The 53,555-nt window shown below is 41.3% G+C and overlaps 2 protein-coding genes and 1 long non-coding RNA gene across 3 annotated transcripts; 1 reads left to right on the top strand and 2 right to left on the bottom strand.

The window, feature by feature from the left end:
• Positions 1-12,657: 12,657 nt before the first annotated feature.
• Positions 12,658-38,287, bottom strand: LOC120734914. The gene is made up of 3 exons (XR_005696133.1): positions 38,276-38,287; positions 34,630-34,635; positions 12,658-14,136 (listed from the first exon to the last, which is right to left on the bottom strand). It is a non-coding gene; the product is annotated as an uncharacterized LOC120734914 (long non-coding RNA).
• LOC120734913 lies at positions 14,607-17,676 on the top strand. The gene is made up of 3 exons (XM_040034029.1): positions 14,607-15,085; positions 16,660-16,847; positions 16,961-17,676. The coding sequence occupies exons 1-3, from the start codon at positions 14,996-14,998 to the stop codon at positions 17,442-17,444; spliced, it is 762 nt and encodes a 253-aa protein (XP_039889963.1). The 5' UTR covers positions 14,607-14,995; the 3' UTR covers positions 17,445-17,676.
• ankrd1a (ankyrin repeat domain 1a (cardiac muscle)) lies at positions 26,628-33,887 on the bottom strand. Its single transcript, XM_040034027.1, has 9 exons — positions 33,718-33,887; positions 31,547-31,732; positions 30,638-30,766; positions 30,245-30,352; positions 30,031-30,129; positions 29,819-29,917; positions 29,497-29,595; positions 28,981-29,079; positions 26,628-28,280 (listed from the first exon to the last, which is right to left on the bottom strand). Exons 1-9 carry the CDS (start codon positions 33,742-33,744, stop codon positions 28,188-28,190), a joined length of 939 nt encoding a protein of 312 aa, XP_039889961.1. The 5' UTR covers positions 33,745-33,887; the 3' UTR covers positions 26,628-28,187.
• Positions 38,288-53,555: the final 15,268 nt, after the last annotated feature.

The raw sequence follows: 53,555 nt of genomic DNA, 5'->3' as shown, positions 1-53,555 counted from the left end.
AAAGAAGATGGCTTTGAATATACCATATTCAAATACAGCATATTTACTAAGGAAGGCCTCGATCCGGACCTTATGACACTTCCCGAAATACTCCGGAATTGTCTAGTCATTTTCAGACCTGATGCGTCATGTTCCATAAACATGAGGGGAGGGGTTTGGTTCCTGAAGCACAGCGGTGATGCAGCAGCTGATTTTGTGCTGTATAGAGAGACAGAGCGGCAGCTAGTTTTCCGCAAACTCATAGTCTGAATTCTGTTTCAATATTATGACGATTTTCTCTGTATTTCTTAATGGGAATAAAGAGTGACTTCCTGTAGAGATTTCAATAGTATTTTATTTTCCTATAATACAGACGCAGTAAAAAAAACCTTTAAGATACACCATAGCTTGTGATGAAAAGAAGAACTTTCTATCCGCTTGTAACCTACAGGCTGCCTATGTGTAAAAATGAATAAATATCCCTTAGTGAATACTTTTCTTTGAATACTACTTTTCCTTTTGAGAATCCCTTTTACAAGGGACTGAAAAACAAACCATAATTGCCGTGACAGGCGATCTTGTTTCACACACACACACACACACACACACACACACACACACACCGCGGGTCAAGGAGGAGTGAGACAGCAGATATCAGTTTTTTCTCAATGCTTATAACCTATAACGCGCCCCCCAAAACAATATTATTATTATTAAAACATCTATATGAGGTAGGTTTTGCGCAGCCTGCTCCTTGTCAGACCAAAGTTTTTTTCTTCATTACTTTTAGCTACTTTTACAATGGGTTTTCTCAATAGACAGAAAATGAAAATGAGGAGTCAACAGCCGATATTATCATTGCTTGTAACCCGGTAAATAATTTCGTACATCTCCCAATAAAATAAGTCTTAGTGGAAAAAAGCTCATTTTCAAATAAGTTTATTCCCCTCTGTGGGAAAGAGTTTTTTCTCAGAGTCAACCATGAGGCGAGTTTTGTCACTACCAAGAACAACTGTTGTTGCCCATATGGTAAAACAAATATCCGCCTCAAAGTCGTATTTTACTGTTGCAGAATGTGGAAAACAGACGGCGTTCGCAAGAAGGCAATCAAAAAAAAAAAAAAAAAAAATTGGATACCCCAACTCTCCCGACTGCACACACACACACACACACACACACACACACACACACACGCTTGCATAGATAAACTCTGAATATAGTAGTGGGACTTCAGCTGTTTATGTAACTTACTATCTTAAGACTTTTGTGTCTACAATAATTAGTTTCCTTGGAACCAGATCCGTACCTGTTAATAATTCTCCACTGTACCCATGGTTCAGAAAATTACAGTCAGCCTGCCAGGGACACGTCACTCAGAGATAGCTGTCAATGTGGGATTTTTTCCCCCCTTTTGTTCAGTTAAAGCTGCCTTTCATTCTTCAACACAGCTTAAACTCTAATAGGTAAGCTTTCTTGTAATTTCTTAGTTCTGCAGGCTTCTTGAAAGACATCCGAGACTCTTCTTTGGATGCTGGCTGCCTTTTGTTTTCTTTTCTGTCAAGATGATCCCACACCGCTTCGATTATCTTGAGGTTCGAACCCTGGAGAGATCAATCCATGACTGATGCGTTGTTTCATCCAGGCATACTTTGACTACATTGGCAGTATGTTTGCGATCATTGTCGTACTGAAAGTTGCTGCCAATCAGACACTACGTGGTAATACATGGTCGATCAAAATCTGGTGGAACTTTTCTACATTCATAATTTGATTAATTTGGATAAGAGCTCCAACAACACTGGCTGAAATCCAGCCTCAAAGCACGGTAGAGTATCCACGCTGTGTTAAAGACGGCTATAGACATTCACTGTTGTATCTCTCTTCGGACCTCTTCCATGCATATTTCAAATTTGGATTCATTACTCCATAAGCCATATTACAGCTGATTTCTTTTTCCAGTCAATTTCTTGTGTAATTTGGCACACCTCAGCCTTATTTTTCTCTGTTCTCCTTCCTTAAGAATGGCTTATTAACAGCCACCCTTCCAACTCAGATAACTTTTGATGAGGTTTCATGAAATGTTTACAGCACTTGAGTTACTCGCCACGGCCATCCTAAATGCTAAGAACACTAAACTTTAATTCTAAATTACGTTAACCAGAAAAAACAAGCCAAAGTCGAGATGTTGCTGAGCTGACCTGTGCTATGCTATGCCTTCTAAAGCACGTATAATGTAAACAGAACTGGTCTTTGCACAGAAGCCTGTGGAGCTTCATAATTAACCTCAGTGTGTGAAGAGGACTCTCCATTTAATAATAGCTGTAATAAAATGTTCTGGCCGACGGTGTTAAACGCTGCACTTGGGTCTAGCAGGGAAGATTTCAACTTTTCAATACGAATGAAGGCTGAAAACTGATTAGATTAATGTCTGATGATCTTTTCTGTGCTTCTTCAAGTTTGTAACACCAAACATATTAAAGGATGATGTAAGGCTCACAGGAAGAGTTTAATTAGACACACATTTACTATTTTTCTTTATACTCTTTCTTTCTTGACATGTTTAATATGGTTACTATCAGAGGAGAAAATGACCCTTGTGTAGTTTAAAAACTTTTTATTTAATCAAACTGTAATGTTGTTGAACTCTGACGGACGTGTCTTTTAATCTTGTCAACAAATCCTTAATCATCTAAATCTGCCATTTATCATCTAGTAAAATGTTTCCTCTGCTTCTGTTGCACATCTCCCCGGACACTCTCTGCTTCACCTGTCCTGTGCAGGTGGTCCAACCCCTGCCTGCCTCCTTAAACTGGGGGTGTTTAAATCTCTTTACCTCTGTTGTGAACTTCACACAAAGTTTGTGGTAACAAAATCAAAATGACGAGACAAAATAAAAACAGACTGCTCAAAGCAAAAGCAGAGCCCTCACAGCTGGTAGTACAAAACACAGTGACAACATGCGTATTAGATACCCTCAGTGCCAAAAGCATAAATATGAAAAAATGTGATCACCAAGAATATCCTAACAACGGCATTGAGGTGGGTGTTACAGTAAAAAAAAAAAAGTAGCCAAATTTTCATCTGAAAATGTTGAATTTTAGTAAAAACAATGCTCTGTAGTTTGATACTGTCGTTACAGACTAAGCAGATGTTTAAAGCCTTTGGACGCACATTTGAAACGCACTCATTCTCCTTATCAGCTGGAAACATTAAAGCCGTAAAATGACTTTTTCAAACAGATAAAAACTATTGAACAGCAGCAATGATGAGCCTGTTCCAAAATTTGGATGTACATGTGTTGAAGGTGTGGGTCTTGTTGAATTATTAAACATACATTCTTTAATTTTTCGAGCCACAAAAACAACAACTTTTAATTTTCTTCTGCTTGAGTATCGGCCTCGGGTAGCTCTACTTATCATTGCTCAGTCAGTTGTCTTTTTTTCAAGGAGCAGCGGATTATTGGTAAGGGTGACTTTATGTGTTTAGTTACTTAAGTGGAAGTACTGTGGATAGTTTTACCTTACATACATAGATCTACCAATACAGCTTCTGAGGTAACTGTTTACAAAATGTTATAATCTATTCAAAGGTTCTTTGCAATTTTACATTGATAAACATTATCCTTAACACATTTGGCCCACATAAAGTACTATGGCCATCACACTGTCATTTAGAATTGTTTAAATAACTCGTGTCTTAAGTCCTTCCATCAAACAGAAAAAAAAAAAAAAAACATGGTTCACTTTTACATCACAAAATGTTAGAAATATAAGTCGTTCATAACAACCTGAAAGGTTGGGAGTTTAAAAATGCAAACCGATGGAAGAATCAGAATCAGAATACTTTATTGATCCCTGGGGGAAATTATTTTTTGTTACAGTGCTCCATTTTAAACCAACATTAAGACAAGACAGACAATACACTAACTAAGAATAGTACAATATATACATATACATACATACATACATACATAAGTCACTCATAAATAAATAGCTGGAAAAGAAACATGTGTAGCTGTAGCAGCAAACAGTGTGTTAAGTGGATGCGTTGTACAGGGAGATGGCCACAGGCAGGAAAGATTTCCTGTGTCGTTCAGTGGTGCTTTTCGGTAATCTCAGTCTCTCACTGAACGAGCTCCTGTGACTGACCAGCATGTCATGGAGTGGGTGGGAGGTGTTATCCAACATTGTCTTTATCTTGGACAGCATCCGCCTCTCCGACACCACCTTGAGGGTGTCAAGCTCCGTCCCCACAACATTGCTGGCCTTACGGATTAGTTTATTAAGTCTGTTGGCATCTGCGACCCTCAGCCTGCTCCCCCAGCATGCAACAGCATAGAAGATCGCACTGACCACAACAGACTCATAGAAAACTCATAGAAAATAGGAAGCAGAAGTAGAAGACTATAACGTCTCAGAGCACACGGTGTCTATTATTGTGTAGACATGTATAAATAAGAGCTTAATAAAGATGCTTAATTTCTTAAGAAATAAACAGGTGGAGTGATCTTTATCAAAAGTGGATGTTGCATCTGTGGCTAAACCACTGTACCCGAAAAAACCTTTAAAAATCTACTGTGTGTGAGGCTGTGTAAGTAAAGCTTGCCCTTCACACCCGCGTGTAATAAACCATTTGTTGGGGGTTGTGGATTTGACACCTCAGCATTGTGAAAGTGGGGAAACATGTTTCTGACTGTGCATAAGATTCCTCCTTACAACTTAGAATCTCAGTTCTAAATGAAATTCAGATGTTTTTTTAAGTATGGCTAATGTATTATTTGACTTCTAAGGCACACACACACACACACACACACACACACACACACACACACACACACAAGAACAACACAGAGAAGAAGAAGAGGGGGTAGTTTTACTACGCATCATAAAAACTCAATCATTCATCTTCCAACTGTATCTTTCTGTTCTGGCTTTAGAATCATCGGTTGTTTACTGAGCCGTACTTTGGGAGTCATACTGTTGTGATACTGGGGAGAAAAGGGTAAGGTTTGATAGACTAAACCATTACACACAAAACTTGAATAACCTAAAGAGTGTGTGAGACTGCTAGCTGTGTTGTTCAGCAATAAACTCATCTACAAATGTGTTAGTAAAGAGCGACTTGTACTTCTGTCCCATTAAGCAACGGTTTAACAAATTTCACTGCAAACTATAAAAGGAATCTGGATTTAAATAGAACATAGTAGTGATGGATTAAGTGCAGGAAACACTAGTATAAGGTGTCTATGGAACAAATCTCCTTCAGCGTTCAAAATGACCAAAGTGAGGACCACAGGCGTTTCTCTCAGTTGGTTGTGTTCAGGGAATAAGCAGCTAAATACACTGAGACTGCTCCACATTGTTAGCGAGTTAACTCTGGATATCTGTAGGTTTTGTCAAACTTGGAGTGAACAAAAGCAGAAAAACAGTAAAAGATGCAGACAGTGAAAGTCTGGTTTATTTCATGAACACAATGAAACATTTTACAGTCCACAGAGCAAAGTAGCATACATGATAAATAGATACACATAACACGGCCTGTGAGAAGTAAAACTCGTCGTCTTACCACATGTTATATTCTGTAAACTTAAAATAAACCGCAGAAATTAGAGTTTAGTGTTTTAAGTCATCTATTAAAAAACATGAGTCAACATTACTGAAGTGACGCTTTAACGATGCGTCTTATCACCGTGTTTATGATGATAAAACATGTTCTCTCGTTAGTAGATGTCTGCGCTGTCACTTGTCACGAAAATGTCCAGAGCATGGGTTCCTCTTTAATTACCATTGATCGTTAATAGGGTCACAAAAGATTTGTCGCATTATCCCCATAAACAAAATGCTTTTATAGAAATCATTGTGACACAAATATTTAGATTCTTGATTCACAATGTGCACGAACTCAAAATCTTTAGAGGTTCATATTTATAAAGTATCGCAAATAATACATTTATACCATTGTATGAGCTACACTTCTTGTAAAAACTGATTGAAAAAAGCTCCTGTCGTGACCTTCCTTCTGTGAGGACACACACACACACACACACACACACACACACAGAGAGAGAGAGAGAGAGAGGGGGGGGGGGGGGGGGGGGGGGGAGATCATTAGGATTGGAGGCGTTTTTTGGATTTCACTTATTGTTGGCTTTACAGTCACATAAAATTCATTCCAATTTTTTGCCTTTGCTTCAATTAAGGTGTTTCTTTAAATCTACAGCAGCTTCCTTTTCAAAAGGTTTACTGACATAGTAAGGAAGTAGCTAGGGAACTCGGTAAGTATGAGCAACAACAGCTTAGGGACTGTTTCTACAATAAAGAGGAATTCATCATCATCTGCAGTTCATCAAAAAAAAAAAAAAAAAAAGTGCCATTAAAAACAATTCAGCAGATCCTCAAAGTATGGATACAATCTGTTTTCAGCTGTAGAGGTACGCTTCACGTACTTATCAACATGCAGTTTAGAGGCTTGCATTAGAGTGCTTTGGTACTTGGGCCTCTTTTATTTAGCACGGTTATACCATTGTGTATTTAGCTATATAAATATGCTCAAGAGTCTATTGTATGTTTGTCATGCAATTAAAAATTCAAAAATATAATTTTTAAATCAGTAACTTTGCAAATTTAGAGGAAATGTTTTTGGATAACAAATGTGTCACATTTTCAACAGGGTTTGAATAATCAGCATTAACACAGAGACATTTATGCGCTGGGTATAACAGACATCCTTACCTTGGAGCAGAGAAACACGGTGTATTGTTGCTTTTCTCTATTGTATAGCAGCGCCCGACTGTCAGAAACGCTCTGTGCGGGTAGCAAAGTCGGATCCAACGCACATCCAGGAATCCGTGTGAAAGAAAGGTCTCGCTGCAGCTAGGCTCTCAGGATAGTCAGGCTTTTATTTATATTTGCATTCTGGTGCGTTAAAGCAGCCTCTGTGTCCCGCTTGGATCCTCATTCCGAAAATTCAGATATTTAAATAAAATGGTGATGAGGATCCAATACAATACACCGTGTTTCTCTGCTCCAAGGTAAGGATGTCTGTTATACCCGGCGCATAAATGTCTCTGTGTTAACGCTGATTATTCAAACCATGTTGAAAATGTGACACATTTGTTATTCAAAAACATTTCCTCTAAATTTGCAAAGTTACTGATTTAAAAATTATATTTTTGAATTTTTAATTGCATGACAAACATACGATAGACTCTTGAGCATATTTATATAGCTAAATACACAACGGTATAACCGTGCTAAATAAAAGAGGCCCAAGTACCAAAGCACTCTAATGCAAGCCTCTAAACTGCATGTTGATAAGTACGTGAAGCGTACCTCTACAGCTGAAAACAGATTGTATCCATACTTTGAGGATCTGCTGAATTGTTTTTAATGGCACTTTTTTTTTTTTTTTTTTTGATGAACTGCAGATGATGATGAATTCCTCTTTATTGTAGAAACAGTCCCTAAGCTGTTGTTGCTCATACTTACCGAGTTCCCTAGCTACTTCCTTACTATGTCAGTAAACCTTTTGAAAAGGAAGCTGCTGTAGATTTAAAGAAACACCTTAATTGAAGCAAAGGCAAAAAATTGGAATGAATTTTATGTGACTGTAAAGCCAACAATAAGTGAAAATCCAAAAAACGCCTCCAATCCTAATGATCTCCCCCCCCCCCCCCTCTCTCTCTCTCTCTGTGTGTGTGTGTGTGTGTGTGTGTCCTCACAGAAGGAAGGTCACGACAGGAGCTTTTTTCAATCAGTTTTTACAAGAAGTGTAGCTCATACAATGGTATAAATGTATTATTTGCGATACTTTATAAATATGAAACTCTAAAGATTTTGAGTTCGTGCACATTGTGAATCAAGAATCTAAATATTTGTATCACAATGATTTCTATAAAAGCATTTTGTTTATGGGGATAATGCGACAAATCTTTTGTGACCCTATTAACGATCAATGGTAATTAAAGAGGAACCCATGCTCTGAACATTTTCGTGACAAGTGACAGCGCAGACATCTACTAACGAGAGAACATGTTATATCATCATAAACACGGTGATAAGACGCATCGTTAAAGCGTCACTTCAGTAATGTTGACTCATGTTTTTTAATAGATGACTTAAAACACTAAACTCTAATTTCTGCGGTTTATTTTAAGTTTACAGAATATAACATGTGGTAAGACGACGAGTTTTACTTCTCACTGTCCGTGTTATGTGTATCTATTTATCATGTATGCTACTTTGCTCTGTGGACTGTAAAATGTTTCATTGTGTTCATGAAATAAACCAGACTTTCACCGTCTGCATCTTTTACTGTTTTTCTGCTTTTGTTCACTCCAAGTTTGACAAAACCTACAGATATCCAGAGTTAACTCGCTAACAATGTGGAGCAGTCTCAGTGTATTTAGCTGCTTTTTCCCTGAACACAACCAACTGAGAGAAACGCCTGTGGTCCTCACTTTGGTCATTTTGAACGCTGAAGGAGATTTGTTCCATAGACACCTTATACTAGTGTTTCCTGCACTTAATCCATCACTACTATGTTCTATTTAAATCCAGATTCCTTTTATAGTTTGCAGTGAAATTTGTTAAACCGTTGCTTAATGGGACAGAAGTACAAGTCGCTCTTTACTAACACATTTGTAGATGAGTTTATTGCTGAACAACACAGCTAGCAGTCTCACACACTCTTTAGGTTTTTCAAGTTATGTGTGTAATGGTTTAGTCTCTCAAACCTTACCCTTTTCTCCCCAGTATCACAACAGTATGACTCCCAAAGTACGGCTCAGTAAACAACCGATGATTCTAAAGCCAGAACAGAAAGATACAGTTGGAAGATGAATGATTGAGTTTTTATGATGCGTAGTAAAACGACCCCCTCTTCTTCTTCTCTGTGTTGTTCTTGTGTGTGTGTGTGTGTGTGTGTGTGTGTGTGTGTGTGTGTGTGTGTGTGTGTGTGTGTGTGTGCCTTAGAAGTCAAATAATACATTAGCCATACTTAAAAAAACATCTGAATTTCATTTAGAACTGAGATTCTAAGTTGTAAGGAGGAATCTTATGCACAGTCAGAAACATGTTTCCCCACTTTCACAATGCTGAGGTGTCAAATCCACAACCCCCAACAAATGGTTTATTACACGCGGGTGTGAAGGGCAAGCTTTACTTACACAGCCTCACACACAGTAGATTTTTAAAGTTTTTTTGGGTACAGTGGTTTAGCCACAGATGCAACATCCACTTTTGATAAAGATCACTCCACCTGTTTATTTCTTAAGAAATGAAGCATCTTTATTAAGCTCTTATTTATACATGTCTACACAATAATAGACACCGTGTGCTCTGAGACGTTATAGTCTTCTACTTCTGCTTCCTATTTTCTATGAGTTTTCTATGAGTCTGTTGTGGCCAGTGCGATCCTCTATGCTGTTGCATGCTGGGGGAGCAGGCTGAGGGTCGCAGATGCCAACAGACTTAATAAACTAATCCGTAAGGCCAGCAATGTTGTGGGGATGGAGCTGGACACCCTCAAGGTGGTGTCGGAGAGGCGGATGCTGTCCAAGATAAAGACAATGTTGGATAACACCTCCCACCCACTCCATGACATGCTGGTCAGTCACAGGAGCTCGTTCAGTGAGAGACTGAGATTACCGAAAAGCACCACTGAACGACACAGGAAATCTTTCCTGCCTGTGGCTCCCTGTACAACGCATCCACTTAACACACTGTTTGCTGCTACAGCTACACATGTTTCTTTTCCAGCTATTTATTTATGAGTGACTTATGTATGTATGTATGTATGTATATGTATATATTGTACTATTCTTAGTTAGTGTATTGTCTGTCTTGTCTTAATGTTGGTTTAAAATGGAGCACTGTAACAAAAAATAATTTCCCCCAGGGATCAATAAAGTATTCTGATTCTGATTCTTCCATCGGTTTGCATTTTTAAACTCCCAACCTTTCAGTTTGTTATGAACGACTTATATTTCTAACATTTTGTGATGTAAAAGTGAACCATGTTTTTTTTTCTTTTTCTGTTTGATGGAAGGACTTAAGACACGAGTTATTTAAACAATTCTAAATGACAGTGTGATGGCCATAGTACTTTATGTGGGCCAAATGTGTTAAGGATAATGTTTATCAATGTAAAATTGCAAAGAACCTTTGAATAGATTATAACATTTTGTAAACAGTTACCTCAGAAGCTGTATTGGTAGATCTATGTATGTAAGGTAAAACTATCCACAGTACTTCCACTTAAGTAACTAAACACATAAAGTCACCCTTACCAATAATCCGCTGCTCCTTGAAAAAAAGACAACTGACTGAGCAATGATAAGTAGAGCTACCCGAGGCCGATACTCAAGCAGAAGAAAATTAAAAGTTGTTGTTTTTGTGGCTCGAAAAATTAAAGAATGTATGTTTAATAATTCAACAAGACCCACACCTTCAACACATGTACATCCAAATTTTGGAACAGGCTCATCATTGCTGCTGTTCAATAGTTTTTATCTGTTTGAAAAAGTCATTTTACGGCTTTAATGTTTCCAGCTGATAAGGAGAATGAGTGCGTTTCAAATGTGCGTCCAAAGGCTTTAAACATCTGCTTAGTCTGTAACGACAGTATCAAACTACAGAGCATTGTTTTTACTAAAATTCAACATTTTCAGATGAAAATTTGGCTACTTTTTTTTTTTTACTGTAACACCCACCTCAATGCCGTTGTTAGGATATTCTTGGTGATCACATTTTTTCATATTTATGCTTTTGGCACTGAGGGTATCTAATACGCATGTTGTCACTGTGTTTTGTACTACCAGCTGTGAGGGCTCTGCTTTTGCTTTGAGCAGTCTGTTTTTATTTTGTCTCGTCATTTTGATTTTGTTACCACAAACTTTGTGTGAAGTTCACAACAGAGGTAAAGAGATTTAAACACCCCCAGTTTAAGGAGGCAGGCAGGGGTTGGACCACCTGCACAGGACAGGTGAAGCAGAGAGTGTCCGGGGAGATGTGCAACAGAAGCAGAGGAAACATTTTACTAGATGATAAATGGCAGATTTAGATGATTAAGGATTTGTTGACAAGATTAAAAGACACGTCCGTCAGAGTTCAACAACATTACAGTTTGATTAAATAAAAAGTTTTTAAACTACACAAGGGTCATTTTCTCCTCTGATAGTAACCATATTAAACATGTCAAGAAAGAAAGAGTATAAAGAAAAATAGTAAATGTGTGTCTAATTAAACTCTTCCTGTGAGCCTTACATCATCCTTTAATATGTTTGGTGTTACAAACTTGAAGAAGCATAGAAAAGATCATCAGACATTAATCTAACCAGTTTTCAGCCTTCATTCATATTGAAAAGTTGAAATCTTCCCTGCTAGACCCAAGTGCAGCGTTTAACACCGTCGGCCATAACATTTTATTACAGCTATTATTAAATGGAGAGTCCTCTTCACACACTGAGGTTAATTATGAAGCTCCACAGGCTTCTGTGCAAAGACCAGTTCTGTTTACATTATACGTGCTTTAGAAGGCATAGCATACCACAGGTCAGCTCAGCAACATCTCGACTTTGGCTTGTTTTTTCTGGTTAACGTAATTTAGAATTAAAGTTTAGTGTTCTTAGCATTTAGGATGGCCGTGGCGAGTAACTCAAGTGCTGTAAACATTTCATGAAACCTCATCAAAAGTTATCTGAGTTGGAAGGGTGGCTGTTAATAAGCCATTCTTAAGGAAGGAGAACAGAGAAAAATAAGGCTGAGGTGTGCCAAATTACACAAGAAATTGACTGGAAAAAGAAATCAGCTGTAATATGGCTTATGGAGTAATGAATCCAAATTTGAAATATGCACGGAAGAGGTCCAAAGAGAGATACAACAGTGAATGTCTATAGCCGTCTTTAACACAGCGTGGATACTCTACCGTGCTTTGAGGCTGGATTTCAGCCAGTGTTGTTGGAGCTCTTATCCAAATTAATCAAATTATGAATGTAGAAAAGTTCCACCAGATTTTGATCGACCATGTATTACCACGTAGTGTCTGATTGGCAGCAACTTTCAGTACGACAATGATCGCAAACATACTGCCAATGTAGTCAAAGTATGCCTGGATGAAACAACGCATCAGTCATGGATTGATCTCTCCAGGGTTCGAACCTCAAGATAATCGAAGCGGTGTGGGATCATCTTGACAGAAAAGAAAACAAAAGGCAGCCAGCATCCAAAGAAGAGTCTCGGATGTCTTTCAAGAAGCCTGCAGAACTAAGAAATTACAAGAAAGCTTACCTATTAGAGTTTAAGCTGTGTTGAAGAATGAAAGGCAGCTTTAACTGAACAAAAGGGGGGAAAAAATCCCACATTGACAACTATCTCTGAGTGACGTGTCCCTGGCAGGCTGACTGTAATTTTCTGAACCATGGGTACAGTGGAGAATTATTAACAGGTACGGATCTGGTTCCAAGGAAACTAATTATTGTAGACACAAAAGTCTTAAGATAGTAAGTTACATAAACAGCTGAAGTCCCACTACTATATTCAGAGTTTATCTATGCAAACGTGTGTGTGTGTGTGTGTGTGTGTGTGTGTGTGTGTGTGTGTGTGTGTGTGTGTGTGTGTGTGTGTGTGTGTGCAGTCGGGAGAGTTGGGGTATCCAATTTTTTTTTTTTTTTTTTTTTGATTGCCTTCTTGCGAACGCCGTCTGTTTTCCACATTCTGCAACGGTAAAATACGACTTTGAGGCGGATATTTGTTTTACCATATGGGCAACAACAGTTGTTCTTGGTAGTGACAAAACTCGCCTCATGGTTGACTCTGAGAAAAAACTCTTTCCCACAGAGGGGAATAAACTTATTTGAAAATGAGCTTTTTTCCACTAAGGCTTATTTTATTGGGAGATGTACGAAATTATTTACCGGGTTACAAGCAATGATAATATCGGCTGTTGACTCCTCATTTTCATTTTCTGTCTATTGAGAAAACCCATTGTAAAAGTAGCTAAAAGTAATGAAGAAAAAAACTTTGGTCTGACAAGGAGCAGGCTGCGCAAAACCTACCTCATATAGATGTTTTAATAATAATAATATTGTTTTGGGGGGCGCGTTATAGGTTATAAGCATTGAGAAAAAACTGATATCTGCTGTCTCACTCCTCCTTGACCCGCGGTGTGTGTGTGTGTGTGTGTGTGAAACAAGATCGCCTGTCACGGCAATTATGGTTTGTTTTTCAGTCCCTTGTAAAAGGGACTCTCGAAAGGAAAAGTAGTATTCAAAGAAAAGTATTCACTAAGGGATATTTATTCATTTTTACACATAGGCAGCCTGTAGGTTACAAGCGGATAGAAAGTTCTTCTTTTCATCACAAGCTATGGTGTATCTTAAAGGTTTTTTTACTGCGTCTGTATTATAGGAAAATAAAATACTATTGAAATCTCTACAGGAAGTCACTCTTTATTCCCATTAAGAAATACAGAGAAAATCGTCATAATATTGAAACAGAATTCAGACTATGAGTTTGCGGAAAACTAGCTGCCGCTCTGTCTCTCTATACAGCACAAAATCAGCTGCTGCATCACCGCTGTGCTTCAGGAACCAAACCCCTCCCCTCATGTTTATGGAACGTGACGCATCAGGTCTGAAAATGACTAGACAATTCCGGAGTATTTCCGGAAGTGTCATAAGGTCCGGATCGAGGCCTTCCTTAGTAAATATGCTGTATTTGAATATGGTATATTCAAAGCCATCTTCTTTGGGAGAGCAGATCTCATCGGACACAGGAGAGCTGCTGGGCTGCAGAATGAAATCCATCTTGTGTGTCTGAGGCTTAGAAATTGTGAACTCCTCCTCCTATCCGTGCTTTTATTCTCCTCACTCTAAAAACTTTTTTCTTTTTTTCCCAACAACAGGTGGCGCGCTTCCGGAGGTTTCCCCCCTCCCTTCTCAGGATGCAATTCGACACGCTTAGAGACAGATGGCGCGCTTCCGGGGTTCGCCCCCCCTTCTCCGGATGTCGGGGGTTTCCCGCCCCCCCTTCTCCGGATGCAATTCGTCACGGTCATTACACGCTTCCGGGGGGGGGAGGGGGGAGGTCAAAAGGTCATGATTAGGGCCATCAATCACTTCGGATTAAATTTTGTCATAAGCTGTATGGGATTATCTCTCTTGTGTATCGTGATAAATATTTTTGGTCATATCGCCCTGCTCTACTGTCAGCTATAACTGTACGCCAGAATATCACAATATTAAATAAGTAGTAGATATCTATCATGTATTACTGTAAATGCAGTGCACCCAGTAACAAAACACACATAAAAACCATTATTCCCACCATGATATTTCAAAAAAGACAAAAAACAATAATACATCTTATATTGGACACAGTAGCGTTTTGTTTTTTTGTTTGGTTTTTTTGTAAGATGAGATATGACCTCACTGAATAATGCATACATTAGAAAATGGCCATAATCTGCCAAAGGGTGTACGGGCTGTTTTTTACCAGATGAATGACTAATATTTCCAGTTTACACTGACTTCCTTCCACTGAAGCACTTACTAACCACACTCTGTGTGCATTTGCACGTAGGCGACACTAAAGAAAACCAAAATTTCTCTTCTTTAAAAAACAGGAAGAAAATACATAAGGAAAAAACATATATATTATTAGCATATTATGTTCAGCAAAAGTAGAATAGTTGTAAGGAAACTCTCTCCCAATGGGCCCCCAATAATAAGAATAATAACATGCATGTGGGAGGTATGAGAAGAGATCTTTCTGTGGTTTTCTGTGAAACATAAAAAACTTTGGCAGGAAATAGTCAAACAGAAAAAGGTAAAGCTCTTGGCATGTGGTAGCATCATTTTATGAAAAACGATTTAAGACAAACTGTTCAGTTCAGCGTCTTTTTCTTTTTCTCTTTTGAAGAAGCAAAGATCTGCTATTCCACACTGAAGGTTGTTTGCTGAAGAAAAGCGTGGACTTTACCTCTGCATTACCTCCACCGCGAAGACAGTCGCTCAGAGATGGCATCTCATGCTCGTGTGATGTTCCTAGTTGACACATGTGTCTGCCTTCCTGTGACTATTCTTCTCCTCGTGCTTTCATGTCGTGCTGTAAGTAAAAAATAACATTACTGTCTGTTTGTCGTCTGTCCGTTTGCTTGACAGCCTATAGAAATGCAGTTAGTTCGTCGATCACACCACCCTGCAGCTTTTAGGCATAAAACATTTCTTTGTGTGTGTGTGTGTGTGTGTGTGTGTGTGTGTGTAATTACTGGGTGGATTAGACAAGAAAGCAAGTTTATGAGTTGCACCCATGAAATACTTGCCAGATTTTCTCTGCCAATGCCAAAAAGTTTATTCTGCTAATGACTCTTGTTCGATGTCATTTTTTGGATTGGATGATTGAGTCAAAGGAGCTTGCCAGCAGAGCTTGTGTTTGTAGTGAGGACCGAAAAGCAGAAAAGCAGGACTGAACTTAACAAAAAGCCAGCCGATTATTCTTTGGCTGCATGGAAATACAAATAAGAGGCAAACTGAGACTAACAGCAAGAAACTAACCTGAGTAAAACTAAACACTAACAGCTGGGTCAAAGATCCAGGACCATGACAAGCAACACATACTGGCAATTTAATAATTAAATTGTATTTATAGAGTGCCGAAATCAACAAAAGAAGTCATCTCAAAGCGCTTTATATTTGTAAGGTGAAAGTGAGCGAAGAAGAAACACCCAGTGCATCATGGGAATCCCCCAGCAGCTTACGTCTATTGCAGCATAACTAAGGGAGGATTCAGGGTCACCTGGTCCAGCCCTAACTATATGCTTTAGCAAAAAGGAAAGTTTGAAGCCTAATCTTGAAAGTAGAGATAGTGTCTGTCTCCTGAATCCAAACTGGAAGCTGGTTCCACAGAAGAGGGGCCTGAAAACTGAAGGCTCTGCCTCCCATTCTACTTTTAAATACTCTAGGAACAACAAGTAGGCCTGCAGAGCGAGAGCGAAGTGCTCTAATAGGGTGATATGGTACTACAAGGTCATTAAGATAAGATGGGGCCTGATTATTTAAGACCTTGTATGTGAGGAGCAGGATTTTGAATTCTGGATTTAACAGGAAGCCAACAGGATATTTCTAATTTTAGAGATGTTGTGCAAATGAAATAAAGCAGTCCTGCATATTTGTTTAACATCTGCTCTCAGCCTGCAGGCTTTCTTGTGGGCGGCCATTTAAAAGTCAAATGGGAGGCAGAGCGTGTAAAAAAATTGTCAAAGTCTGGTTCCTTGGAAACCAAATATATCATGTGTGGCTTAAACGTTTTGCACAGTCCTGCACCTCTCTGTTTTTAGTGTTTAGCAACTTATAAAATGTAATTTCTTGTTGCAGTCTGCAGGTAACCGAAATAAAATCACTTTTAGCTTCTCCTTGTTCACAAGTGGTCACCAAAGCAGGATAGCACTGCAGCTTTGATTTGCCCGATCACACCAGTTAACCGTCCTGATGCAATCCCAAAGCTGTTTGTGTGTCCTACACATTACTGGTCATACTCATGTATTTCCCTGAAAGTGAACACTGTAACTGCAGAGAGACTGAACTGAACCGAGCACATCATCACATCATGTTTCCTTGTAGAGATCTTGAGACGACGTGTCATGCTTATTACTGCTTTAATGTGACTTTCATACTTCCTGCAGATAAAACGCGGGCAGGTTCCTGTCATCTACTACACAAACCTCCTCATCACCACTCTCCTCCAGCTGTTCACAATGATCGCTTTGGTGGCAAACTCAAACCAGCTTCAGTACAGCTCCCCCTCCAGTTCTTGTTATGCCTTCAGTATGATGGCTAATCTTGGCTTCAAAATATGCATTTCTCTAGAAGGGTACGTGTCTTTCTTTGTACTTCCATTCTGTTATTCAGTGAAACATCCTTATGGCCAGATATATGAACTTCTGTACTCTAATAATGATATTATCTCTTTGTATTGTGTTGCAGATCTTTTATCATCGTCTTCAGACAGTTGGACAGCATCAGACAAACTACAATTTCTGTGCTGGCTTGCGCTGTGATCTGGGTCATTTGCATTATTACCATCTCCGTTGCTGCAGGCAAAGAATTTATTGTTTGTATTCTGGCCATACTCCTTGCTCCACTGTACATCCTCTGCTTAGCAGGGACCCTCAAATGTCTGCCTGCTGCCACCCCAGTGCCTGTTAAGGAAAAACGAAGAATTGTGGGAGCAGTTGTTCTACTGTTCCTTAACTACTTCGTGATGATCTTGCCAATGATCGTTTGGGTTTTACGCATATCTTACACGGAAGATTCACATTCCATAGATGTTATTGTGACCTTATTTCTGTTCAGTCCTTTTGTGGACTTGATTCTTTTCTTTTTCATGTGTGACTGGTTCACTGACAAGCTGGTGGCATCTTTGTTCTGCTGCATCAAGGTTGACAGCACCCCATCAACAACAGTGTGACCGACGGTAGGACAGACAGGTGGCTTGATTTAGGCAGAGAGAAGAAGAAGCAAAATACGATGAAAATGCAGGAAAAGGAAAAAAAATTGGTATGCAAACAAAACTATTTATAAATGTTGTGCAAGTGAACGTCAGCTGATGTGTCAAATTGAAAGTAATTGGAAGCATTGTTTTGTTCAGTAATGATGCTGTCATTAAAAATGTGGAATTTTTCCTGAAATCACCAATAAAACCCCCGGCCAGCATTTTCATGACTCATTTCTGTGTAATATATGAAGGCACCACAGAATGGTGTCACAGAGTGTTAGTGGACTGAACTAGCACAAGTGCTGCTTGTCTGAGCTCCATGAAATCGAACAAAATCATCAACTCTGGTGTTTGAGAACTCAGTAACACTTTATAGCATGACCCGCGAATAAGGCGCAAGTACCCTGTACTTATGTGGATTTTGCATTGTGATTTTCATCAGTCAGTTTAAATATCAACAAATCCATTTCATCCTCTTGTGCCTGACAGAGCTGTGATGTGCCATTTTTGCCATCTGGCTTCAAAAAGGCTAAACTTGATTTGTGTAGTGCACATGTGTCAAACTCAAGGCCCGCGGGCCATATCCGGCCCGGCGTACATTTATATCCGGCCCGCGAGATCATTTTATATAGATTTATTATTATTGTTATGCATGTCCCGGCGATATGAGGTGCTAATAACACACAAACTACAGATCCCATAATGCAGCGCTGCAGCCTCCTTGCCGAACGCTAGCTAGCTGTGAACATTCCCGTGTCAATCAAGTCAAACTTCTGTTAGCTAGCCCCTCACAATGGCAAAGAGAAAAGTTGATTCTCAAAACAGAGACTTTCAGCACGGCGGCGGGAGACTGAATATATGTTTACAAACATTGCTGGTAAACCCGTATCTTATTTGTGGAGCTAATGTATACGGTGGACCTGAGAGGCCAAACGGACTGCAACTTCAGAAAACACCTGCAAAAAGAAAAACGCTGCAAAAAGAAAAATGCTGCAAAAAGAAAAACGCTGCAAAAAGAAAAATGCTGCAAAAGCACACAAAACACAACGGAAATGTTTCTGGGGAGACAATAACCTGACAAACCAGTTGCACGAATCAAAACATATCTGTAGTATTATTAGAATCATATGATCACAACACATTTACCTCTCCTCCACTTATTTGAAGTGTCTCCCAGTCCCAGCACATGGGACTGGGAGCGCATGTCCGAGATTCACAGAATTTACAGAAAATGTTACATTTTTGTGATTTATATCGTAATCGGGACGATAGAATTCTTATATCGGGATATGAGATTTTGGTCATATCGCACAGCCCTAGTCCCGGGGCAGACCCAGGACACGCTGGAGAGATTATATCTCTCGGCTGGCCTGGGAATGCCTTGGTGTTTACACGGATAAGCTGGAAGAGCTGGCTGGGGAAAGGGAGGTCTGGGTTTCTCTGCTTGGGCTGCTGCCCCTGCAACCCGTCCCGGATAAACAGAAGAAAATGGATGGATGGATTTTGTAGGTAGAACTGCTTCAATCAGAGACTATTGGTCTCAGACCAGATCATCCATCCAAACCACCAAGTGAGTCCAGTGAATGGGGTTGGGTATAGAAACAGTTTGACTTAGTTTTCTTCCAATTGGAGCTTTAGTGCATGGCCCTAAGGGCCGGCTGGACATCCTAGGCCTTCCTTCATTCTCCTGTTTAGCTGCTCAGCTGTTCCTGCCGCCACTTTTATCAGATCTTGTCACCACTAACTCTCAGTACGTTGACATTCGGTGTAAAAAAAAAAAAAAGGCCTCTATTTCTATCTCTCCCTCCACTTTCCTACAACCACCTATTTAAAAAAAGAAAAACAAGGTTTCTTCAAACAAAAACCATCAAACAACCATACACATAACATTTATTGCTCATTTATCCGGACAGAGGATGCCAGACTCTCGTTTTAATTCGGGACATTAAGGTCCATCCATATTCTCTCCATTCTCCCTCGCCAACCGCCAGACCATGCTTGGTTGGTCTGTAGACCCATGATGGCCAGAGCCCCTTCCGTGTGCTCACGAAAATGAGTAGCTAGTATGGTACACGGTCCATGTGACTGGATGTTGCTGAAGACGATTATGCAAGCGAGCCCCGTTCTCCCCCATGTACATGAGGCCACACACACCACACTGAATGGCATAAACCAGATTCTTTGAGTGAAGTGAGGGTTTCCCTGCAGTCGGCCACATCGCTCTACTGTATGGATTAGACACCATGCATCTATGAACCAAATGACACGCCAGCTTTTTGGAGCCGATTTAACCCTCCCCTTCAGTTTAGCTCTCACGAGAATGTCCCCAAGACTGGGATTTTTTTCTGGGAGCTCTGATTATTCGTGCCTTGAGCTGTCCAGTGTATTCCATCCGTCATAGTATGAAACTGATGTGGAGGAATACAGGGTAAGTAATTAAAATGGCTGCCTGACGTTATTATTGCGAGATTTTGCTTCAGTGAGCGAGTCCGAGAAGTGAATCTTTGCCCTTTGCGTTAGGAAACACGGACCGTGCATCCCGCACTACCATGCGCAACTGTTTAATTGAAGTTTTATATGAGTCTTGATGTTTGTTGTTCAAACCTATCGAGATCACTACCAAAACAGTCTCCTCACAGGTCAACATCCTCTCCAGGAGCTTAAAGAAGTTATGAAAGTTTGCTCCTGGGTAGCTGTCTATATGGATGTTCTTATTGTAAAGGGCATTACTCTGTTAAAATTCGAGTCGCCCCAAATTACTATTGGCTTGTTAGCCTGAATTTCCCAATCCTGCAATTTTCTGCTCTTCCAAGCCTGTACTTCCACGCACCTAACTCGCCCCGCACCTTGGCACAGCCCCCGGTTTGTTGTTCAAAACCTCAATAACAGTTTCATAGTGGTCATGTAAAAAGTTCAAATTGTTCGCAATCCAGGAGTCTATATTTAGCGCCAGTTGCACTTTTGTAATTAAAAGCCTGTTTCTGTCGTGGCCACTGGTGTTATCAAGCCCGGAGAGCCCTAATGACCTGCCTGTCTGCAATACCCCGTTGGGGAAAGGATATTTCCTCCGTTCTCAGTGCTTCACGCACCACATGTCACATCTGATTTACTGGCCTCCTATAGCTGGGATAGACATCGGTTTCACACTGCCCTGTTGAAGAGAGGTGTGGCCCTGTGTCCTGTGTTCTGTATTTGTTTTAGAGACGGATGATTTATACCTCTCTTTGTTGTGTTGTTATTCCCTTGGAAGGGAAGATGCAAAATTAATTACCGGGAAGAATACGTCAGCATTGGGGAAGCTTTTTTTATATAGCATTCTTAGTTGTTTAATGCAACTCTTTTCTGCATCCTGATCTCTATTATTGATCCTTACCGACAGTATCACTAATTTGGTGAGTGGGTGGGCTGGAGTCTTCTCCAATATCCGAAGAAAGTGGTAAAAAGAGGCCCCTGGGTAACTATCAATTTGAATATTTTCATTATTATAAGCTGGTATACGATTTAAATTGGCGTCTCCTGAGAACCAGATTGGGAATTTCATGGGAACAAACCAATCTGCAATTTTTCTCTCCTTTCAAGCTTTGTGATAGTTGAGGCGACACCTGTGTCCCGTTTGTATAACATAAAGGTCTAATCATCTCTTAGTTTACTCAGATTGCACAGAGTGTATATTTGAATTAATTAATTTGAATCATTTGGGATAAGGATAAGTGTAAGATAATGGGGAATTTCAGTTTTTCTTTATAATTTTGTTTAGCGTAATATTTACAGTTAAATTGTATTTTCTTTCCTTATTTAATTATTACGTACTGTTCCTTTAATACATGGTAACTGTGCACGGGGGGAGCGTTCGCGATCGGCAGTGTGGAGTAACGGGGCTTTAACTAGCTGTGGAGACAAACAGTTTTGTTACCGTGTTTTGTAGTGTACAGGAACATTCAAACGGATTACTGTATTTCAAGACTGTGGAAATAAATGTTTGCCTGTTTGTTTTCAACTACAAGAGGACTTTGTTCAACTGCACAAGGACACGCGAATGGCCGACTACCAGCTAGTGCTTTCGCAGTAATACTGTTTGCTGTTCTTCTCTAACTTTTTGTCTCTGCCTCTCGTTCTCTGTCTCTGGCTGTCCTGAAAAACTGACACGTTAGAATGGATACCTTTTTAATCTGATGAAATGAGTGGCTCTTGGTCCCAGTTTGTTGCCCTTTCTGTATACAGTCCTAAATAGTCCCTCACTTTTATTTACTCTATTAATAGGTTTTCTCCAATTTACTCTGGACTGGACAAGATCTTCATCCATCTGGGAAGTTGGAGGCATAGCTTTTACCCTCCCAGGTCTCTCCTCCTCCCCCTGTCTCTGCTCCAACACAGGATGGGAGGTTGAGGGAGGAAAAAGAGAAGTGTGAGGAGGGGACGACAGTATGTAGGGGCTTACATCTATCAACTGTGGACCCTGAGTGGACCTGGTCATCTGTTCACTGTTTGTAGTGCAATAGGAGAACTCATGTGGCCAGGGGAATCATCCCTAACCCTACTGAATTGTAAGATTTGTGCAGAGTCGTCTACCAGAGGAGTGGATTGTGAATCCCAGTTGGTGGGATTCCTTGTAATATGAATTTCAGGATACAGTGTTGTATGATTTATTCTGTTAGATTGGATTAGATTAGATTTACAATAGCACAGCACCGACAGAATATACAGAATGTTAGCAGAAATAAACCATATATACACATATATAAATATAGAGACATATATAAATACAGAGTATGCAAAAGGGATAAATAGAATAAATAGGAATAAGAATACAAGGAAATTGCACATTTCAAGTATTGTGAGTCTATTGCACCATTGGTTATTAACAAAAAGTATTGCACAGTAGCACTACAGCTTTGTTGTCCCCCCTCCTTTGTCCTCCTGTTTCCCCTCCCTCTCCCCTCCAGAGAGGAGTTAAACAGTCTGATGGTGTGTGGGACAAAGGAGTTTTTAAGTCTATTGGTTCTTGACTTTGGGAGAAGCAACCTGTCACTGAAAAGACTCTTCTGGTTGTTTATGTCCGTGTGCAGAGGATGCTCAGCATTGTCCATAATGTCCAGCAGTTTTTTTAGTGTCCTTTTCTCTGCCACTGTCACCAGTGTCACCAGTGTCACGGTTTGGCATGGCAAACCGTGGGGGTGTAAGGAAAAGGAGGACCCAGGCGCGGAGCTCTGTGTGCTAAGCAGTGTGTTTATTTACAGTGGTAAGGAAAATAACAGTAAATCCTCTGTGCAATCCCGACCCCCGTGACGTGTCCCTTCTCCCCGCTCCTTGGTGTCTGAGCACCCCGTGCTCGCTGTCCTCTCGTCTCCCCGCTTCTCCTGGGGGAGATAACAAACAGGCAGCCATAAGACACACAATGCTGAAGAACAATCGTACTGACTGGCCGAGAGACTGACGTGAAGTCATGCAATGATCCAGCGTCGGAGAGAGCTCCACCACACTCTCAAGTAGCTCCTCCGACGAGGCCTGATCAGCTGCAGGTGTGACATGGTCTTCAGGTGTGGCCAATCACCTGCCAGGGCCACACCCACACACACAGACACATATGCAGGGAGAACGAGGGACAGCAATACAAAATACATATATTATAATATTAGTCCAAAACTGCTCAGGGTCCCTGGGTCGCTCAGACCGAAACGGCTCTTTCGGTCTTAAAGGTTGATGACCCCTGCACTAGTCTGATTGGCTGGCTGACAGACTTTCTGACCAATAGGTCACAATCCTTTCACTAAATGTGTCAGAAACTAAAGACATGATTATTGATTTTAGGAAGCCCTCTTATAGCTCATCACCTACTATCATTGAAGCTGCTGATATTGGGATTGTGGAGAGTTACAAATATCTAGGTGTGGTACTTGACCATAAACTGTGTTTTGAATCTCATGCTGATGCCTCTACTAAAAAAGTAGTGGCATCAGCATTACTGCATATTTCAGAGCCTTTTATTGTGGGCAGTCTAAGGCACACCCGTGCGATATTCATGGTGTCTAATCAGCACCTTGACATGCCACACCTGTAAGGTGGGATGGATTATCTCAGCAAACGAGAAGTTCTCACTAACACAGATTTTGACAGATTCGTGAACAATATTTGATAGTAATGGATCCTTTGTGTATCTAGAAAATGTTTCAGAACTTTAAGTTCAGCTCACAAAAAATGGGAGCAAAAACAAAAGTGTTGCATTTATATTTTTGATCAGTGTATGAGGAAAGGCAGCTCAGTAACCTTACCAACGGGACACATCGTTGTGTGCCTCACCTTTTACCCAAGATAATTTACCATTTTCTCCTTCCTTGGTTAGGTTTAGGGATTAGAAATCTGATCCAGATTATCATATTAAGATTTGGGACACATCGTCAGTAGTGGACCTTTGATTCTTCGGGTGTTTCGGCCATTATAACTAGACACCCTCATCCAAGGAGCCCCTACCAGGGTTGATCAGGCCCCGGAGTAATACTTACTTCTTTAACATTTATGGAGCCTCACTTCTTCAAAAGAATAGAAAAGGTGATAGAGAGAAGTAAGACAAAAGTGGCAAGATAGGAGAGCCGGAAGGGGGTGCCCGATCTGGCATCCCACACCTCCCTGCCAGAGGTTTCACTACCACGAGGTTAACTGCACAGTCCCCGGGAGGCCCTGAGACAGCTGTATCAATCAACCAATCAAGAAGAGGCACAACTAATGTGTCTATGTGAGCTGATTTGCGATGAGCACTGCTGGCGCGGCCATTTATTTTTTAATGCACCCTCTCAGTTTAATTCACTGCGTGTCGTGCCCAGGGCTGGACTGGGACAAAAAAACAGCCCGGGCATTTTGACTAGAGACCGGCCCCCCAGGTATTAAAGCCATAAAGCCTTTGAATGAAAACAAACGCTGGTGTGACAGTGATGCACAGTCTTGTTGGTATATGTATGATTTCTATACATTTTACATCAGATAAAAACTTTGGTTGTAAGCTTCAGATAATTATTTAATAACAGCCAGACATTTTAAATGAGAATAAGAAAGGTATTTCTTTGTGCCCCCCTCTCCCTGTTAATGCCCTACCTGCCCCCCTGGCAACACTTTGCTAGACCCGCCCCTGCACAGTTACCAGCTGTCAGCTACTTAGAAAAAGGATCCTGGTGTTATTTGTCTCTCAGAAACAGTTCATAACTTCAACTCATTCATGTCACCTAAAAGGTAAACCTGTTTCTCCATCACAGCTCTGATGGTTCAGTAAGGACATCTCCTGGTTTCATCTTCATGTTTCCCTCTCACCACATATACAAACCGACATCCTGACCAGCAGCTTTACAGCTGTGGCTCCAGCAAACATCAGCTGATACTAGAAAGTAATATTAAATCAATTCTAACAACAGCTGATCAAGCTTAAACATGCTGCTGTTGTTTAGCGCGACATCCGCTGGTTTCTTCTTTCCGGCACAAAGTGGGTGATAAACAAACAAGAGAGAAAAGCCGATCAGCTGATCATTGATCAGTTTCATGATTGAAGTAGCAACAGAAGAGGGAGGGGAGAGAATGAGAGAAGAAGAGGCAGCTGTGCAGCAGTACGAGTTATTGTAACTGACGGTAAAAAGTCAGCACAACGAAAGTAAACTCCACCTAAACTTGGTTTATATCTGACCCAGATAGACTGCAGGTCATAACTTCTTACCTGAAGTTCAGTTCACCTGACACTCGGACCGGCGGCCACCTCGGGTCTCTCCTCGTCCTGCCTCCGATCTCCCTCATCCACCTGCCCGCCTCCACCACTTCTGTGGAATCTGTGGAAGCTCTGCGATGCCACCACCAAACAACTGAGTTATTTTTTACAAACCGGCCAGCACATGGCCAATCCACCACCTTTCATTGTTTATACGGTTCCAAAAAAAAAAAAAATCATCGGGCCACCGAGCAAATGCCCGATGGCCAGTCCAGCTATGGCCGTGCCATCAGTTAACCCTTCGCGTGCCAACTGTGCCACGCGTGCCTAGGGTTGCCGACCCCTGCTCTAATGGGAAGAAGACGAAGGCCACTCCTGAGTCTCTCACCTCCCACTACCCACCAAGATGCCAACATGACCAGCTCCATTGCCATGATAAATGCCAGAGGGGATATTGTGCAGCCTGCCATAACGCCAATTCCCAGGTGATGCCAGGCTGTGGTGGTGTTCTCAGCTGTCACACAAGAGTGTAAATCCTGAAAGTAGGTCTTGACCAGTCCTGTGATGTCGTTTGGCTCCGGAGCCGCAGGTTGCCGACCCCTGGCCTAAGAGAAGCATGTATAATGTAAACAAAATTGGTCCTAGCACTGAACCCTGTGGAACTCCATAATTAACCTCAGTGTGTGAAGAGGACTCTCCATTTACATGCACAAACTGGAGTCTATTAGATAGATATGATACAAACCACTGCAGCACAGTACCTGTAATACCTACAGCATGTTCTAATCGCTCTAATAGGATATTATGGTCGACAGTATCGAACGCTGCACTGAGGTCTAGCAGGACAAGCACAGAGATGAGTCCACTGTCAGAGGCCATAAGAAGATCATTTGTAACCTTCACTAAAGCTGTTTCTGTGCTGTGATGAGCTCTGAAACCTGACTGAAACTCTTCAATAAACCATTCCTCTGCAGATGATCTGTTAGCTGTTTGACAACTACTCTTTCAAGGATGTTTGATATGAAAGGAAGGTTGGAGATTGGCCTATAATTAGCTAAGACTGCTGGGCTGCATTCATCACATATGAGCATTTAAGGGTGAATACATTTAAAGGTTTTAAACCAGCAGCTAATCAGACTGCCCCTTTCATTGTTCCCGTAAAGGCTAGTGACAACATAACCCAAAAATGGCTCCTACAGTGCCCCTCCCACTGAGCCCTTCTAGCATCAGCCAAAGGCTACCTGAAAAATGAGAGTATATTTTTGCTATCTGGACATAATTAGAACAACAGACTCAGTGCAAGTTAAACTGATCAATACTGTGTACAGCTCCAGTTCACAGTTTTTATGTGATTTTTGCACCTTATAAATGCTAATGTTCACTCACTATCAATGAAAGTAGCCTCACAATGGGGGTGTAAAGCCAACGTTTCTGAGTTCACAGGTAGAAAATCAAATGATTGCTTTAAAGTGTTTAATTAAATAAATACATTTTATTTTCAAATGTAAACAGCTATTTTTATACACATACACCTGTACAGACATGCAGCCTGTTAAAGTAATGCACAGGTTATATTTACTGCATCCTTCAATAAACAGCAAATTGCATTAAAAATCAGTCTTTTATTCATTACATCAAACAACAGAGAAAAAAAAAGTTAATTTCATCTTTAAACACAAACGTAAAAACTTCCTCTTAACCAACAGTAACTGCTTCTCTCTCACAGTTGTATATTTTTTAAGAAATAAAAGAAACCAACTGAAATCAGAAAAGGGACCAAAGTCTAAAACATTACCTTTTTTAAACCCCAAACAGAACTTTTTATTAAAAAAGAAAGAAAAGGGGAAAAATACGAACATAAAATGAGCTAAACGTATGTCAGTGTCCCTTAAACTGTATTTTAATGGCCAGTAGGTGGCGATTCCTTGGCTGTGTATAGAAGTCAGTTGATTTATTACCTCAGCGATGAGTTTCTGGCTTCAGTTCGAGGGAATACAACACGACGTTCGTTTTGGAAACTATGGTCCCGTTTAAAGTATATTAAACAAAGTAGGATACGCTTTAGTGCTTTCAAAAACCCAAAGTGTGCAAGGCCAAAACTTTAGCCGGGAGTTTGAAGTGGTCATTCACAAACCACTGGACACTGCACAGTGGCCGCATCCACGTTTTAAAACCACATAAAGACGTCCGAATTCAACAGAAATCAAATGTAAGTGGAGAGCTCTTCATCAACCTGACCAAAGCTCACTCTATCCTGCCTCATCTCTCATCTGCAAACACATAAGACCAAAGAACCTGTGAGACACACATCATCGTAGAAACGATGACGCTCACTGAGCTGCAGTGTTTTTACACGGTGCACGCTTCACCTTAAATCTGCACACAGCTCATCCAGCTGAACTACAAGCACATTTGCAAAAACTAAAACAGTCAAGTTATATTTGTTGCTTCCTAATAGACTCACAACATATAATTAGTTACTCTGACCGTTAAAATCAACAAACCAACTGCAACATAACTCAGTCACTCAGTTGTTAAACGTATTGAATCAAACAATCGAAGCTAATGAACCTGATACTGAATTGTCATTAATAAATAATTCACCTTCTCGCTGACTTTAACTCAGCTTTAAGGAAAAAGCACGTACCGTCGTCCGAGACATTGTCCAGCAATATTTGGCGATCAGTGAATCTATCAGCGCTAATAGTGACATCATCCTGATTAGAATTCACATTGTCTCCTTCACTCTGGTCTCCATGGTGACCGTACATATGATACATTAATATTACAAGAGGAAAAAAAACCTCAGCAGGTCAAAGAAAAGTCGCTGAACTAGGATGACATCCATATAACGTCCATCAGCCCATTTCCTGAGGAACACGATATCTGTGAGTAGGAAAAAACAGCATCCGCACTCTGGAAAGCTTCTCGGGATAAACTGCAGTGTGCACTTGGCGGACCTCAGTGCGGCCAGGAGATCCTGTGGCTGATTTTCAGTTTGACTTCCTGTTTTTACTGAACTCTCTTGGCTTCTACTGATCCAGCTTCTCCTCGCTGAAGTTGCACAGGAGGCTCTTGGCTCCATTCTGCCATGAATACAATGTCTCCATTGGAGTTTTCCCGTCCTGCAAGGGAAAAAGAAACAAAGAAACTTTGAATGTTCCTTTTCTGGTACTGGCCCTGCAGACAGGATGAACGCAGAGACAGCACATGTTCTCACTAAACAAACAGATTATTCAACATAATATTTTTTTAAGAAAAGCAGAGGTTTTGTCGACATCAGTCTACTTTAACTATGCACAAAGACACAAAGATATTTGAGTGAAGTTTTGAGGGGCTTCATATGAAGCATTAGTTCAGGTGGGACGCAAACCAGGAAATCAGTCAGCGTACCCCAGCTAATGACTCGGCTGATACGCCCTCCAGCTGCTGAAACTCATATAAGGAATGCAGGGAGGTAGGTAAGCTGTTGCTCAAATGCAACCCAGTTCTTTCCTTCAGGTTGTGTCTGATTTAAAGTCACTGATGGCTGTTCTTAAAGGGGCCAGACTCTTACTGCTGCTCTCGGTGCCTCCGGCTTTGAGGCAGATTAAAGAGCACGAAGATGCCAGAACAGAATCACACCTCTGAATATCCCTGCGTACAAAATTAGGTCCCTACTTGTGACTGTGTGATCCTAATGGTAGAAAACGTCACATGCAAGGCTTGTGTTACGCTTTTCAAATCAGTGTAAACAATACAGGCGTGACAACACATGGCGTACGACATATTGTGTGTAGTTTCAAAAACCCAGTTGGCTCTCTGGAGGAGGCGTTGTGTACTTACAGAGTTCTTTGTGTTGAGACTGGCCCCGTACATCATCAACAGCTTGATCATCTTGAATCGGTTTATTCTCACAGCATCGTGCATGGGTGTGTCTCCGTCCTACAGCCGAGGAGGAAAACCCACATTTCAGCAGAGAATAAACTGAACACCTGTTTTTATCATTTATCACGATCATCATCTTTCGGTTTGTGTAATTATGGATCGCTGGTGTCAGGACACGAGTGCTTAACTTATTAATGTGCCCCAAATTCAGGGTGAAATAGACCACGAGGAACAAGAACCCAGCAGCCGAGAAACAAACTAAAACTCTACGTTTTAGAAAAATGCAACGCTAAACATCCAGCTCCAAACAAACACAAATTCTTTTACAATGAGTTACCCATATAACGCTCTGCAGGAGAGCCTGAAGCTGAATTGGCTGTATTATTTCATAGACTGTATATAAAGGATGGATGAAGCCGCTGTGACATCACCCTCTGTTTGCTGAAGTCCTGTTGCTTGTACTTTCGTGCTTACTCTGTCTTTGGCGTTCAGGTCTGCTCCACAGTGAATGAGGTGCTCGGCACAATCGCAGTGTCCTGTCCTCACAGCCACGTGCAGAGGAGTGCTGTGCAGCTGAGGGAGAGGAGGAGGAGGAGAAGAAGAGGAGTTTATGTTCATGCACGAAAAAACACTGAAAATCAAATGTCATGAAAATACTAAAGTAGAGTATTTTATGAAAGTATCTGGGCGAGTGCTGCTCACACCACTAGATGGAGCCAAAGTAATTTTCAAAATAAAGAACCGGCTGCAGCTGTTGTGACCTCGAGTAACCCTTCCTCGCAAGTCCTCCACCAACCTTGTCTCTGGAGGTGAACTTGGCTCCTCGATCCAGGAGGAGCTGCAAGGCCGGCAGGCTGCCTCCCCTGCAGGCCCAGTGGACCGCTGTGGCCTCCAGCTGAAAACACACACACAGCCCAACGTGTTAGAATAATTCTGTGTGTGTGTGTGGTGGAAACATCACTAATAAAGGGGGTAAAAGAGAAGGTGTGACATATTTAAAATGCTCACCTTGTCTTTTTTCTCCATAGCCGCTCCGGCCTCCAGAAGTCTTTGCATGACCTCCACGTGTCCTTTGAAAGAAGCTTTGTGCAGAGCTGTTCTCTGGAACTGGACGTTATACAGAAAAATAAGCTTCATACGTGTAATTACTGTACATGACTTCAACATGCTAATTTTTGAGATTTTGACGTGCTGCAGGCAGACATCGCTGTGCCACACTCACATTGTCGCTTGCATCGGGGCTTCCTCCGTCAGACAGGTACTTCTCCACCACAGCCAGTTTGTTCTCCATGACTGCTGTGAGGAACAGCTCCTCGTCTACTGTCTCCGGCTGGAAAATGTGTGCAGAGAGACTTTAATTAAGAAACAGAGAAAAAAGAAAGGTACGCCTCGGAGCATGCGGCAAGAGAAGCTGCTGCTGTTGCAGCTCTATTGCAGACTTTCATGCATCTTTGGTTCACTTCATTCAGCATCAGCACACATTTATGCAATGCCAGATTTTATTTACACTGCACCCTTTCTTGTCATCAAGGTTTAAAGTATTTCTGGTCAAATGCAAATTAATAATATTAAATTAAATCAAAATTTGGGAATTCATGAAAGTCAAAAACCTTACCACAGTCTCAGGCTCTGGCTCATCTTTCTTCAGGACCGGGCTCTTCCTCTCTCTCCGTTTCTTCCTCAGCTGCAGGATGTTGAACAAGTCGTCCACCGTCTCCAGCTTCAGTCTGCCGCTCCCATCCGTCTGACAGGTGGAAATAAGACAGAGGCCGTCAGCACGCAACAGTAAAAACCACAGACTTCATTTATTATTCAACTTCTACTGGTCTGTTTATTCACTGAATGATAATCAAATGCCAACATGAGCAGTTATAAGTTGTCATACTCCTGAATACCTCCAGGTGGCAGCACAGATGAGGAGAAAACCAGTTAGATGGCTTCAAAATTCCTTCACCTCTGTGCTTGGATGAGATCATTTACCAGATTTAAGTGACGTCAGTCTAACTTATTACATAATCCTGAACCTGTAATTCTCTCTGCTGTGGCAAAACGGAAACGCCTGAATTTAAACTGAAATTTGTCACCATTACTATAACTGCAAATATGACTAAAAGTACGTATTACACATGATACACAGCTCTAAAACTGACATATTTAAGTAGTTTTTACCTAGAGATGAGTAAGTTCTTCTGTTTAAGAATATCAAGTTTAAATAATGTCACATTTTATTGATTTAGCACAAAAAAGAATAATTGTATTCATTCTCACGCTGGTCATCCACACATGTATCTGATAACACTTGAATATTGTGATGTACTCATTGTATTTGATGCATTATTGTCACGCCTATTTTATTTTAAGTAATGAGACTTTCCTGTAACTATCATTGCTGCTGCAGGTGGTGATTGCACCTGCAGAGTCACAGCTGGTGTAACATAATCATATTGACATGTTTATGTACAGCTGTCAGTAAAATAATACTTCTCAGTGTAACCTGTCATCGCACTGTAGCTGCTGCTCTTACATTGAGAGCTGCCACGCTGACTTCCTCCTGTTCGCTGCCGCTGTCACTCTCCTCCGACAGACGCCCGCCGACCCCCAGCTCCCCGTGGGATCTGAGATCATCCCGCTTCTCCTGATTGACGGCCGCCTCGTACACGCCCCCCTGAAAGTCATCTGCCTCTATGCCCTCTGACCTCTTACCGGTCACCTGCAGGAAGAAGGAGAGGCGGAGACGTCGTGAGGTGGTTTTGTGGTATTTTGATAACTGTTATATATCCAACAGCTGAAAGGCCAAAGTCTGAATGGTGCCTTTTGCAGAAAAACACCAAGAAAACCTTCCTGATGAATAGATTTGCAGTGTGAAGCACAGACTGATGCACTGAGCTTTGGCTTTGCTGCTGCAGAGTCAAACGCTTGCACCCCTCAGCACAGCTAAGGCCTGCTGCAAACAGAGGAATGTAAACACACCACAGCGTCAACGCATTAACACACGCTCACTCAGCTCTTTAATGAGCCACAACTGTTCCATTCAAATCACTCATGTAGTCATTTACACAGCTTGTAGTCCATGCATCACTCTAACAATGACTGCTGAAGGAAACAAAGGGATGTTCAAGTCTAATGCACAGCAACAAACACGGCTGAGACTGAGCTAACCTCTCTGGTACCTCATCATTAAACCACTTTTACCTCCAGTGTGCTTTTATCCTGGAAAGTATACTGAGTGAATTTAATGGATTTAAAAGTTAAATCCTGCGTTTGGAGTCAGTCAGGTTGTGTGCAGAGACAATTCATCACATTTTAAACTGCTTTAGTCAAACAAGTGCAGAGCACAGAATTGAGAAAATCCCATTCACGTCTTCTTTGTTTTTATATATACTTCAATAACTGTTAATGGTGATATGCTGTCACAGATGTGAAGGAAACCTCCAATACACGTGCGATTAGAGACGTTTCAGATTCATTGTTGAAAATACGTTTTAAGACATTTTAGCTGCTTCATCATCTGGTTTGTAACTGAATTAAAAATGAATATTTACTTGTACTTTCTTTGTTACAAGCATTTTTTTTACTGATCTCAATCTTGACTACAAATAAAGTGAGTCTGACGGCCATGTTTTAATTCAGCTTGTATTTACATTGTGCCAAGGGCGTAGATGTGGCATGGACGGAAGGGACATGTCCCCGCCAATAATTTGGTGCAGCGGTGCAGAAAGAGTTAAATTACGTTCTCTACTGGAGTCCTCCGTCATGTGACAAATATGGCCAATGTGATTGGCTGAGCCTTTCAGGGAGCTCTGTTTAGTTTTAGCAGCGGCAACCCTGCGCTGCAAGGAGGAGAGGAGGACGGCAGCAAAGAGGAAGAACCTGGATGCAAGAAAGTATTTTTCAAAGAAACCTGTAAGTCACTTAAAGTCAAGTTCACTCATAAAATGTGTCCGTCATAATAACGTTACAGACTATGCTAACTTTTAACATATTTTTAGGCAAGAATGTAGCTGAGTAAACTTTGTTGAGTCCTGAAAGTCATATTCTTTTATTGTCATGACTGTATTTGAAGCTATTTTTGTATGATACCTGATTTATGTGGAATATGACTTAAGTAAACTAAAGCCTAAAATACTTAGTCAGTCATTTGTTTAATAGTAATTTAACATTATATATTTCACATGTAAAACTATGAATTGTAATTTTAAACGGTTTAAAAGCAGGTAGAATAGCACATGTAGGCAAGTATGTTTCTCCTTTTGTTATGAAGAAGCAAAAAAAGAAAAAAGAAACGGGGCAGGGTTTGGTGAATCATCCCCACCAACGCCAAAACCAAATCTAGGCCCTTGCATTGTGCAAAATCACAATCAAAGAGCCTTACATGGGAAATTAAAGATGCTACAACCGCGGTCCAGGTTCTAGTATTTTGCTTCAGGTTGACTGGCTTCTTGTTTTTAACCCCTGCTGCACACAACAACAGATATTTATACTCTTTACTTTTGTGCATTCAAAATCACTTCTTTTTGGTTCCATTCCATACAAAAATGGTTTAATTTAAATAATATTTAGGAATTAATTAAAGAAATGTGACAATAAGGAACAAAAGTCTATTTGATTTCTCATTTTCAAATGAAGTTTCTTGCCTGTTCTTCTTTCCTCGCACTGCTTCTCTCTGTTACAGTTGCACACATCAGCACATCTTACCAGTTCTTCAACGCTGAGCAGTCCCATTCTTCTCCTTGATGGTTTCACTGTGCCGTGGGTACCTGGAGGTGGGTTTTAGTCCACAGGTCCTCTGGTCTGATGCTCAGTATGTCCGTCTGTCTGTCTCTTTGCCTGCAGCTGGAGCCTCGGCCTCTTATATAGCTTTGCTAAACTGCCGGTCCGTCACTGAGCTCAGATTACATCACTGTCCTCATGTGCTCATGTGGCATTCTCAGAGTTATCAGCGCTGCCCCCCTCCCCTCCTCCACCCTCATATCCATACTCAACCCCTCCCCCCCCGAGTGCTGCCCACTTTGGGCTGATCCTGGCACGTCTGTGTCACCGAGCAAAGATGGAGATGAGCTTTGAGGAGTTACTCTGCACCAAACGCTGATGCTGAGTGTTCTGAAAATTGCTTGAACCAGCCACATGCATTCTTGTAAACATAAAGATATAAGACTCTGAAATCTTGAAAATGCAAAGTCTTTATCACCCCCTCCTGCTCTTTGCTTGAATCTTTCCTTGTATTCTATCAGTTATCCCTGATTTGTCTTCATACATCTACATTCTTTTCAGCAACTTCACGTCCTGCCTTTGTGTTTAGCAGATGAGCCCTCATTAACATAATTAGCTCCTAAACAGTTGAAGTTCAGGCTGGAATGAGTCTCTGCAGTGTTACCTCACTACGGTGAGAATCCATGCGTCTCACTGTGGCAGTAACCCGGTGTATCATGGAACAAATGCCAAAGAGCCCAAACTCTCTTGGATGCTTTGAGGAAACAGCAGCGTCAGGCAGTCTGGGAATAAATACAAGCTCTTTGCATGTTTGGCCTTTGACCTGCTGTCTGCTCTTTGGTACTTTTGATCTTGACCTCGCCTTCGTCTCCTCCTTTTTAAAACAGATATTGTGACCTTATCCTCTGACTGAGTCTCTGTGTCCTTCCTGCTGATACAGACTGATATGTTTCCTGTCCTGCAGGTGAGTCTGATCGCAGCTGATATTCTCACACACAGACATGTTAAAACTGCCTCATGATCCTCTGAAAGTTGTATAAACTTTTGCTATTTTGTGCCAAAATACAAGGTATAAATTTTACTATTTCCTTCAACTTTATCTTTCAAGTGACCAAAACGTGTGAGCTGAAACTTTCTAAAATGTAAACCTTTAATGTCCTTTAACCTCTGCAGGGCTAATGAAACAGGTATATAAAGGTTTAAAATGTATTGTTCTGTTTGTCTGTTATTATAAAAAGTTAAATGCTGAGTGATTCATCCTCTCGACCACAGATGATCTTTGACAGTATCTGGCTGGGCCTGTGGTCATAGAAATGCAGTGACATCACCGCGAGGAGACAGGTTCACTGTGGATGGGGAATAAATAGTCACACTTTCAATCATCTTCTCACTGTAGCTCAGCCAATCAGGCATCAAAGTCAAAGGTCAACAGACTGACTGACAGTCGGCGACGGGTAACATCATGTCAGGTGTTCTTTGACTTGCTGGTAAATGCGGTCAAGTTGCATAGTACACATATTGCACAGAGCGACGTACAGTACATGCTATGGCAGTGATGACACCTCATCTGACTGCATGCTGCATGAGATCACAGTCCACCAATCAGAAGCCAGAAAATGAAGACGTCATGAGAAGTAACGCATGAAACAAGAAACCCAAAAGTAAAAGTCACTGAAAATATCGACAGCTTGTCTAAAGGATTTCATTTCAGTGCTGACATTTAAATTTCTGAAGAAGAAGCCGAGTAACAATTAAATATTAAATGATGTGGTGCTCACCTGCTTTTATTTCAACTCAAACTGCTGTTGAGTCTATTAAGAATAATAAAGTGCCCACTATTCTACCATCTTAACATCTACACTGTTGTTAGTTAAAATTGTTCTTCATAACTTTAAATGCATATAGAATAATATGTCTGTTATGCAATCATGTATTTCATGATTTTTTTTTTCTCATACTAATTATTGTGTCACTAAATGGTCAACCATTACAGTCTTTATATAACTGAACTTGATAAAAGGCTTTGTTACTTTGTCCGTTGCTAAATTTTACAGAAGAATTGCTGACTTTGTTTTGAAAATGTTCTTAAACACATCAATTGTCTTGTTACGGCTGGCAGGCAGGATTAGGACTCAAACAAAAAGCTTGAACTGGAAGAGGCAGTTTTATTTGCTGTGACGGAAACTAGAAGACACGGAGCTAGATGTTTTCAGGCGCCACAGAGAAAACCCACAGCAATGAGGGAGTACAACTCAACAACAGACAGGAATACACAGGGATCAAATACACAAGGGAATAACGAGGGAATTGGAAACAGGAGTCATGCACACCTGGGACTAATAACGAGATGGGGAGGAAGCAAAACTGATTGCACTGAACATAGGAAAAGGAACTGTCAAAATAAAACAGGAAACATGAAGCTTTCACAAAGACGCAGAGACATGACTGACAAGGTGAACATGAAGGGAAGGCACAGTGACGGAAAACTAGAGACTACAAACTAAGCATAGAACACAAGGAGAACATGAAAAACATTAAATCAAAGAATATTAATTAATTTCTTTACCTTTTATTTTCCGTTATGATGCTGATGTTTGAAGCTGTTTTCTTTTTAGGTTGTTTTTGGTTAACTCTGCTCCAGCAGTGTATATTCATGAACACTGTCCCTGTTCAAAATAACCAAAATAAAAGAATACTGTAGGCGATACTTTTTTTAATGAATCCATCCTGATGCCACACAGTTACAGGTGTAGCTGCTTTGAATGAAAAGCTTAGGCCAGGGATGGAGTGGCCCAGAATGATCTGAATAATTAAAGCTGAGAGGGTTTACCAACATAATAATACAAAACATGTTAATTTCTCCCACCAACTACCCTTAGTGGGGTTTGCTTAATTGATAACTGTAAATTGACCAGGTGTGAACACGAGTGAGAGTGGGTGTCTGCGTCAGTCCTGACAGACAGGACACCTGTCCAGGGTGTACCTGTCCCCGCCACTCGCCCTACGGCAGCTGGGATGCTGAATTGGATCAGCAGAACAGGAAGGACAGATGGATGTTAATTTTTCTGCATGAAGAAATTTGTCTAACACATTAGAAATGATGTCAGTCTACAGTCCCGTTTACATCCTCCTATCCTCCTGTTTCCCCTCTCTGATGCAGTTATGGCGCAGATGTCAGTTCACCTCACAGATCTGAAGCACAGTCATCAAGCTGGTGCTCCTAAATGGGAAGGAGCATAAATGAAATAATGTGTGAAAAGTCGACTCAGAGATGGAGAAAGATGTAAGAAGAGGAACAGGAGAGTAAAATGAAAGATCATTCGCAGAGGCAAAGACCGCTCAGTATGTGACACTTAATAAATTGCTCATTTAAAGCTTATATGCAGTATCCTAATGTTTAGACACAGACGTTCTTTGATGTTGGGAAACAACTTGAAGAATAAATGAAATTACCGTCACGTTGTTTGCAGCGATGCACTGTGATGACCTCGGGTACCTCAGTCACTCATATGTTACTGGTTCTCAAACTGTGGGGCGAGCCACACTGCTGGGTCACAGACAGCCAGGTGAATTATGGGAAGTGAAAATAAGAAAAATAAATAAATTTAAATTCTTTGATGAATGATAAATGCTGAGGCTTCAAGATTCTGACTGCCAAATAAATCAGAGTTGTCGCACCGATCAGTCATGAACATGCACTCGGTGGATTTTGGTTGTTAACTCCAAACTCTGGACTCTGGTTTAACCTACAGTTCTGTGCAAAGATTCGTGAAACAAAGCATTAGCTGTCATGAAGTTTCATCTATTTGTGGATTTTTATGAAGCATATCGAATATATTTGCAAGTTACTTCGATTTTATTTTCATGACTACAGACATTTTTTATGATTTAAAAGAGTGTGTATCTTTGCTGAGGAACAGGCATCAGCAGACATGGCTGTGAAATATCTCGAGACCTTCAAGACAGACCTGTTGTAAGATGACTGGAAGTGTTTAGGATGATAGTTTAAGGTATATTTGGTGTTTCAACTATTAAAACAGGCAGGAATAAGTGTTTTCAGAGGGGGTCTCAAGTACTGAAGGATTTCTATTTGCAGGTGGCTGTGTGTCCCTTATTTTTGATTACGAGGAAATAGAGATATGCAATATGTAGTATAATATTATGAAGTACAATATTCGTAATGTATACCATAAAGTGCATAATCTAAAAATTACAAAGACAAATACAAACTTAAATAATCACTGACTTTCTTCTGGCTCTTTTTTGACCCTTCCCATCAAACTGGGCTGTCACTCATATTTGCTCTGTGCTGTTCCGACCCCTCAGTTCCTCTGAAAGTGCAAAACCTAGCTGTGGGCTATTTCTGAAACTGACCTTGTGACTGAAATAGATGGCAAAAGGGGGAAATCTTTTTGAATGGAGACCTTCACAGTTACTGCACCGCCTACAGATTACAGAGAGAACTGCATGAAGGAGAGGCTGAAGGAAAGCAGGAGTCCAATGAAGAGCTTGCGGATCAATGCTGTATAAGCAGTTACTAAACACACTAAAAGCTTCACAGCTGAGGTGTCCTGTTGACTGGATAATGTTCAGCTGGGAATTTTGTATCCACATGTTGTAGCACAGTGTTTATGTTGGTCAAAGAGCTCGTTCCTGATTAAAGAGCAGGCTGGTTTAATCAGCTGAGACTCTGCGACTTGCTTAGTTCACTTTCAGTCAGAGTTGTCTAAGTATCTACGTTTTTCGACTCGCGACAGCCCGAGTTTCAGACACAACAAACTTAAGCAAGTCGTGGTCTCTGTTATCTGTGTACACTCTTATGTTTTGGGCTCAGTGTGGGAGTCTTTGCAGCTTCTTTCCCTCCTGTGCTCCTTGTTTTCCTGTATGTCTGCGTGCACCTCCTCTGCTGAGGAGTTCCCCCGTGCTTTAGGGTCATCGACAAGCAAGGTTTGCTGCCGAACCACAAATGTGTAGTTTGATCTTAGTGGGGAGTAAAGGGTGGGGTCAAAACTAATCAAGCAAAAAAATCCAAAGTAAAAACTAAGACGAGCACACTAACAAATGGCTCTTATACCTCCACCACTCATCCCTCCTCCAGATGCAGACTTATAGCTCTTTAAAGATGACTGTCACCTCTCTGGGTTCAGTATTTCCACAAAAAAGCAGCAGCTGAAGGTAATAAAGGTTGGTAGAGACAGCACTCGCAGTGATGTCCGTGGATGCAACGCTTCACTGATGGCAGATGGTTATTTTTCACCCAAGAGTCAAAAGTCTTGTCACAGTACTGGATCTGCGACACAATATTTGTGTTTCAGGTTTTGAATGAATATTCTTTGATTTGTTGTTATTCAGGGTCTTGATCCTCTTTATGGGTTTGTGCTATAGTTTTTGTCCTTAGGTTTCTGTGTCTTCCCGTGTTTCACCTTTTTGAGCCGCCGTGTTCCCTGTCTCAGTTAGTGGCTCTTGTCTCCGTTCGCTCTATCAGCCGTGTCTCCTTGTCAAATCCGCGTCTCGTGCCCGTCTTATGTTTCCTGTTTTACTTAGTCTCACGTCCTTTGTTAATGTTTTCAGTTTCCGTCTCGTTATGTGTGATTAGTCACAGCTGTGTTTCCCATTCCCTCCTTACTCCCTGGTGTATGTAAGCCCGGTGTTTTCCTCTGTCCTTTGTTGTGTCATTGCATCACTGCTCTGTGTTGTTTTAAATAAAGCTGCCTCCCTTGTTTCATTCCTTTGCTTTTGGGTCCTACATCCTGCCTGCAGCACAGACCATGACAAGTCTTTATATGTACAGTTGTGTGCATTTGTCCGATTAGTTTTCTGCCTCTAAAATATGGAACCGTGTATAAAAACAGTTAATACAACACTTTTGTGAAACCCTTGAAATAAAGCTGAAAGTTTGCAATTCAAGCTCAACTCTTCTGTCTAAATAGACGCACAAAGTTCTGTGTCATATTTGTGTTTGATACCAACACAGAATCGCAGCCATCGGATGGATTTCCTGAGGATCCTTTTCTGGAAGCAGCAGCTCTGACCAGAAGCTGTGAACAGGCGTGAGCAACAACGTCTCACTCAGTTATTTCTGTTCTGTGATGAAGTCTGTGACCGCCTTGCTGACAGCTCCATGGCTCGAGCGCGAACAGAAGTATCTCACCGCTTCAACACCAACGCTGATGTTGACTGAAAAAAGGTGCAGCCCACCAAAATAAAGCCCCTCGTGCCTATTTAAGCTGCCACTCCCTCTTCTAAACACCCATTTTATATCCTCCTCCTATATATGTCTGTATGTATGTTATTTATTTATATGTCAGCAGTCTAAAGGAGAGTGTGAAGATCACAGGTCTGTATACTGTATGTCAGTCGTGCGTCTGAGCGTTGAACCCCAGGGGGATACATCATAGGATTCAGTAATTATAAATAGACCCTGTGCAGAATTCCTTCTCTGGAAATATATCTAGTTTATTATTAGCCACGTAAATCCTCATCTCACCCGGTATCCTCATTCGAGGGGGGGCGGGCGCTGCATCTGTGAGATGGATGGCCGCTCCTCGGCACTGTTTACGAGTGTGTCATCGTATGAAGATAATCCTTCAGTCAGAGAGACGAACCGTCCGGTTGTAATTCACAGCACTGTTGGCCTTCTGACAAGTGCCTGCAGCCTGCGCAGCCCCCGACCGTCCTCCGTCAGCCTGACGGAGCCGTAACTCTGACAGGGATGAAGTAATTTGTGTGATTTCAGATATAAGTTTGGGTATTTCTGCAAATGATTCAACACTTAGTTGTTGCTGAAGGCTGGAGTCACTTCCTCTTCCTTCCTTCCTCTCTGTGATGTTGTGTCCAGTGTGTGCTGACCGCTCCAACCTCAGCTTTGCGGGTGTCTTCGCTGGCATCACAAAGGCAGGACTACTTAATCATTCCAACCTGTCGATGGTGCTCAGGAACAGATCAACTTCAGCTGTAGTATTTAAAATACTGAGCACATTATAATCATAATTTTACTGTTACAGGCTTGAGCTGCTGGGGGACTTTCCATGACACACCGAGTGCTTCTTCTCCACTCCCCATGTTTCCCTCCACATGCATTTATACACCATATTTGCATGCTATTCATTTCTGTCTACTCTGTTCTGTCCTGTTTGTGATTCATGGTTGCTGAACTGTATGTATGTCCCTCTGTTATTTCTTCTCTCTCCTCTCACCCTCCAAAGAGCCTTAAAAAGATAAAGAGATGACTGTTGATGTGGACTGGCCACCTGAGGCCTAAAGCAGAGGATTTGCTTCCATCGCTATCTTAGTGTTTTGGTGGCTCATATAGTAGCGACTGGTCATGAAGCAGGCCTAAGCCCTGCTCTCATTTTCAACTCTCGAGAGACCACAAACTACACAATAAACATCATTTTTTATTCAGTTAGATTTGAATCTAATGGCTCATTTATTTTCAGCCAGAGACACAAATTCCCTTTGGGGTCATGTGACGAAGAACATCCAGCATCAAACTACCATGTTTTTTCTTTTTCATGGTTTTCTGCACAACCGGGCGTTTCTGTGCTGCAGGCCATCAGGAAGAATCCAGATTTAAGAGTGAAGCCATTCACTCTTAAATCTGGATTTAAGAGTGACCTGGAAGCTATGTTCATTTTTTATTTACAGTCTGTGATCTTGAAGACTCATAACAGTGTGAAGCTGCAGCGAGAGCTCGTCCACCCACAGCGCCGATGCTCCTCGACATACTGGTTCAGGTGTTCCCTCCAGGAAATTACTTATGGAAATAAAGTTTGTTGCTAGGCAGCATCGTCCAAAAATGTAGTTTACTGGAAAATAACTTATTAGTTGCCCAGCAACATTATCTCATTGGCTGTGCTTGGAGACGTTGAGAAAAACTGAGAGGTCCGCAGTGAGGGGCGTAAACTGTTTCAGTTCATGATTCACGCTTATTAACATGTTCATCGTCGGGTCGAGAGGACACGGAGAAGCTGCAGCCTCACAGAAAAACAGAGAGAAGCTGGACCACAGTGAAGACTAACAATGAGATGAGACAAAGGAAAGAGTTCGCATTAAAGGAGTTTCCAGTTTATTCTTAGTAGTTTTTACTTTACTTCATTTACTTACAAGAAAATTGTTGAGGGTACAAAACTCTTCCTGTCCTGTGAATGTGTACTGTTAGATCTACAGGTGTTTGTTTTTGTAGCTGTCCAGTGTGCAGCAGCTGACGGGCATATTAGCTATCTGGCCTCAAAGGTTCAATTAGCACTGTATTTTTAGCCTATGCAGGAAAAGACATGTCCACAGGTGACTGCTTGGCAACAATCGCAACCATGTGTTTGTACAGTCATGTGAAACTGTGTCCTTTATGCACCACAGTGTCTCAGTCAGGTTCAGGTCTGGACTTTAACCGGACCACTGCAGCACCTTGATAGTTTTCTTTTTCGGACGTTTTGTTGGAGATTTGCTGCTGTGATTGGGACCTGCAGCAGGACAGAGACCACACCCCAGCCACACACATTTAACAGTTAACGAGCTCAACTAAACAAAAACCTCTGAGCATAGTTAAACCCAGCAATTGATTATATAGGAATAGTTTTACAGTGATATATGCTACAGTTAAAATTTCCAATAATTACGTCAACATATATATATTATGTACAGTGGGGCAAAAAAGTATTTAGTCAGCCACCGATTGTGCAAGTTCCCCCACCTAAAATGATGACAGAGGTCAGTAATTTGCACCAGAGGTACACTTCAACTGTGAGAGACAGAATGTGAAAAAAAAAAATCCATGAATCCACATGGTAGGATTTGTAAAGAATTTATTCGTAAATCAGGGTGGAAAATAAGTATTTGGTCAATAACAAAAATACAACTCAATACTTTGTAACATAACCTTTGTTGGCAATAACAGAGGTCAAACGTTTACTATAGGTCTTTACCAGGTTTGCACACACAGTAGCTGGTATTTTGGCCCATTCCTCCATGCAGATCTTCTCGAGAGCAGTGATGTTTTGGGGCTGTCGCCGAGCAACACGGACTTTCAACTCCCGCCACAGATTTGCTATGGGGTTGAGGTCTGGAGACTGGCTAGGCCACTCCAGGACTTTCAAATGCTTCTTACGGAGCCACTCCTTTGTTGCCCGGGCGGTGTGTTTTGGATCATTGTCATGTTGGAAGACCCAGCCTCGTTTCATCTTCAAAGTTCTCACTGATGGAAGGAGGTTTTGGCTCAAAATCTCACGATACATGGCCCCATTCATTCTGTCCTTAACACGGATCAGTCGTCCTGTCCCCTTGGCAGAAAAACAGCCCCATAGCATGATGTTTCCACCCCCATGCTTCACAGTAGGTATGGTGTTCTTGGGATGCAACTCAGTATTCTTCTTCCTCCAAACACGACGAGTTGAGTTTATACCAAAAAGTTCTACTTTGGTTTCATCTGACCACATGACATTCTCCCAATCCTCTGCTGTATCATCCATGTGCTCTCTGGCAAACTTCAGACGGGCCTGGACATGCACTGGCTTCAGCAGCGGAACACGTCTGGCACTGCGGGATTTGATTCCCTGCCGTTGTAGTGTGTTACTGATGGTGACCTTTGTTACTTTGGTCCCAGCTCTCTGCAGGTCATTCACCAGGTCCCCCCGTGTGGTTCTGGGATCTTTGCTCACCGTTCTCATGATCATTTTGACCCCACGGGATGAGATCTTGCGTGGAGCCCCAGATCGAGGGAGATTATCAGTGGTCTTGTATGTCTTCCATTTTCTGATGATTGCTCCCACAGTTGATTTTTTCACACCAAGCTGCTTGCCTATTGTAGATTCACTCTTCCCAGTCTGGTGCAGGTCTACAATACTTTTCCTGGTGTCCTTCGAAAGCTCTTTGGTCTTGGCCATGGCGGAGTTTGGAGTCTGACTGTTTGAGGCTGTGGACAGGTGTCTTTTATACAGATGATGAGTTCAAACAGGTGCCATTCATACAGGTAACGAGTGGGGGACAGAAAAGCTTCTTACAGAAGACGTTACAGGTCTGTGAGAGCCAGAGATTTTCCTTGTTTGAGGTGACCAAATACTTATTTTCCACCCTGATTTACGAATAAATTCTTTACAAATCCTACCATGTGGATTCATGGATTTTTTTTTCACATTCTGTCTCTCACAGTTGAAGTGTACCTCTGGTGCAAATTACTGACCTCTGTCATCATTTTAAGTGGGGGAACTTGCACAATCGGTGGCTGACTAAATACTTTTTTGCCCCACTGTAAGTAATTACAGTAAGAGAAAAATTCTGATTCCAATCTGATTTCAAACTATTCTAAATACTCATTTTTTTTTTAGTTTTTACTGTCTTTTGTAATCTAAGAAGAAGAGTTCTGCCTTTGAGTACAGAAGCCCCGCCCCCTTCTGTTGTCCATGTCCAAACCTTCTGTTTGTTAGAGGCAGCCAATCATGAAAAACTTGGTTAAAACTGTTGTTTTGTTTTTGTTTTTTTCAGTGGATGAACTTGGGGCAGGACAAAGGTCCAGTATGAGATAAACAGGGACTATTTTGAGATGTGAATCAGGAGAGAGACACCCAAAGGAAGCAGCGTGAACAGCCATCGTATTTATCTGTTAACCTTTCTTATTTCATTCCTCACACATCACTTCTGTCGCTTTCCATGTTTACAGCTCAGTGAAACATCCTGAGTGTCTCTGAGGGGAAACTCTCCCAAAGTGTGCAACACATTTCGTGTCACGTCTCGTCACAGCCAGGTGTTGTTAGGGTCTGTGACACCTGTCTCCAGATTCAGAATGTAAACATCACATTCACGCTGCTCCCCGAGGTAGTCTGACACAGAAATGTAATCAGCTTTATCACTTCATGTTCTTCTCTATATTATCAAATGTGATAGCTCGCTGCATTAGTCATGCACCTCACAGTCTGTAAGACGTTTGGATTCATTCACTACAGATTTCTCTTTAACGCTTCAAGAAAATTAACAAAAAAGTGCAACAGCAAAGTGAATACAGGCACCAAAATCTGTGGCTGGTCCCTCTGTGGTCAGTAAGATGATACGAATTTTCAAAATGACCACAAATATTTACCTAAATGTCCATTACTACAGAATTTCAATCACCAGATCAATTCGATTTAGTTTTATTTATATAGCACCAAATCACAACAACAATCGCCTCAGGGAGTTTTATATTATGCAGTAAAGACGCTACAATAACAGAGAGCAAAGCCCTCGACTCTGATGGCGTCCACAGGGGCTACTGCGACTTGTACACGTAGCTGTTCATACTTTGCTTTCATAATGGCAGCAGTGTGAGCTAAGGGATTTTCAACTAGGTACATAGATGTCATCGAACTGTAGCCCCAATGACATCTTTCATATTTTGTAAATAAAACTACCGGGGCAAAATATGGATCACAAGTCCCCAGAATTATAGGTTCTCTCCACATCTTCCTTTTTGCTCCATGGACAGATGACACTGTTTTCCTGCAGTACTACTGACTGTTCACTATTAGCAATCATAATGGAGTAATGCTTTGCCCGCCAGGGTAGCAAGTTGGTCACATGACTGAAAACTATGACTATGGGGTTCAGTATCATGTCCAGTGTAACACTGGACACTGACCTGCTAACATCCCAATTAGTTAATTGGCCACTCTGTCTCCTGAGCATCTTCTAAAAGTCATAAGTGAGAGTTGGGCAGGTAGTGAGGAGTGCTTTCTAAAGTCATCATCTGCACATGCCATTAAAGATGATATGAAAATGCTCAAGTCTAGTTGCCTAGTTAAGAGTCACTGGTCATCTAAAACTTATAAAGGCTCCCGGGCTTTACCAAAAAAATGATGTGCATGCCAAATTTGGTACTTTCTCTGAAATATGAAGTCATCTGTGGGACTAAAAATCCTATAAAATACAAATAACCATGTGTTTGTTATTGCAGAGTGCATGTCAGTGTGTTTGTGAAGCAACTGTTTTCTGCTACAGCTGATAACAAAGACCGCGAGGTCAGCTTGAACGTTGCTGTTTGAGTCTGAAGCGATGTGAGGACCTGTCATCGCCACCTCCCTGTAACCCCCACCACACGGCAACACACATAAACACTTCGTGTGAAAGCTTAAAGAGAAACATCTTGGTGTGTATTATTAGACACGGGGAGCTTGATGGCAGTAATGAGGGTCTTTAAGAGAGTGGAGATGTGTCGAGATTATCCACAGGTGTTATACTTGCACAGGTGTGCATGTTGGCGTATGCAGGCATATATGGACAAACACTAAAGCAGCAAATCAGAGAGATTCATTCCTCAGGTTGAAGGGGTGACTGTGTGTATGTGTGCATTTGGTTTCACGTGTGCACATGTCATCATCCTCATAAAATCAGGGGCAAAGATCAAGTTCAGAAAGCCAGCACCTGCTGTAGTTAGACACACACACACACACACACAGACACACACACACAACACCCTATACAAGCTATTTCTGTGTGACACCTCTGATGGTAAACAATTCATAATTCCCCTCTAATCTCCTTCCTGCCTGATAGAGTCTGACACAATGGAGAGAAGTTACTCAAAAGAGAAATAACATAAATAAGTAAAAAGGAAAACAACATCATCTGGATTGAAATGTTTCTAATTTTCATTTTCATGCATGTTTCCTATGAATTTCGCTATAATAAAATTGTAATCATTATGATTAACATGTTGGAGCAGACGTCACAGTCAACCCACTGCAGCTGCTCATAGATTCTGTTGGCAGAAAAACAGAAGAAACGACAGACTCGTGTTCTGTTGGATAAGTGTAAGGTGAATTTCCAGCTTTCCCCTCTTTCCCGGCACACTCAGTCCATTTGTATGTTCGCGTGGATGCTTCACCACCAGTGCTGTTACCAGTCCTCCATCACCAAGTCCCACCACTAACCACACTTCATATTAGTTGCAGCAAAATGTTCTTTTCATCTTCACATTATCTCAAACTGATTAAGTAGCTTTGGGACAATCTGGACCAGTGTGTTACACGGTGCTAACTTGAGTTTTGTGTAATTATTTCAGGATTGTGTCAGCAATGAAAAGATTTTGTATATTTGGAGGCCTCGATGAACTGTTCTGAGAGACAGAGGCATACATTGCCTCGGATGTTCTGTTTTCATTGAAGGAAGGTGAGAAAGTCCCAAAGCTTGCTTCAGTATTTCAACCCTTCATAATTATGAGATACTTGACCTGCTGCAAGGGTGACCACACATGGACTTAAACTTGTCACAGAGTGGGTGGCATAGGAGACGGACTTGGTTTGGGTTCAAAAATGCTAAAGAGTTAGCCTCGAGAGATCCAGCGACCAAACTACAAGATTAACCTTTGCTAAATAAGAGAAGCCTGATGAATAAGGCAAATGTCTGGTTCTTATTTTGAGCTATAAACACAATCTTTTTTTACCTTTTAAAGAATCCCTTCAGATGTAACTTTGTTTCTATTTTAAGTCTTTGCTCTACATGCTGTGGACGGCACAGAAGCTAAACCAGACAGTGAGTCTACAGTCCTGTGGCATGTATGCTGTGTGAGTCTCGTGGTGTGTGTTTTCGTGAATACGTATCCTGAAGAATGCCAACTGCTCACCATGAACAGGTGGAGCTGGTGCTGGAATGGGTCCGTGTGGAGGAGAGGCTCGCCGGCGGCGAACAGCAGCTCCAGAGGAATCCGAGCTGGTCCTCAAATTCAAGGTTAAAGACGGGAGGAAGGGAGGGGAGAGCTAATAATTAGAATAATAAAATGCTTCTTGTGTGACAGCCTCTGCAGTGTGTGCTTATACCCATGATTGTGATATAGTTCGACTTTTATTTTCCGTCCCTTCATGAACAAGGCTCACACAGAAAGAAACCCACAGTATTAAGTGACCTGTCCAAATTTCAGCAAACAAATTACTTAAGAAAAATTGTCTGTTTTATTTTAAGACAGAAAAAAAATGCTTGTAGATTCATACAAATAATTTTTATTAACAAATAACTATATGAATTACCCCCTCCCAAACACACACAAAGTCTTGAGATAATATTAAAATGTTATCGTTTCATACACACAAACATGTTTCAGTTGCCTCCTGCCAAATTGTGTAACTGCAGTTCCCATAATGGCCACATGAGGTTGGCTCCAAAAGTGAGTCAATCCCCACAGACTCAGACAATGTTACTCAGTGGGTAATGTCATGGTGGTAAACAGCAGTCATGAGATACACTTTGTTGTCAAGTTGTGAAACTGAGTCTTAAATAAAACTGAAACTGTCCGCTGCAGTCATTACCCGTTCTCTTTACTCGTACTTCCTTGTTCTCTGTCCTCTCTTGTAGTTCTTCCTCTTTGTGGAGAACTTGGCTATGGTAGTTGACTTTCCAGTTACAGGTCAACACTGAAACTACGCTGTTGGCTTGTCTCTGTGTAGCCTCTGTGTTCATTCAATTGCCATAATCCATCTCTCAGACATGCACGACACCCAACAGAGTAACACTGTTGCTTTGTTTGTGTGACACATGCAGTTCTTCCACATCTCTCGAAAAACCTCATAAAGAAGACAGTGAGCTTGCAGATACGAATGTGTATGGATGTTTCATAACTGGTTAAATCTATACAAATCCTTGTTTGGCGTACTGATGTCTACATGTTTTATTTTACTGGCCATTCATCCATCTATCCACTACCACTCAGTGCAAGCAAGCAGTGATGTCTATACTTCTGTCTCCCTCGAGCTTCCAGGTGGATTGCCACCTCATGATAGCAGTTGGGGTGATTTTTAGAATAGAATAGAATAGAATAGAATAGAATACCTGCATTTATCTTTGTGCAGGTGTGCCCAAAGCAAACGGAGGTGTGTTAAAACAAACTTAATGAACAACAATATCTTGCTGGCACAGGGTTACTGGGGTCCAACCCTGGAGCCATGCTTGGGGAGCAGCTCGTGGACACAGCACCTGGTAGCTCAAAAAAGCCGATGAGCTTCTCTTCCTGAAGCCCAACACCTGCAGAAAGACAGCGGCCCAATTCCCAGTTCCCGACACTAGCTGTAGAGAGCAGTTTTTCTTCTCTCTGTGTTTTTTATTGCATTTAATACTGGCGAGATTAACCTCAAACATAATTTTTCTTACTTTTCTTTCTAGAAATATGGTGAATAAAGTTTTTCATTGCAATATTGTTACAAAGCAGAAACATTTACTCAGACAACTGACAATTTGTCAGTTGTCTGAGTAAAGCTAACATTAGACCTGATAAGCTTCACCAGACTGTGTGGTAGTATAGCAACAAAACAGCTGAGCATCTTTTAGGGAAATGGGGTGTGTTTTATCACTTCAGTCAACTTTTGTCTGTTTTCTTTTTTAAGTCACAGGCTGGAATATTCAAGTATCACATTATAGGAGTAATAGAAGGAGGTGGTAAACGTTTACTGATTACTCAAAAGTAATTAATCATGGTCCTCTTTTACTACCGCCCTGCTGCCCGGAGCATAGCTGTGGTCAGAGCTGCAGTGCAGAGGGATTTTCGTGCAATAGTACCCATCACACCCTGATATTAATCCCAGTTTGGTATTTTCTGACTCAGCTGCTGTTCAGCTGCTGCACGCTTCATCAAGAGGGATGGCCACTCAGCCCACACATGTGGCTGCCTACGATGGATTGCTTGTGCTGATGGAGCAAAGGGACTCAAACGTTCCTTGGTACGACCACAACGATAATTTGGGTAAAGACATCAACATTTTAAAAGATTAACAAAATTAGTGCCACTTCTTATCAACGAGGGTTTTTAATGTGAGGTAAAGTACTGAAAACAACAAATGCTCACTGGTGAGCAAGCACTTGGTGATCGTTGGAGAGAAGAACTCCTTTTTAACAGGAAGAGCTTTGAAAGATGAGGAACAAATCCCACTCAAATCTCATTTGGACAGTTTCTTGTACCACTCCATGTCCACTAATATGTTGAATTTGATAGGAAAGATACTCTTGTGGACTGAAAATTAAATTTAAAAAGAAAATGGGCTGCCATCCATCCCAGCAAGCACTGGGCAGGAAGTAGTCTTTCTCTCTGGATGAGAGGCCAGACTGTGACATGGCAAAATGCAGTTTGGAGCTAAAAGCTGAAGCCTGATTTTGTTTCTCTTCAGCTCACTAACAGAAACTTTGCACATGGCTATGTAAAACCATCCATCAGTGGAAGTGTCTTTGTGAATGTGACTGATGTAAACCGGAGAATAATGAGTCATTCAAAGTAAAAGGATAACTGAGGATGAGTCAGTCAGCCGGGAAACTATTGAACGAGCCTTTGAGACAGGAAATAAAGATGAGGGGTAGAGGAATAGACGGGGAGAGATGAGGAGCAGGAGAAGAAAAGGAATTGTCAGAATGAGAAAAACACAAAAGAAATCAAATGCATTGAAGTGCCAGAAAGGAAAAGGCGGCAGTGAAAATGAAAAGAACGGAGTGGATCAGATTGGAAAAAAGAGAACTGGAAGAGAAGCATTCACGAGGCAGTGGTCAGTAATTGGGGGTTCAGAAGTCAGCCCACATTCCTGTAGAGTGAGGATATAGAACAATTGTGGCGAGCAGTGTAAGCAGGCCACTGAAACACCCCGAGATTGTCCAAGACAGAGAAATAAGGAGGACAGATGCTACTCCTTCTACTCCCTTTAACAGCATTTGCACCAAGGAAGTCTCCTTTAATATGAACTCTTCACATATTGTTAAATTGCGTCACGTTTTCAGTAGCTTGGCTCAATAAGAACGTCTTTTGTCAGGCCATCAGCTTGTCAATTTATTAGTCACTATTTGATGGATCACTAGATGTTCTGTACAGACATTTATGATCCCCAGGAGAATCATTTTAATAGGACTGGCAATCCAACAAGCTAAGGTTGAGATTTCTTCTGCTTTTAGGGGAAGAACTCAGTAACCGTGGGCTGAGCTGACATTAATCTGGTGCACACATTCGTGTCCTCCCCGGGATTATTTGTCCTTACTCTGATGATCGCTTGACTTCACATTTCCATTGAATTTGAGTTGGAATACCGGCAGCAAAAGCAATATTTATTAATCTTAAAAATGATTTAAATCAGTGTCTGTCGCTGTGTGAGGATACGGGGTTTCTGGATGTGGCAGATTCCCATGGTATCTATGAGACAGGTTGACAAACGGATACGTTATCATGGTCCTCCAATCTGTTTCGCTTCCGCTCTTCAGTCCCTTCCGCTCTCTCTCTCCCTGTGTCTGTGTTGGGTGCATGTTAACCAAACCTCTATTTGCAGGGATGCAATCCTTCTGGCATTCCCGCCCTTTGCTCCAGCACACCTGTAGGTAATAAGTGCACCTGCGCATCATCTTCTGACTCCACTGCATATTAAACACAGGGAAGACCTTCATTCTGCACCTGACATCGTTGGTTCAGTCGGTTTCCCACCTATATTTAGAATTCGTGACTGAAACTTACCTTCCTCTCCTTCAGTGCAGGAAACCCTGGCGTGTTTGTGGAAACGGGGTTTGTGAGGGTGAATCTTTTGTGGAAGGCCAATATTTGCTGGATTGTTGTTTATGGACCCAAGATGGAAAAGTGTTTGTTGAAGTATTTTTTCCTGTAAATAATCTGATTCTGAAAGTCCTGTTTGAGTCCACCTGCAGCACTATCTGCGGCAGAATGATAAGGTCAGGTATATGAACTCAGACCCAATTCTATGTTTCCCCACCCAACAAGAAGCTCCGTTAGAAAAGCCCAAACAGATGCTGCATCATTTCTGGAAAACAGGACACCATGTTTCAAAGAGTCATGCAGTTTGGAGGTATCACACTAAACCCAGTACGACTCCTTCTCCTTCCACGGTCCTAGACACCTGGTCTGCTTCCTCCACCACCCCTGGAACACTCAGTGTTTTGTGGCCTTCAGACGGCAGTGCCACACCTATTCATCTGACAGTGCTGAAACTGTTTTTCTCAAAGTGGACACGCACTGCTCAACTCTTACCCTGGCTTTGTGGAGTTTGTCTCTAAGTTCAGGAGTGTCTTTGAAAAGGCTCCAATCTTGAGCTGCAGTTTATAAACTCTTTTTTAAAAATGTCAAGCTAAGAGAAGTGTGTCTAATTATTCTACTGAGTTAAATGCAACATCTTCCAAGCCCTGGTAAATGATCTCTGAGAATCTGAGAAATGTGAATCGACACAGTTTCCTTCCAGGTTGCATCACTGAGAAGTGACCCAGTTATGGTCCAGTCAGTAACTGACGGGCCCATTCCTTCCATCCCAGGTTAGTTTATCCTCTGGTAATTTATCCTCAGCTCAATGGACGGACTGAGAGAACTAAACAAGAACCGGAAGCAGCTGTCCGATGTGTGGTCCTCTATCTCAGCTCGCTTGGACTGAGTATGGAAACAGTGAGACCCTGACCTCATCTGCCAGCGGCCTTTCACCGTTTGAATCATCCTTGAGTTACCAACCACCTCTCTTACCAAACATTGAAGGTACGAGTCCTGTTCCTTCTGTTTAAGACCATCTGCGCTGTTGCGGGACACTCTGGCATGAGACTCAACCTGCCCTCCATGAGAACCAAAGAGAAGAATAAAACATCACGATCACAGTCGGACCCCTGCTCCAGCCAACGTACCAGGTCAGAAAGTCTGGCTCTTAACCAAAAATATTCCATTACACACTACGTCAAAACTGTCTTCAGATTTTACTGGGCCATTTGAAATTGAGACTATAAGTAACCTTGACTCTGTCCATCTACTGTGAAACATGAGAATCCATAATGCCTTTCATGTCCTACACATTCAGTCCATTAGGATGATGATGATGAAGATCGGTTAATCAAATACATTTGATTAGCTGATCATAAATGCATACCAGAGAGAAAGGGGTAATAATGCACAAGAGAAAGTAATCAGACTTAACCAGGCAAGAAAACACAGAAGCCACTGGAAAAAACTAAGGATTACATGCCTGCATCAGCAGGCTGTTATTATCTGTGTTTAGTCAAAAACAGCCTGCAAAATGATAGCAAACCCACTTAAGAAGCAAATACTATGAGAGGTTAAAAAAAGAGTCAGCAATTTGTAAGACGCATGCAGCGCTATCTATAAAAATGATTGCATATATATAGCTTGTGTCTCTATGTAGAGTAGTGTCAGGGTTACACAATAGATTAACTGTGACACTTTCAGGGATTTAAATAAACAGATAAAAATACAAAGTGGTGAAACTGTTGCCATCCTAAGAACAGCTTCTTCTCTTTCTCCCCCACATACACTTGTGCTCTTTATTGATTCTTAGTTCTTCTAATTTTGTCTTCTTTTTCTCATCTGATATCCATCTACTCCTTGTACGTATTCAGCCCACCTAATTTCACAGATGCTCTCAATTCTTCAATCACGTTGCTGCTTCTCATTCTGTTCTTTCGTTATCTTAAATTCACCACAGAATCATTCTCTTCCATCTCCATCATTTTGTATCTTCTCCAGCTCTTTTATTCGTTTGCAGCTGTCTCAGTTTCTTATCCCTGTATCTTTTTCCTTCTGTACCTTATTCTTCTGACCTGTCAGCCTCCCTCCTGTTTTCTCTTTAATTGTCTCTCTCTTACTCACTTTCTTATGTTCAAGCTTTTGCCCTAATTTGAACTGACATAAACTTCAACACACACATTCTTACACTTGGCAATAATTGGTCTAATGAGAGCATGTACAGGGAGTGCAGAATTATTAGGCAAGTTGTATTTTTGAGGAATAATTTTATTATTGAACAACAACCATGTTCTCAATGAACCCAAAAAAACTCATTAATATCAAAGCTGAATGTTTTTGGAAGTAGTTTTTAGTTTTAGCTATTTTAGGG

The sequence above is a fragment of the Simochromis diagramma genome, unplaced genomic scaffold, assembly GCF_900408965.1.
Source record: "Simochromis diagramma unplaced genomic scaffold, fSimDia1.1 OVJJ01000176.1, whole genome shotgun sequence".
In the NCBI taxonomy this organism is placed as follows: Eukaryota; Metazoa; Chordata; class Actinopteri; order Cichliformes; family Cichlidae; genus Simochromis; species Simochromis diagramma.
This window is presented reverse-complemented; position numbering and strand designations above follow the sequence as displayed.

Coding starts and splice junctions, on each gene's coding strand:
- ankrd1a (XM_040034027.1), bottom strand. CDS start 33,744: ATGGGACTGCTCAGCGTTGAAGAACTG. Junction 30,353..30,637: donor AGCCAGAGCCTGAGACTGTG/GTAAGGTTTTTG, acceptor CACATTTTCCAG/CCGGAGACAGTAGACGAGGA. Junction 28,281..28,980: donor GTCTCAACACAAAGAACTCT/GTAAGTACACAA, acceptor TTTCCCTTGCAG/GACGGGAAAACTCCAATGGA.
- LOC120734913 (XM_040034029.1), top strand. CDS start 14,996: ATGGCATCTCATGCTCGTGTGATGTTCCTAGTTGACACATGTGTCTGC. Junction 15,086..16,659: donor TCGTGCTTTCATGTCGTGCT/GTAAGTAAAAAA, acceptor TACTTCCTGCAG/ATAAAACGCGGGCAGGTTCC. Junction 16,848..16,960: donor ATATGCATTTCTCTAGAAGG/GTACGTGTCTTT, acceptor ATTGTGTTGCAG/ATCTTTTATCATCGTCTTCA.